Source organism: Dermacentor andersoni, chromosome 2, assembly GCF_023375885.2.
Source record: "Dermacentor andersoni chromosome 2, qqDerAnde1_hic_scaffold, whole genome shotgun sequence".
In the NCBI taxonomy this organism is placed as follows: Eukaryota; Metazoa; Arthropoda; class Arachnida; order Ixodida; family Ixodidae; genus Dermacentor; species Dermacentor andersoni.
In genome coordinates this window covers 73852931-73925019 of record NC_092815.1, presented here as the reverse complement: position 1 = coordinate 73925019, position 72089 = coordinate 73852931, and the positions used below count along the sequence as shown (strand labels likewise).

The following is a 72089-nucleotide window of genomic DNA, read 5'->3' as shown; positions in this document are numbered from 1 at the left end:
GAAACGCGAGAGTCATATCGTTAAATCAGAAAGCGCGCTCCGCCAAAATGTGCGGGGCTGGTATCAAAAACAGCCCAGCGCAGCGCACATAGCAGTTTGTGTTTTTTTTTTTTCCTTACTTGCTATGTTTTTGTATGATACGCTCCACGCGAGCAACAAAGGCATTCGCGAGACCACCCACTGCCTCATGCGAAAGTCGACCTATTCGAAGGTTGTCCACGCTTGCCCCGCCGTTTCTTTTTGCTTTGGAGCTGCTCCAGAGGAGCCCTCGTTTGCGCTAGCGTGTGTGTAGCGACCGCGCGCCCATAATCGTCGTCGCAACCCTCGAACGTCGCATGCGTTGGCGCCGCGCGTGCACGCGGAGCCGTCCGTGATTGCGATCCGCGCGCAGCGACCTCGGCGTTCGCGGTGATGTCACGGCCGCTCCCAGTGGGGACGTCCTGCAATAAATTGGGCCAGCCAGCCTGTCAGCTTTATAGAGGCCAGGCAGGGCCGTATAAACGTCGACCTCGTCAGCTCGCCATTTTATACTCTGTACATCGCGGTTGAAGCTTGGACGCACAATTATGCCTGTCGTATTCAAGGTCGAAAGCTCAACCGAAGACACACAAGCATCATATGCATATAATATAGCCGAATCACGCCGAAAATACGGTGAGATTCACTCAATTGCTTCGATATGTATGTCCTTGTTTGTTGTGGCGTCACTTTCCGGCTATACCACCAACTTAATTGGATATCGGCACCACCTGAACGAAATTGTATTATAACGATGTCAGAGTCAACATATTGCATATACTTGAGGTTAGAACGTCTCGAATGTACGCTGTAATTTATTTCTGTGTCCGAATTGAGGGCCAGGAATGAAACATAGGCCCCTTTTATAGAAAAGAATATAAACTTCAAATATTGAATCAAAACCGCACGAAAAGTAATAAAGACGAGGGATCGGAAGATGCAAAAGAAACGAAATATGATTTATTTACATCAATACACGCTCTGTTCGAAACTCTGTGATCCTGGGCAGCTTTGAACTGAGTCAGAAGCGAACGACCAACGCAGTTCGTTATATTGGCTCATCACAAATATTTCGGAGCTGCCGATGGACGGGATGCGTGTGCCTATTTTAACGATGAGTAGGCTACAACTATGGCAGTAATCCCTTACATTCGGACAGTATACAGCATCGAATACTAGAAGAAATAAATTATTCATTTCTAGATCCAAATACTTCGACGAGGAATAGAGGCATTCATTCTGCATTCAATATGTTACATATCGTATGCACCTGAGGAAGGTCCATCGCAATTCTCGATGCAATTTTAAAAGGTCGGACATAGTACTTTGAGTAAGCCTAGCATGCTTCGTGGTTAACAACATTAAGAAACTGGGCCTCAAGGGACGCCGTAGTGTTGAGGGCTCTATACAGTGGCGTAGCCAGAAATTTCGTTCGGGGGGGGCTCACGTTGCAGGTGGACCTCCTCCTTAAAAGGAAACATTAGGTCGGATGCTCCTATCTAAATACATGTATGAGGAGAATTCGTTTTTCTCGGCAACCACTGCTCCGAATTTGACGAGGTTTGTTGCATTTAAAAGAAAAACTTAAATTCTAGTGACTGCTTGTTTCGAATCTTCGATTTAGGTCGTCAATATTTTATTGAAAAGTGGCAAAAATCAAAAATTTTCAGAAAACGAAACAAGTATACAACTCTGTAAATCAGCAATGATAATTGATATCACAATTCTGTGAATTGCACATAATAGTACATCTACAGCGGACAAAATTGATATGTTACACATGAGTCTCAAAAAAGTAAGTATTATGGAAATATGGCTTTTGCAGAACCCTTGTACATAACATAACCAATTCACGTAAGATAAACATAAGATACACGTAAGATACACGTAAGACGCTTGGTCCACCAAGAACCAGGCGCATACTGCTCGGCATCCTACACCGGCGAGACAAGACTTTCTGGAGAGGTTGCGCTCAAGCGAACGTGGTGCAATCCGCCGAGTCCCCACAGTGATGGCGGCTAGCGACCATTGTTTCTTTTTCTCGTCTGCTAGCTATAAAGCGTCCAAAGCTCTGCCAGGCGAAAATACACTCGGCCAGAGAAAACCGAACGCGCACCGAAGTGCGCCGCGCGCTGGTCGGGGCAACACGAGAAAAACGCGTGCGCTCTGGCTGGCTCTGGCAACGCGCGGGTAGGGGAGCGAGAACAAAAAATAAAATGAAGAGGCTCAATGTGTCCTCGCGATTAAAAGTCAAAGTAGCAAAAACTAAATAAGAACGTAGTTGCCTTGGCTGGCTTTAGTGTCTTCACTGGATGCTTTGGCGCAGGTGAAAAAAAAAAAATGATATTTTTTTATGTGACATGACGGCACGAATGAACCACCACAACGCTTCGTCTCATCGGGCCTCGCTACGGGCTTTGTCAACTTGTCTGATAGCGTGTTGATTTGGCTTGTCTCGTTGTATGGCCCAATGTGCGACTTTGGAAAAGTCAATGCACCTTTGGCGTCAAATATTTAAGGGAGCATTAAACTTACAAAGTTCCGCAATTGAAAATCTAAAGCACACGTTTGGAAATGCCAATGTACCTTTCACAACAGATGTTTATGAGAACTTTATACCCATAAAGTTTCAGAACTGATATCCACGCGCTCCGTAAATTCCATGATAGAGTGTAGATTCCGCGGCCTCCGCGAAATGCCGCGGCGAGCCCGTTCGCCATGAAAACACGCCTGAAACTTTGTGCTCGGATGGGGCTGCTTGCGCTATGTGACTCCCAGTGCATGGGCGTTGCCGCAAAATTCAGCCTGAGTTCGCAATTTTCGCGGTGAAATGGCTCTTCGAGCGTGAAAACGACGCTCTAGACAAAACCCAGAATGATTTCCGGCGCCGGGGGTTGCTTTTGTCGGCGGTGCATGGACAGCACGAAAAAATTTCGGGGGGGGGCTGAAGCCCCATAAGCCCCCCCCCATGGCTACGCCCCTGGCTCTATATATATTTCTTCTGGCCACCCGGTGCTTTTTATCACGCACGCAGGTCTGCATGACTCCGAGTGCGTTTGCCGTTTACAGGGATGTGCTCAAATTGCAACTAGTTCTTTCTTCTTGAAAAATTTGCATATATGTATACGGGACGCTTGCCGCAGCACTCCGCCGAGTGCACATGCACGCCGCCTTTTGAAAAAATTAACGTGCTATATATGATGAAGCGAGGACAGTAAGGCACGTGCAGCTGTTCGAGGCTTATCACATTTGCAGATCTTGTTAGCAATCTACTAGCGAAACATCTGTGAGCTTAACAATTGAAACGAATATGACATGATCAGCCCGGCTCGGTTATCTTTCTGTGTGAGAAACCAAGATCTGTGCATGTCTGGCACAATGGCGATGGAGTACTTTGCGCGTTTTTCCAGAAGCATAAACATGCAGGCTGTGCGTCGAGCACATGTACATACAGTCGATCTTGCCCTGTCTCGTTTTCGTGCTCGGTTTTAGCTACGAACATGTACACCAACTATCCCAGCAGTCCATTTGACTAAAATCAGTGTAATGCTTTGCAGACACGATCGTAACGGGTTATGTGGTGGGGGCAAGTGCCTCCTGCTATATCTGTGACGTTGTAGAGTTCCAGTGTGCTTCAGTGGTTCTTTCGGTGCGTCGTCTGGGTTGGAAACTTCCACCCACCTCATAATTCCCTTAACCGAGAAGATGCCGTCGCGTGGCGACAGCTTCAGACTAATCCGTTTCCCTGCCTCTTTTATCGTCACCTCTTCCACCCCACACAATATCCCTCATACTGTCCCTACTGTGGAGCAAAGTCCACAGTATATCATTGCATCTGGGAGTGCCCGCACCCTCCGGCTACTCCCCTATTCCTTCACCTTCACCTTCCTTCTGTGAAACTGCGCTGACCAGCTTAGACCCGCAAGAGCAGCGACGGCTGTTCCGGCGGGCACGCGGAGGGACGCGAGCGAATGGGGCCCTGAACTAAGAGCTCCACCCTACAAGCAAGTCTCCCCACCTCATAAGAAATAAATGCTTTCTCTCTCCCTCTCTTTCAACGGGTTATCTATGCACCGTACTTAACTGCTTAGGAAAGACGATTTCGAAACGTCAATGTGTTTTGTGGCTTATTTCGGGGACCGATATTCCAAGACAAGTGCTGTATAAGCTCACTACACCTAACAAGCCTTATATATATATATATATATATATATATATATATATATATATATATATATATATATATATATATATATATATATATATATATATATATATATATATATATATATATATATGTGTGTGTGTGTGTGTGTGTTTGTGTGTGTGTGTGTATGCGTAATTCTATTCCGCAATTGAGGTATATGCGCCAGGATTATTAATAATGTAGGTAATTAGTAAAACAGATAAGTAAAGAGAATACTAATGATTATCGAAAATTGTTATATCCGACACTGCTTTATTAATTTCATACAAATTTCATACAGCACAAATTCTTTTGTCTAAAATTACTTTATTTTTTGCTTTTATTGGAGACAGCCTTCGCATAAACACCCCGCGTATGTATCACAGTGCGTCATTTCGTCGTACTCCACCCACCTGCTGCTCGAAGCTACGCAGAGCGTGCAGTTGTGTAAAGGAAGTAAAATGAAGCTAGTGAGCGATGAAGAACAACTTCCTCCGCTTAATCGATGCTTGCGGCAATATTTCTTTCATCTCGCTCCAGCACCTTTCTTAATGCGTCATCAACACCGAACAGATGCGGTTGGCATCTAACAGGCGGAACAAAAATAACCAGTCAAGGGCAAGCGGGAAAATAAGGAAGCGCATAATAACGTGAACCGTGCTGCGGGACGGAGAGACGCCGGCAGGGCTGCCGCAAGCGTGCCGCATTTGTCATTAGCGAGCTGATTGGTAGAGACAGCTATGGGCGCGCCCTCGGCCTCGCGGCCGCGGTGCGTCAAACGCGGTTCATCGACTCCCGATAGCCTCGAATCTCGGCGGCCTGTCAGCCTCCCCCTTCCGCGGCCAGACGTCAACGGCAGCGGCATCGCCGACGAGGATGTTGCTCGACAGCTCGGCGGTGCAGATAGCGCGTTTGTTGTTCCAGAGTTTTAATTCTAGTTTCATTGTTTACTAGGCTCATGTCGTTGCGCCCGACGAAAACACGCTGGTCAGCGACGAGCAACAACCTTGCGCTAGACAAAAGATCGGCCCGCGCCTGTCGTAATCAATGGAGAATAGCACCACTACAGCATAGAATGCTACTGTGTCGTCGTCGTCGTCGTTGTTGTTGTTGTTCATGATGATGATGATGATGATGATGATGACGACGACGACGACGACGACGACGACTGATGGCGAAGCGCCGGTATTTATGACTGTACTTACGTGTCCATGTAAAATGTACGACTCGCCATGGTTGCTTAGAGGCTCTCGTGTCTGCTAAGCACGAGGTCACGGGATCGAATCATGACCAGGGCGGCCGTATTTCGATGTGGGCGAAATGTGAAAACACCCGTGTACTTCGATTTGGTTGCACATTAAAAAACCCCAGGTGGTCGAAATTTCCAGAGTCCCCCACTACGGCGTGCCTCATAATCAGAAAGTGGTTTTGGCACGTAAAACCCCACAATTTAATTTTTTTTATTTAATATGTGCGTTCGTGTACGTACGTACGTGTACGGAGAGCAGACGTGCGTCTGCTCGTGCGAGCGTGTGCATTCGCTGTCTGGGACAGGCTGGAATGCGTTCTTACATTTCTTGCTCACAAACGGACGCTAATTTAGAGAGGCTGAAATAAAAAATCTTTTATGCTGGCGTCATCGCGCTGCCCAAACACTATACAGCCGATGAAACGATGGCCAATGTGCCAACCAGCCAATGAAAGATCTTGTACGTTCGGAACATGAACGAGCTGGCAAGGGCTTATCAGTACGAAGAGCCAAACATTAATCGCTCTCCACGATGTGCGCACCGCGATAGGCGTCTGGTGTAGGCCTACGATTCGCGAAGCGCAAAACGTACAACCGCACTGGCGTATCTCTACTATATAAGCAGAGAGCCAGTCACACTGATGCCGTTTTAAGAAAAAGCCGTTGTCTTAACAACCCTAACGCGCTGGTGCATTGGAACACAAACCACGCACCTCCGCCGCAACAGTGACTAATGCGGTGCAGTCACCCTTCTTCACATCGACCCCATAGCTGCCGTCCACGAAGGGGGATGCCCAGAAGTTATCGATTTCAGGCCGACGAGCTTATTATTTCCCGCTATTGTCTCCGCCACGTCCGCGCACGCTCTTCCTCTTTGTGTTGCTATCAGGGGAGCATGAAGATAAACGCTTGGTCACCGCCCAGCTCCCTGGCTCATCGTGCCCGTGGCGGGCCCCGCGTTATGACACAAACACACGCACGCACACGCACACGCACAAACACACACACACACACTCACACGCACAAACACACACACACACACACACACTTAATTTCATACATGCAGTAAATAGAAAGAACAAGCGTTCGTGAATGCCAGAGTCTCTTTGCAAGCTGGATTCATATTTATATGCCTGTCGGTACTCACGGTCAGCTCGTATACATACCGTGCAGAATCCAGCCGAATTCCACTTTCTGTACACGCACGGCCACACAGGTTCGCGGGGGACGTCGCGAAGGCAGAGATGCCATATCTCGTGCGTGGTCTCACCCCACATTCTATATCTGGTCGACCCTGCGCAAAAGGCATTGTTTATTCTCCCTCACCCCATCCGCCAAGAGTGCGGAGCATATCTGAGCACCACCACTTGTCCTCGAAGAGAATTTCTGGCTACGGTATACGGCCACTGCACAGCCGGGCACAAATGTATGCGCCCGCGTACAAAATAACATCATGAGCAGTGACTGCCTGGTTGGCCGGCTAGCCGTGCGCCGCTATACGTCGGCATCACTCTCAATCAAGCGTGACGGGAACCCAGTGGTCATATGGTCGTTTCTTCTCCCTCCGAGCCAGCCCCGAGCTTGCGCCATCGTGGCCTTTCATACCGATCCCTATATGACGCTTATTTTGGCGTCCGGCTAAAAACAGGGCCGGATACCCTCGTCGCAGGCGCACATAAATCTCGAGTATGTATACGGCAAGCACAACCAGAGAGTGCCATAGCGGCGTGCGCTGCGCTTGTGGGCCAATACAAAGGAACGAGCCGAAAACGGACGGCGCTGTTGTTGACTGCGGTGCACTGGGCACGGGTATCGTGTTGCAGCCACCCGGCGTGCGAGACCACCGCGCGCTGCAATGGTGGGCACCTCGCACTGGCCGAGAACGCCCTTCAAAAAGGAAATATGGGCTCCGTTTATTGAGCGTCCTCTTCCGAGTCTCAGTCGAGAAGTCAGGTTGCGGCCCCGAAATGAGTGCGCGCTGAGACGCGTACATGCGAGGGAAAAGGGACTATGTTCTATAGTTATTCGTTCACCGGCGCTTGCGTAACTCTGTAATTCGATTCGAAGCGCCAGCAGGCATGTATTGAAGCCCCACCTGGAGCGATTGCCCACACCCGTGAACGTCGGTGTTTCTTTCTCTCCAGCAAGCACTTTTCTTCTCTCCATCTTTTTTCTTGTTTTCGTTTTGCGTGCTCTTTTGTTAGACATATGTCAAATATATAAAGTGCTGTCGAACGAATGCCATGACGTACTGAGCTGAAAATGTCCGCTCCTGGTTGCAACCTTTCGGTCTGCCTCTCTTCAGAAATGTGGTTTTACCGTTTTTGGGTGGACTAAAGGCATCGATATTTGTTTGGTTGCAGCCGGCTGCCAAACTAAACAACGTGCTGCTTTGTCAATCTGAATACTGAAACGAAAGCTGTTTGACTGGGTACTCGTCACTCCTGCGCAATATATCTTCATTCGTTTCTTTTTCTAATTTATTCCTCACCTGCTGTATCGTACACGTCGACTAATATCATTTGAAGGATTTTGGCGCATGGAAGAAAGTGATGTCTACATATTTTATCAGATTTAGCACGATGTTATAGAGAGCCATATAGCAGACCTGCGTGTTGGACCGGTGTACTCTGTAACAATTCCTTTCACTCAATTCCCAGACTGCTTTCTTATCATACCCTGCTTATGACCGGTCGTGACGCTTTTGAGTTGTCATGAGTATTGTCTATCTCTGTACTGTTCATGCTATAAGTGTTTTCTAATTGATGTCTGTTTTCCTGTGTAATGTTGCTATATGTAATATATTGGCATAAAGGTTTTAAACAGAAACAAGGTGCCTCAGAAAAGCTGGCCAACGTTTCGATAGGAGGACCTATCTTCGTCAAAGGCGGCCTCGTCATCATCGGCATGTTAGCTTTAAAGGGTTAGTAAAGTGACGTCACGTGTGGTTGTCGGCGGCGGCTGGTCGTAAAGGGAGAGGCTTCCAAGAGAATGAGCGCTGTCGCCTGACGACTGTGAGCGTGATTTCTAAGACGAGGGGACAAGAGCGGGAGAGTGGGAAGGTAGGGAGAAAAGAAAAGAAAGAAAATGAGAAAAAAAAGAGACACCAGGAAGGAAAAAAGAACAAGAAAAAAAAAGGAGGGCATGGGAGGGTGTTGGGGAAGCGAGAGGTTAGGGAGCACTCAGGGGTGTCGTTGGCGGCATGTTTTTGTGGCTTTAGAAGAGCCGGTCAGGCGGTCAGCGCGCGAGTAACAAAAAAGGCCCAAAAAGACATCAGTTGGAAGAATGACCTCAGTAGCGCAGCAGCAATGCGTCGGGTAATTTTGAAGGAGTTAAGATGGCGACAAGGAGTCTGGGGTGCAATGCATGGGGTAACTGGAAGGCAGCGGCATCGTCTTTCAAGGTACGTTAACCCCAGTAGCTCAACGTAGGTGTCGTTACGACGGTATACAAAAATGGCCCTGTGTGGCTGAGGCGTCGAAAAAGATATCCTGGCGTCTGGAACTTTGGAATGTGTTGGTGAGGGTGTTTCAAAAAAATATATAATAAAAAACAGACAAAAAAAGGGGGAGGGGGGAACCGAAACCGGGATAACAAATAGGACGGTGACATGAGTAGAAGCGGGCGCAGGTAGGTGTACATGGGAAAAGGGGTCGTACAGTTGATATAAACGAAAAACATGACAGCGTATATTAAATTGAGTAGCAGGCAGGAAAAAATGGAAATGGAGGAATAGGTCAGGTTAAGAATTAAGGTTAGCTGGTGGCACAATGAGTTTTGTGCCTTGGTTGATGATATGATACTTTCAGATTTAAGTTACCGCTTTTAAATATTCTAAGTTGTCACATGCCAAATTAATTCCCGTCGGGTGTAGGCATTTAAACTTGCGTATGGGGTATGATTCCGTATATTTCCTCTCGCGAGTTGAATGAAAATTTGTTTGTAGTATATAGAGCCTTGCTTTATCGAATATATGATCATGTTCATTGAAGTGGCTCGCTACTGCTTTAAGTAAATTGTGTTTTGTATCTGCGCGGTGACCATTGAGTCTTGTTTGAATTTGTTGTACAGTCTCACCTATATATTGTTTGCTACAAGCGGCACATTGTAGACAGTAGACTACGTTGCTTGATGTGCAGATGAAACTCGAAGTTACCTTGCGTGAGTAATTCGATGCTGTACTTTTTACTGTAATAGTAGATTGAATAGGCTTGCATGTATAGCACCTAGGGCGGCCACAGGGATCGGTTCCCTACTTTGTCCTTGTCCTTAGTTTAACGTGCACAAGAATATCTTTAAAATTAGTGTTGCGTCTGTAGGCTGCTCTGTGTGGGTCGGGAAAAATATTATTACTGGTGAGAATTGGGTATTATTTACTGAGGATATTGTTCATGTTTGGGAGCGCGTTTGAGAATTTAGTAGTAAGAAGAGGCGTTGTTGTTCTTGAGGCTCTAGGACGGGGCTTGGTGACCGCGGCTCGATCAAGTTTTGTTGCATTGGTGTAGGATTTTCGAAGGGCACTGTTTGAGTGGTTCCTGTTTGATAAGGTTTTTTTTTTTTTTTTTTTTTTTAGGGTGATCGAGTCCATCTATGTAGTCTTGGTTTTCAACGCAAATGCGACATAGTCGTGTGGCTTGGCCTTTAAAAATGCCTTGTTTGCAATATCTGGGATGGTGGCTCGTATATTCTAGGTGCTGTTGTTTGTCGAAAGGTTTCCTATACAGCGTTGTCTTTACTGCCACATTGCCAATGTATATTGTTGTGTCCAGAAAGTGTATGCGCTCCGTTGAAGATTCTGATGTGAATTTTATTGTTGGGTGAAAAGAATTTAGAAATACTACATATTTATCTAGACTGTCTTGACCATGTCGTCATATTATGAAGATGTCGTCTATGTATCGTAAGTATGTGTGGGGCTTGTCAGTGCAACGCGATAGGAAATATGTTTCTAGAATCCCCATAAATATGTTCGCGTAGGTTGGTGCAAAAGGCGTACCTATGCTTGCCCCATGTATTTGTAGGTTGTAACTCTCCTCAAATTCGAAGTAATGTGTTAGAACTAATTCAAGGAGAGACAAGTAGACTTCAATAGAGTGTTGTGCATTGTGTTTATACAGCGTTTGTTTTATCGAAGATAAACCATCGGTGATTGGAATGTTGGTGCTTCATCAACCCACTCCCATGCCCTTCTTTTTTCCTTTCTTGTGCTTTCTTTCCCTTCTTGTGTCTTTTTCTTTTCTCCTTTCGTGTCTTTTCTTTTATCCCCGCCTTCCCACTCTCCCGCTCTTGTCCCCTCGTCTTAGGAATCCCGCTCACAGACGTCAGGCGACAGCGCTCATTCTCTTGGAAGTCTCTCCATTTACAACCAGCCGCCACCAACAACAACCGCACGTGACGTCACTCTACTAACTTTTTAAAACTAACATGCCGAGGATGACGAGGCCGCCTTTGACGAAGATAGGTCCTCCTATCGAAACGTTGGCCACCCTTTCTGACGCACCTTATCCCTGTTTATAACCTTTATACCACAGTGTGCTATTCCATCTGCCAGCCCCTTTCTTGATTTTGGATTTATATGTTATATTTGTACGCTCTGTTATATATCTGGTAATTCATAATGGTATTGTGCATATTGCGCCTAGTTTCCCTTGATTCTTCTTACATTGAAGCCTTACATCAGAAGTATGCACAACTTGCATTTGTATTTTGCTGCAAGCTGTCATTTAATGGCACGTTCGCCTGGGGGTAAAGGCCCAGGGAGGCGGGGGAAAGGCCGGCGAGGGAGATCTTCCGCATCATCTATGCTGCACACTTATATCCGAACTAAATTCAGCGTTTACATTGACACCAACTTTGGAAAGAATGTGGCAACGAAACCAGACGCATGGCCTCACACCGCCCTCCCCCGCCCCAACACAGACAGACATGTGCACAAATTCTGGTAAGTCTTGCAATCTGTCCTTAATTACCCCAAAACTCACTTAAGTAGACCCACTCGTTGGAACTACATCTGACTATTCCACTGCATATGCTAAGTTGCCCATACAGCGAAGCTGTTAGCCTCTCGTGGGTCGGGCTTTTTCGTATCCACGTCCATGGACAAGAATGTGGACCGATCCTGGAGGTAGTGCAATACCGGGCCGACCCGCGGCGAAGGTAACGCGGCTTCAAGCATTCACCAAAGTGAAGCGAAAAGTGCATATATTCGTTCGAATCGCGCATACGACATATAGAATTTGTTTCAATAAAGAACCAGAACAAGACAAGCATCCGAGACACATAATTGATAAGGCGTTCTTGATAACAATGCAAAGTACGTATCGCTCACCGCATACGTTTCCCGGTGAATATTGCTGTTGCGAAAGCTGAAGCGGCGACGGCAGCTTGCGACGTGAGGAGTGACGTCACGTACCGTTCGTATAAAGAACCAGCCTAGCAATTGATTTCATTGTTGCTGCAGCACGGCTATGGTTAGGCAACACATACTTAGGACTCCCGAGGAGCAGCGTGAACACGAGGAGCGGCAAAAAGGAAACGGCAATACGACCAGCGGCGGTGTGCTGTCAAAATTACCATTACTCCCATTGCTACCATTACTCTATAGTAATAAAGTATTGCATACCTCCCTCAGCAGTTGTAGCGGTGATTTTCAACAGCTTCACTGGACAACCACTTTGGCAGGGCCAGGATGGACAGTCAATTTTTATTGATTGATTGATTGATTGATTGATTGATTGATTGATTGATTGATTGATTGATTGATTGATTGATTGATTGATTGATTGATTGATTGATTGATTGATTGATTGATTGATTGATTGATTGATCTTTAACGCACCAAAGCAACACTGGGGACTATGAGAGACGTCGTAGTAAACTGCTCCGGATTGATTACGGCCACATGGGGTTTTTTAACGTGCACCTAAATCCAAGTGCACGAGAGTTCTTGCATTCCGCCTCCATCGAAATGGTATTTCCGCGGCCGGGTACCGAACCCGCGGCCTTGCCGTCAGCAGTAGAACGTCACAGCCACTGGGTCACCGCAGCAAGGGCCCACAAAGCCTACGTTAAAAAAAGAAAAGAATTACGCTGAGTTTATGTCTCTCTCTCTCTCTCTCTCTCTCTCTCTCTCTCTCTATCTATCTATCTATCTATCTATCTATCTATCTATCTATCTATCTATCTATCTATCTATCTCTCTCTCTCTCTCTCTCTTCCATTACTTTTTCTTCTTTTTTTAAGGGAGCTTCATGCATTGCCTAAAAACCGTCGGGGGCGACAACTTTGGCGCCAGACTAACGGCTATAGCAGCTCATCCAGAAAGTTAGACACGTGCGCCTTTGATTAAACTTGTGAACTTGGATCCGTCCGTTAAAGCTCGACGGTATATTGCCAACGCGGCCGAGTTAGAGACAAAGCCCTTCTCCGCCAGAGCAGACACTGAATGGCCTCTTTCAACTCGGCTGTACACCTCGCCTATACGCATTTCTCAAATCCGGCGCAGTTGGCGGGCCCACAGGTCTGGTGTGCTCACGGGCAGTCGGATACAGAGCTGAATGCTGTTTAGCCTGATTCTATAAATCCGTACAGTGCTGCAAAAACTGAGGGCGGTACACTCACGAGTATGGACACTCATCACTCGGTTTTTGAGGGAATATAGGGAATGCCACAGACTTCCCTGCGCATATATCTGTGGCACGGAAGCTTTTGTCTCCACGGAAACCGTACCTGAACGAGATCACGAACATTTAAAGTTCCTAAGTACTTAGGTGTTGCGCGAGTACTTAGGCGCGTCTCTTAAACCTAGGCTTCTGTGTTTCTAAGAGCTGTATAAGAAAACGTTAACAATGGAGAGACAGCGTGCGACAAGATTCGAAATACTGACTTTCATTCATAACTGCAGCGGTCTGTTTTATAAACGCGATACAACCACGCAATACTAAGAAAAGGAACCGGCATCAATTCCCACTATACCCACGCACTTCTCTGTTACCCAACAACACTACGGATTTACTGCCTGGCCAACAACCCATATACTAGATACCTAAATATGCTGCCGGCAGCAGACGCAGCCCCCATTTCTACTCCAAACAATATATAGCGTGCTTATTAAGGTTGCTGATATAGAAGTAAAAAATGGTGTGCTGACGAAGATCTCTGCACAGTGCATGACGTGCTCTCCCAATCTATTGTATTTTGCGGAACGCCCACTTGTTTGTTTAACAAGCGCCTTAGAGCTACGTAGCGTGCCCGTATAGAATGTTCTGCCATTTTGTTCAATGCTCACCTTGATAGAGGGGCGGGCTTGCTGCAATCGTTAAGTGCTGCCTCGCGTGTTACAATGGCAACTTCTTTTCTTTTTCTTTTTGTAACCATTGTTATTCTCTTTCATTCGATTGCTGCTCGTTCTTACAGAATAAACAACCTCAAGTTTGTCGGTAGTTCACCTTCCTGCCCCTTTCGTTTCTGTTTTTGTGCATTTATTTCTCTCTCACTCTCTCTCTGCCTACTTATGTCGCCAATTCTGGGTTCAATATTTTGTATAAAGCCCGAAAGAAGGAATTTTAACAGCCAATTTTCCTGTTTTCCTGACTGTTCCGCGCCTCTCGCATCCACGACCATTTCGAGTTGCTCGCATTTGTACCCAGCAGTCGTAATGCTGCACAGAATTTGCGGTCATTGGCGTAACCAACGCCAGGAAACCCCGGGCCCGAGCAAGGCCTTCAAAATGAGGCTTCCGTATACGCGGTCCTTTCATTGTGTTTCTGCGTGCCAGCTGCGCTTGTATAGGAGGATGAAAACGCTAATTACACCGATACACACTTGGGTTCCTAACTGCATAATTGCAGGCGCTGGCTTGCTCAAAATTAGAGAGCGCTTTGTTGAGCTGCACAAAAGCGCTTTTAGAACGGCGGGTGAAATTTATCGTGGAACCTGCCTTTAGAGACGCTTCAGAAAGGGTTTTTTGTTTCCTCTGCGTGTTGTTTATGGTTGCGTGAACACGGGGAGCGTATTAACATTGTCCTGAAGTATGCGTTCTATACTCGCGGACAACTTTCTGTGGCTATATATGAAGGGAAAGCTACGGGCGCCTGGCTGCTGCCCATGTGCTACCGCGCCAAGCAGTCCGGCAGCGTTTCACAGTGCTTTCGGTTGCTCGGAAGAGCGTTGAATCGACTCAGCTTCCACGTGCGACGGTATCGCGTTTCCACAGACGCGGAAAGCAAAAGCCGCAATATACGTACAATCAGTGGTGTGTTCTATCTAATTTAACTGTTGCTAATAAGATATTTATGTTTTGTCTTCCCAATCCTAAACACACATGGATTAGAACACGGGACTCCTTTCAGAAGCGCTCTCACTTGTGCGCGCTTTGCCTCCGCAGCTTTCCCTTCATAGCCACAGAAAGTCCGCGAGTATGGGGTATTTGCTAAGAACTCCCGGAGAACCATTTTATAAGTTTCCTCATTTCGTTTTTTATACGATTCCTCACACTCTTCTGGTACATATTTTTCTTATAGCGTTGTCTGTCTACATCGCATTTTTTTTTTCGCGTTCCACCCATGTACCAAGCTCAAGTTTCTTTTTATGTATTTTTCTTTTTTTTTTTTGCGCGCGCCTATAAGATAGTGGTCACTCCGAAGCTGCGTTTGCACCGGAGGCATTCAGCATCACTGCGCTCAATGCGCCCGGTGCCAATAGCGCACTGAAAAAGGACACTTAAAGGGCCCCTCACCAGGCCACATAGCAAATTTTGGTTATACGTTGGACGTCGTTACGTGTCCTCTAGGGAGCATTCTGCCGCAAGACTTTTTCAATTTGGTTGGTTAATAGACGAGATAGAAATATTTCACTGCCGCGAACACATGCATGATTTTAGCAGGCGAGCGTCTATGCCAACAGAGACACTCTCCCCACTTACCCATCTAGCCTCCGCAAGCGAAATTCCTTGCCTGCGTTCTCCCACGGTGGAGTTAAAGATCGCGTGACGCATACATCACGGGCCCCGACATTATATTTTACAGCGAAGCTGTCTACGGCTGGGATCTGGAAAAGAATGTGTCGAGATGATGACAAAAATAAATCATCGTGTTGGCCGATCCTGGTGATAGTGCAGAAAGAATCCAAGCTCAACGGCACATATCCCTGTGGGCTCGGGGACCTGTAACGCGCCCTTGAAGCATACCATTGTCATACGTGGGAACCAAAGAGGGCACAAGAGTAAGAACAGACATTTTTGAAAAAAATGTTGTGTACAACTTTTTCAAAAATGATGGATGGATGGATACAACTTTATTGAAAGTCCGGCAAGGTTCAACGCGACCCGGTCTTAGGTCTCCCACGGGGGAACGTCAATGCCCTGTCTCAACGCCGCCTCACGGGCTTGCTGGACTACCCGACGTCTGGATGCTGAAGTCTGAGCTGCGCAAAGCGGTGGCCCACCTCGACGACAGGGTCTCCGGAGTAACTGCCATCCTTCCTTTACTCCTAAGTCCATCCCTTACTCTTAAGTCTCCCCAGTTCAATAGGTTGAATACTTCTCCCAAGCACGCAGTGAATAGCATTGGAGAGATTGTGTCTCCTTGTCTGACCCCTTTCTTTATAGGTATCTTTCTACTTTTCTTGTGTAGAATTAAGGTAGCTGTGGAATCACTGTAGATATTTTCGAAGATATTTACGTAAGCGTCCTGTACTCATTGGTTACGTAATGCCTCTATGACTTCTGGTATCTCTATTGAAGCAAATGCCCTTTCGTAATCTACGAAAGCCATGTAGAGAGGCTGATTGTACTCTGCACATTTCTCAATTACCTGATTGATGACATGGATGTGATCCATTGTAGAGTATCCCTTCATGAAACCTGCCTGCTCCCGTGGTTGATTAAAGTCCAGTGTTCCCTTTATTCTATTGGAGATTATATTGGTGAATATTTTATATAATACTGGGAGTAAGCACATGGGCCTATAATTTTTCAAATTCTTTAACGTCTCCCTTTTTGTGGATTAGTATAATGTTGGCATTCTTGCAGTTCTCTGGGACCCCTGAAGTTAATAGATAGTTCGTATAAAGGGCCGCTAGTTTTTTAAGCATTATCTCTTCGTCTTTCATTAAATCACCTGGTAGTCCATCTTCTCCTGCCGCTTTTCCCCGTTTCATGTCTTGCAAGGCCCTTCTAACTTCATTGCTAGTTATAGAAGGAGCCTCTGTAACATCTTCCTTACTACTTCTACTTTAGTGTGCCTTCAACGTTTACGACCCGCATGCCGCTAATTTCTCCTGGAAGCGCAACACGCACCAAATCATCAGTAGTTCACGTCCCAGCCTCACTAACGCAGGCCGAACAAAAGTATCACTTACTTCGCGTTTTCTCGTGGTTCTGTTTGATTGACCCACAACAGCTACAGGTGTTATTGTGGAGACCGTATAAGCGAGAGGGTAAGAGGATAGAAAGGGACAAAATGGGGGACCCATCAACAAGAGAGAGCGTATCAGCTGTTTTGTAATCCGCAGTGAAGAAGTGTTGTGGAAGTTCCCGCATCAGCAGGTACAGGATACTCAAGAGCACAAAGAGTAATACACTGGCTCTCGTAAGAACAAAAGCTGCTCGGGAGAGTACAACATTGAATCGCCGGGTTCTCGACGAAAAGCCTATCCATGCTAAAAAACAGCCGTCGCACACAGACACAACCGCTGTTTGTCGCCCTATATATACGATCAATTACACGGCAGTTTCGAGGCGATGAGTGAGTCACGGGAACGGAAGAAAAGATGTCGGCGCAGCACCGCGAAAGGAAACGCTTCATCGATCCCGACGAGTTCGCCGACTCCTATAAGCGCCTCCTCCTTATTATCGTTACACTTTCTTTCTCTTTAATTTAAATATACTCGCAGATTCTCTCGGGAGTGTTTTATGCTGTATATAAGAAGCCCTCGATCATTTCCGCGCAAGCGGCAAGAAATTGCCGAAGACAGCCAAGAGGTAAAACGTGGAAGAGTGCGAGACAGCGCCGGCCGCGCCGCAACTTTGGCCCACGGACCACCAGCTGCGTGTGCTCCGAGAGTTTGAAAATCGTATTTAGACTAATCGATGCACTTCCGAGAGCTCGCCGCGCACTCAGCTCGTCTCTCTTCCTTGCTATACTTTGTGCTCTTTCACTCACTCTTGCAGGCCTGCGCCGTTTTTCAAACGCTGATGAAAAACGGGTATACGACTTCCTTCTCGTGTTTCTTTTTTTTTTAATGTTTATTTATTTAATATTTCTCTTTCTTCGCTCGTACTCCCCGAAAAAACACGCTCAGCTCTCTCGTCTCGGCATCGCCGCATTCCGGTAGCGAGTCGCTTTTCCCCGTTCTTTTGGGGAACAAGCCTCCTTATCCTCATTAATAATGTCGGATTAGGTTTCCGCTCGGCTTTTCGCTACACGCTGCGGAAAAGGGGGAGGGTTCGATAAATTATGGCCTTTGCGAGAGCGAGGACGTGGGGAAGCTCTAGGAGGAAATGCCTTTAAATGGCTTTCGTCCGTCAGACAGTAAAGAGGAAGAAAGAGGGACTGCAACTTTAATAATAGAAGGAGACGATAAGTAAAATAAAAAAGAAAGAAAAAGGAGTGGTCAACCACGTTAACGAAGTGCACGAAGGAACAGCGGCGTGTCAAAGAAACAAAATGACTACTAATAAAGTTTTGTCGGGGTGCAGTACACACAGTGCTGCGGTTGTGTGGTTCATCCTTTAGAAAGTTAACTTTTGGTCCGTCTTGCTACGTGCCACGGAGACACAATTCCCTTAATGTTGTCTGTTTCGCATCGAAGGAAAAGGCAGTAGCCCTCACCGATAAATACTTCCGTTAAATAAGATATTAGAGTGGAGTCGGAGGTACGTGTGTGGGCGGACGTAGGAGGAAGGTGAAGGACGGGGACAGGGGGGGGGGGGGGGGGGGGGGGGGCACATGTCACCCTGTATCGTCAACCAGGCAACTCTGTGGTGGCCAACTGACTGCTTCCGAGACTTGTACAGTTTACAGAAAAAAGAAACCGATTGCAATTACAACTACCTTTCACGAAAATGTAACTGATTGCAGTTACCTATTATTGACCTACGAAAACAATTCATCAGTTACTAAAAATTAATCGATTACTTTAACATTAATTTCAGCTATACATTTATTAACAGTGCACAAATAAACTAAATAGAACGAGCTGGCCTGGCTCTTTCTGTGCGACCTCTGCAACCCTTAATTCACATGTTATTCACCTTCTCAAAATTTTCTTCAGTTATCTTCCCTCTTTTTCTTGTGACGATATCTGTCAGCAAAACTTAAAGCTCACTCAACGTGCTCGCTGAAGAGGAGGGCTGTGGTATAACGTTGTATCACGCTCACAAGACTGTTACTCAATATGCCGCGATAATCGGGACTGGGTCCTCTATGCGCTTCATTGTTGCTGGGGCTAGGGGAAGGCGCTTCCGATAGGTAAGACCGATAGGTAAGTGGAAAGTTGAGAAAAAAGAAGGAACGACCAAATATGGGCAATTCACTCGCATAAACCTTTGATGTATCCATCCATATCGAGCCATGGAAGCGCCGTTTAAGTTTGCCGGCCAATATATGGCGGACTTTCAGTGGTTAGCCATTTGCACTCAAACGATTAATTGTAAAGGACGCCATCAAACTTTCATGCTCATCGAAAAGGTAGTCAAGTATGTAATGTAATTTAATATAAAGCTGCATATATTCAGCCTTAAAAGTACAGTACTCTTCGTCTATTACAATCACAGTAATAGGTGTACGTAAGTCACGTTAATATCGAACAGGTAGAAAGATGCGCTTAACGGTCAAAGACTTTTGTCCATGTCAGAGAAGTCATGCACTGCACTAAGCGAAAAAGCATTGAGCAGCAGCCCTTGCCGACTACGCACTTGCCACTCAAAAGCGCTTCCAGAAGAGAGAAATCAAATTATTGCAAGAAAAAAGCTCATATAGGTCGGACTTCCAAGAGAGATATGCAATTCTTAAAGCCGTGTTCAGGTGATCGAGGCATAGTTGCAGCATTGCTGATTGCCGGAAGGAAGTAACCTATGGACAAGTTTTTATCCAACTGAATGCTGTAGTCCTTGCTGAATTTAAGTGCGCAAAGCTGCGTCGTTGTTATAACTTGTTTCGTCAAATATGTAACTGGTTACATGTAAGTGGTTACTGAAAAAAGTAATTGAATTACAGTAAGCGTTGGCAAAATAATCGGTAAACTACAAAATTGCGAAAAACATAACTGATTACAAGTAACTAATTACAGGCAATTCGTTAAGCACAAGTCTGCTGCTTCCCCACCCTTTGTGGTAGTACTTGAATATTATCCCGTCAAGTCGCATTGTGTCGCAAGGAGCCCCAAGTAGTAGTAATATATATATATATATATATATATATATTGTGACGACGAAGATCGGCAGGCTAAAAAGCCCCGTTGCCATCGCGTGGCTCATAGTTCGTTCACTGGCTGCGCCCTAGCTGCTGCTATCGCGTTGGTCGCTGCTTCTCTAGGACCCGAATAAACCCCCTTTACAATTGGTGGAGCTGCTGGGTACAACAGGAATTCTGGAACTTCGCAACCGGACACTGCAGCCTGTCTTCATTATGCCGGAAGAAGGACCACCGCAACCACAACCCGCTGCCCCGGTGACTACCGTGGTCTGCCCCGGCCCGTTGCGTCAACGCGACCCACCCATCTTCCGCGGTACCGAAGTCCATGACGTAGAAGACTGGCTCGCTGACTACGACCGGGTGAGCATCCACAACCACTGGGACGACACCAAAAAACTGAATTACGTATCGTTTTATTTCAGAGGTGTCGCCAGCGTGTAGCACTGCAACCATGAACGTGATCTGACGACGTGGACAGCCTTCAAAACTAACGTGACGGAGGTATTCGGACGCCCCGCCGTTCGCAAGCTTCGCGCCGAGCAACGTTTGCGCAGTCGTGCGCAACAGTGAGGGGAGACATTTATTAGTTATATAGAAGATGTTGTCGACCTCTGCAACCGCGTCGACGTCACAATGGCTGATGCCGAGAAGATCCGCCATATCTTAAAAGGCATTGAAGACGACGCCTTCCAGATGCTGTTGGCGAAAAATCCGGCGACAGTCTCTGAACTCGTCAGTCTCTGCCAAAGCTTCGACGAACTCCGCAAACAACGCATAGCCACCCGCCAGTCTCCTCCTCAGGCGACTTCAATGTCGAGCTTGGCTGTTTCCCCGGATAACACGTCGCTGCTGCTGCAGATCAAGGAGTTCGTCCGTGAAGAGGTGGCTCGTCAGCTTTCTTTGATTCCCCTTACACACGGCAAGTCGAATTCTCCGTTGGCGCCCGCTCTCCAATCTGTCATCAAGGAGCAGTTAGCCGACCACATTCCACCTTCTCTCCAGCAGGCTCCGGTTGCCGCTCCCCTGACGTACGCCGAAGTCGCTTCGAGGCCTGCACCACAGACCTACGGTCCCCTTCGCCCGCCTTTGCGCCCGCCCGTATCCGCTCCAGTCCGGCCACTGGTGCAGTATGCACGGCCACAAGATCATTGGCGCACGGAAGACAATCGTCCGATTTGTTTTTATTGTGACCGTGCTGGACACGTAGCACGTCACTGTCGCCTGCTTACTCCAAACGTCCCAAACAATGTGCGTCCATATGCGTCACGTTTCCAACAACGCCGCAACTATTCTGACACCTTTGAATCTCCTGCCGTCGAGACCGCATTCTCCGCTCGCCGTTCACCTTCTCCTCGCCGCCGCTCCCTTTCCCCCATGCACCGTCGGCGGAGCCCTCTGCACCAAGAAAACTAAAAATCGCAGTTCTGGAGGCGAGAACTGCGGTGTCTGTGAAATGTATAAGGCCTCACACTTCCCCGAAAAACGTTATTGAAGTCGCAATAGAAGGAACATTGACGCTAGCATTTGTCGACACCGGCGCTGCACTTTCAGCGATAGATGCCCGTATTTGCCGCAAGATAGAAAAAGTGACGACGCCGCTTTCTGGAGTGTCCCTTCGGACTGCCAACGCGCAGCACGTCGAGCCATCCGGCGCCTGCACCGCTCGTGTCGTCATTCAGGACGTCCTCCATATCATAGAATTCATCGTGTTGCCATCTTGTTCACACGACGTCATATTAGGTTGGGACTTTCTCTCTACACATCATGCGATCATTGACTGTGCCCGCGCCGAAATCGAGCTGTTTCAGTTTTCGGGCGATATTATCACTGACCAGAGGGACCCTTGTCACAAAATCACCGTTTCTGAAGACACCGTTATACCTGCCTGGTCTTCCGCCCTTGTCAGTATCTCTTGTGACTCTGTAGGTGCCGGAACAGCACTCTTCGCTCCGTCTGAACTTTTCGTTCGCCGCCGTTCACTACCACTGCCGTTCGCCGTCCTCGAGTTCAAAACTGGCGCCTCTCTGATGTGCGTGTCAAACCCATCGGCCGAACCAATTACTTTACGCCGCCGTGAAAGCCTTGGCAGAGCAGAACCCCTGGCCTCATCTTCAATATTTGACACGACGGACGACTCCACTTATCTTGCCGCTCTCGAGGCATCGCCTCCTCAGTCACTGCCGCGTTCTTTTACGCCAGCTATTGCCAGTGACCTTACGTCGACGCAGCGCGATGAAGTTCTTCACTTGCTCGAAGGCTTCTCTTCTTCCTTTGACTGCCAAGCAACATCCCTCGGCCGCACAACGACTGTCTCGCACACCATCGACACTGGGAGCCATGCGCCTATTCGGCAGCGTCCCTATCGGCGACCAAAAGACGTGTTATCAATGACCAGGTGAACGATATGCTGAAACGCGGTGTCATCCAGCCTTCTAGTAGTACCTGGGCATCACCAGTCGTCCTAGTTAAAAAAAAAAGACGGCACCATACGATTTTGCGTGGATTATCGAAGGCTTAACAAGGTTACCCGAAAGGATGTATATACCCGTTGCCACGTATCGACGACGCCCCTGACTGTTTGCAAGGTGCGGAGTTTTTTTCCTCCTTAGATCTCCGCTCTGGCTACTGGCATGTGCCCATGGCTGACGCTGACTGTTCTAAAACTGCGTTTGTAACACCAGACGGCTTGTATGAATTCACTGTAATGCCGTTCGGTCTGTGCAACGCGCCCGCCACTTTTGAACGCATGATGGACGGCATCCTGCGCGGCCTGAAGTGACACACTTGTCTCTGCTACCTCGACGACGTTGTAGTCTTTCCCCCTGATTTTCCGACCCATCTTCGCCGTTTACATCAAGTTTTGACCTGTCTCCGGAATGCTGGGCTCCAACTTAACTTAAAGAAGTGCCTATTTGCAGCTCGAAAATTGACTATATTAGGCCATGTTGTCTCCAAAGAAGGCATCCTTTCTGATCCTGCTAAACTTCGCGCCGTATTCGAATTCCCGAAGCCCACTAACTTAAAAGCATTACGCAGCTTCATTGGCCTATACTCCTATTTTCGACGTTTCGTTCGCAATTTCGCTACTGTGATCGCACCACTAAACCAACTCCTACAAGGCGACAATGAACTTTCTGCTTGGTCGGAAGCCTCCCATGATGCCTTTACGACTCTTCACCGCCTACTCACGTCTCCGCCGATCATGCGCCATTTTGATCCAAGCGCACCTACAGAACTTCACACTGACGCCAGTGGTGTCGGCCTTGGTGCCGTGCTCGCACAGCGTCAGAACCATAATGCCGAGTACGTGGTCGCTTATGCCAGTCGTACACTCACAAAAACTGAGGCCAATTACTCAGTAACAGAAAAAGAGTGCCTGGCTATCGTATGGGCTCTTCAAAAATTTCGCCCATATTTCTATGGTCGACCCTTTGACGTGGTGACGGATCATCACGCTCTTTGCTGGTTGTCTAACCTCAAAGACCCGTCGGGCCGCCTCGCTCGGTGGGCCCTCCGAATTCAGGACTATTATATGCGTGTCATCTATCGCTCTGGACGCAGACACTCTGACGCCGATGCCCTCTCGCGCTTCCCAGTAACTTCCGACAGCAGTACTTCTACCTACAGACCTGATATGTCACCGCTTGACATCCTGGACATGGCCTCAGAGCAACGTAAATACCCATGGATCGTCATGATATCCGACTTTTTGTCAAATCCTCCGGCAGCTTCGGAACCTCGAGCGTTACGCCGACAGGCGCAGCATTTCACCATCCGCGACAGACTTTTGTATCGCCGCAACTACCACAATGACGGCCGCACATGGCTCTTAGTAGTGCCCCGCCACCTTCGACAAGATTTATGCTCCGCTTTTCACTCTCATCCGCAGTGTGGTCACGGCGGAGTGTCGAAAACCTACACACGGCTTCGCCTACGATATTATTGGCGAGGGATGTACAACTTCGTCCACAAATACGTACGCTCCTGCATTACCTGCCAACGCCGCAAATGTGTCCCGCATTTCTCCACCGCACCTCTCCAGCCGCTTCCCTGCCCAGTTCAGCCATTCGACCGTGTCGGCATTGATTTATACGGGCCTCTTCCATCTACTGGTTCCGGCAACCGATGGATTGTTGTCGCCGTAGATCATTTGACACGATATGCCGAAACCGCCGCCTTGCCTGCCGCATCAGCAAATGACGTCGCCTCATTCATTCTGAACAACTTTGTTCTCCGCCATGGCGCACCCCGTGAACTGCTTAGCGATCGGGGTCGCGTATTCCTCTCGGACGTCCTGCAGTCACTCCTATCTGAATGCCAAATTATTCACCGCACTACTGCTGCTTATCATCCACAAACCAATGGCTTAACAGAACGATTCAACAGAACTCTTGGCGACATGCTATCAATGTATGTTGCGTCTGACCACTCCAACTGGGATCTTGTACTTCCATTCGTCACATACGCCTATAACACTGCCTCTCAAGCCACAACCGGATTCTCACCATTCTTTCTGCTTTACGGCCGCCATCCCTCTAGCACCATTGATACGGTTCTCCCGTACCGGCCGGACCCAGCTGAGTGCTCACCTGTTTCTACGGTCGCTCAGTACGCCGAGAAATGCCGACAACTGGCCCGTTCTTTGACGTCTGCTCAACAGTGCCGCCAAAAAGAGCGTCATGGCCTCAGCCCACCCCCTCACCCCTTCCCTATAGACTCACTCGTATGGCTTTGGGTACCGCCTGTTGCTGCCCCTGGCCTATCGTCCAAGCTCCTGCCGAAGTACCACGGGCCCTACCGCGTGGTTGCGCAACCATCACCTGTTAATTACGTGATCGAGCCCGTGTCACCATCTCGCGATCTGCGTCGTCGGGGACGAGAGAGTGTGCACATTGACCGGCTGAAGTCATATTACGATCCTCTCACCTCTTCCTAGATCGCCAGGATGGCTACTCTTCAATTCCGGGGGTGATTGTGACGACGAAGATCGCCAGGCTAAAAAGCCCCGTTGCCATCGCGTGGCTCATACCCAGTTCGTTCACTGGCTGCGCCCTAGCTGCTGCTGCCGCGTTGGTCACTGCTTCTCTAGGACACGAACAAACCCCCTTTACAGTACATATATATATATATATATATATATATATATATATATATATATATATATATATATATATATATATATATATATATATATATATATATATATATATATATATATATTCTTTATATATATATTTATTTGCAAGCAACGGTTTGCGGGCAGTGCGCTTTCTTTACCCGCGATAGTCGTCGGATCTGTTCGATAAAACATCCTGAATTTTCAGTAGCCATGATAATACAACATGTGTGGTCGAAATTAAAGGTGTTATATATATATATATATATATACATATATAGTTTCCACGTGAAGCGCGGACACTCATATGTATCCTGAAACGCACTGCTCCATATGCGTCCTCGCAACCTGTCTTCATCATTTTGTTCCACCAACGAATACTCTCTTTACACGAAGACATGCTTCGAGCATCCGAGTGTTGCCAGAATGTTCAAATTTATCGCAGGTTTACTTCCGGAAGCTACACGCCCGGCCTACAATATCCAGTAGTGGCCTCTCTCGAGAGGGTTAACTGTGCACCTGCTTTGTTTCTTTAAAGAATGCCGAAATATTCCGGTGCATGGTTGCTATCGCAGTTCTCCGCTGCGACCTGGTTCGCAGCAATACAGAGTTGTAGACGTCGAGCGTTTGATTCTGTCGAAACCTCAGCAGTCATGGAGGCATTAAGGAATCAGGGTGTAGACGAGCCGTATGTAAAAATACTGAAAAATATCTATAGCGGCTCCACAGCCACCGTAGTCCTCCATAAAGAAAGCAACAAAATCCCAATAAAGAAAGGCGTCAGGCAGGGAGATACGATCTCTCCAATGCTATTCACAGCGTGTTTACAGGAGGTATTCGGAGACCTGGATTGGGAAGAATTGGGGATAAAAATTAATGGAGAATACCTTAGTAACTTGCGATTCGCTGATGATATTGCCTTGCTTAGTAACTCAGGGGACCAATTGCAATGCATGCTCACTGACCTGGAGAGGCAAAGCAGAAGAGTGGGTCTAAAAATTAATCTGCAGAAAACTAAAGTAATGTTTAACAGTCTCGGAAGGGAACAGCAGTTTACGATAGGTAGCGAGGCACTGGAAGTGGTAAGAGAATACATCTACTTAGGACAGGTAGTGACTGCTGATCCAGATCATGAGAGTGAAATAATCAGAAGAATAAGAATGGGCTGGGGTGCGTTTGGCAGGCATTCGCAGATCATGAACAGCAGGTTGCCATTATCCCTCAAGAGAAAAGTGTATAATAGCTGTGTCTTACCAGTACTCACGTACGGGGCAGAAACCTGGAGGCTTACGAAAAGGGTTCTACTCAAATTGAGGACGACGCAACGAGCTATGGAAAGAAGAATGATAGGTGTAACGTTAAGGGATAAGAAAAGAGCAGATTGGGTGAGGGAACAAACGCGAGTTAATGACATCTTAGTTGAAATCAAGAAAAAGAAATGGGCATGGGCAGGACATGTAATGAGGAGGGAAGATAACCGATGGTCATTAAGGGTTACGGACTGGATCCCAAGGGAAGGGAAGCGTAGCAGGGGGCGGCAGAAAGTTAGGTGGGCGGATGAGATTAAGAAGTTTGCAGGGACGGCATGGCCGCAATTAGTACATGACCGGGGTTGTTGGAGAAGTATGGGAGAGGCCTTTGCCCTGCAGTGGGCGTAACCAGGCTGATGATGATGATGATGATGATGAGACGTCGAGTCACCGAGGCGGGTCAGCGTGCAGTCACAGTCTCATCACGCCTGCCCCTCCTGCGGGCAGACCTCCATTCTAGCGCACATGCTGTGGGAGTGCGGGTCGACATACCCCAAGTTCATCAAGGAGGAGTGGGACTCGCTTCTGCGTAGCCCCGCTCTAGAGAAGCAAATCCTGGCTGTCCGGCGTGCCCGCGACCGGGCCGGTGGGCTAGACCTGCTGGTCCCGACGTGGGACTAGCCAGGTGCGCGACGAGTTCGCGTCCTCGCCGGACCTGCAATAAAAGTTTCTTCACTCACTCACTCACTCATCACGCATGACATCGAGACTGCCATGCCCTTATATATATATATATATATATATATATATATATATATATATATATATATATATATATATATATATATATAAATCATGAAACGATACTGCTCGAAAGATAGTAGACGTGACGACAGGAATTCACAAAGCGACTTAATGTAGCTCATGATGGTCAAGTGACGTGCGCAGCATCCGGCCGGCCGCTCGTTACGACGGATCTACGCGTGCCTTCCATTACAGGAATGAGGGAGACACTGCGGAAGAATTCCCGCCGGACCCTCGTAGTCCCTGGATTTCACGACGACGCCGCGAAAAGGGGACGGCGTTAGCGAATAACGCACTAGACACACGTAGTCCGGGCAGGCGTGTGCAGATGGCCGCGCGGCACCCGCTAAGTGCCCAGAAAGACATTGCGCGCATCTCTCGGACATACGAAGAAAGTGGGCGCGCGGGGACCCCGGACGTCGCTGCTGCTATTTCTCGAACGTCGGAGCAGCTCCGAAATCCCTCTCAGCACAGCCGGCGCGTCCGATCGCCTAAAACACGGAACCGGAACTAATGCACTCCCTGGAGAGAGCAGGAATTGCTTCGACAGGGGCACATTGGCCTGCGTTGCGTCTTCGCATATCTCCCCCCCCCCCCTCCCTCTACGTAACGAGCGAGGAAGAAAAGAAATAGAGTTATCGAAACTCCGCCGCGATAAGAAAAACGTGGAAGGGGGCAGCATAAAAAAGGGGTGGGGCGGTAGCGTAAGCGAAACAAAGCCGGGAAATACGAGCGTCAACATTAGCATTACTGACATTCAGAGAGAGGGGCCGTGCCGGCGGAAAGCACCGAAATGCCGACTGCCAAGAAGCGGCTATGGGAAAAGAACGGTCGCAGAAGCAGCGGCGCGGGGTCCCAGAGCGAGCGAGTGAACGCGGGCTGCCCCACGCACGCGAAGAAAGTGGATGAGATAGCAAAAGCGACCTGCGCGCTGCGCGGTTGAAGGGGGGGTTGCAGGAGAAAGGACGAAGTGGAAAGAGCAGCGCGGGGCACCAGGAGAAAGGGGGCGAAACAGCCGGAAAGGAGAGAGAGACAACGTTGAAGAAGGGGGGGGGGGGGGGAGGAGCGCATCGCAGCGCGCACTTCCCTTCGCTCGCTTTCTCTTTCCAGCTTGAAGAAAACAAGTCGTCGCCTTCTCGCTCCCCGGTGCCGGCCCCTCCGGACGGAGGCCGGAGGAGCGCGAAAAAACGAAGCGGACCTCAGTCAGTAGCGAAAGATCGAGCGGACCGCGTGGAGACTCGACCTGCCTCTGCTGCCGGCTTTCTCTGGAGAGCGCGCGGCGCGCTTGCTGGCTCGCTCGGCTTGGGCCAGGCCAAAACCGACATGCTGCGGCTTCCACTGCCGGTATGACTGCCTGTCACGCCGCTCTCTCGGCCCTGTTGCTGCTCGTGGCGGCGGTCGCCTGCGGCCGGTCGTCGTCCTCGGCCACGCCGGCAGACAACAACGAGGACGCGCCTCAGGTGCGTTCGTGCGAGGAAGTGCAGATGCGGTGTGCACAGCGCAAGGGCTGCGGCTCGGCGTTGCACGCCTACCTGTACCAGTGCAACGAGGTGATCCAGGCGGGCGCCTCGCAGTGTCCCGTGCCCTGTCAACGCGCACTGGCCGCGCTCACGTCGACGGACGAAGGCCGCGGCCTTTCCGACTGCGAGTGCGGCGAGAACGCCGTGTGCCGCAAGAGCAAGCTCCGTGTCGAGGTGTGCCGCGAGGCCGTGGAGAAACTGACCGCTCCGGGGGCGCGCATCCCGTGCAGCGTGGCCTTCTGGATGTGCGAGGCCGAGCCCCAGTGCGGTACGGCGCTCGCCTACTACTACCGCTACTGCCGCGGCGCGTTCCACGGCAAGCGGTGCACGCCGAGATGCAACAACAGTCTGGCCATCCTCAACCGCCAGCCGCGATCGGACACGCTGCGCTCGTGCTATTGTGACGGCTCCGAGGAGTTTCCCTGCCAGAAGATCCGCGACAGGACAGACCAGTTGTGTTACGGCAGGCAGGAACCATCCACGACACCCAAGCCCGCTTCTGCGGGAACCGCTGTGCTTCCGGCCGGGTGGCCACAGCTGACACTCGCAGTCACGCTGCTTCTCGTCGCTGTCGCTACGCGGTGAGTACTGACGGCTGTTTCCGACGTGTTGGACGGTGTTAAGGGAGTAAAGCGGCGAGGAAGCCGTGACCTAAAGGGTCCTTTATTAACAAGTCACGTACGCCAGTGTAAGTCGTTGCTACTGCACGATTGCAGTGATCTGGGATGGAGAGTTCGTTCTACTAACGGCACATGACAGCGCGCACGTAGTAACCGCTGAATGCATCAGTTCTGGCAATTATCTTTTATCAAAATCGGCAGAATAGGGACGTCACTTTCGGCTTTCTTTGCCTTAGATTGCGCTTAACCTTACGCTTGGAAGTCGCCACAGAAAACCTGCTTACGAGATACAATTACGGAAGATCATACCCCGCCTTTGCATATACGCGCGTATGCACTACCAACGCCGCAAACGTGTACCGACAAACTATCGTTTTCAGCTAGCGATCACAAGCTCGAATATGCACCGAACAAGAACACAACCAAAATCCTCGCGTGACGTGCTTACTGAACCCGCGTCTTGGCTGGTGTTCGGTCGGTGTGAAACTTCCTGACAGGTTTACTGTACTACATATCACCGCAGTTTCCCTTTCATAACCTAGACGAGAAAGGATCGCGCCTTGTGACGTTTTTATGTCCCGCGTGTTTCTTATTGCCTCGCAGTACACGTGTGCGCGCGACGATAAAAGTATCGAGACTGCGAAAGAATGTGGGAAGTTTTACTGCCCTGCCCTGCGTGGCCACGCGACCTGTTTCGTCGTATAAAGCCAACTCTCCTCGCATCTTTGCATGGCTTTCTGCTAGAAGCATTACGCGATGCCTTGACGCCGTCCTCCGTAATAATCTGAAAACATCACTAGTTTCTATATAGCGAAAACACCAGGAGAAAATGTTTATATAATACGCAGCTGTGAACGTTTCCAGGTCTTTATGAAGCGACATGTCTGCCACGCGCCTAACGACGTACTATATGTGCACGTACGATCGCAACCTTTAGCGGGAGGCCGGCTTGGCGGTAAATGTTTCTGGCGAGAGACTGAACTCATGAGCACTCTCCTGTTGCGCACGACCGCTGCATAGATAGTGAAGAGTGGTTCTTTTCTTTTATGTGTACTCGTGCGGAAGTATAGACACCGACAGCAGAGATCCATAGCAGCGTATCGCGCACTGTATGCAGGCGTCACGACTTGTATTGTCAGCGCTCCGTTGTTATTTGTATAGCCAAGATGGCCACTTTCGCTACCGCATATGTTCTTACTACCTGCAGTGGATAGACAAGAAGACGTTATCTGAAGAAGAACGGCAGATTGGGAAACTTGGTGGTTTTTCATAATGTTTGAAAACGGCGCTAAAGACGTACACCGGACAACAGAATACGTTGTAAGTCAGCGCCGTGTGTAACCCATCCTCTATTCTGTTGTCCGGTTTACGTCTTTAGCGCTGTTTTTAAACATTATGGAAGACTTTAGCGTCGGTTATCTCGTGTGGTACGAGATAACGCATGGTTGATGAACGCCGTGATACAAGCGTCTTTAACACGAGCGTGAACTCTCGAGGAAGAGAATGTCACTCGGAGCTCAATCCATGCCTGTTATATGGCCCTATATCGGTTGCAAAGGTCCTTCGGCTGACCTCTACCTTGCAGTTTTCTTACTTTAAAATGTGCTCCCTACGCCGGTTGTATTGTTTCGGATTCAGGAACTCGCTGCTCGCAAACAAAACACGTGGGTTCTGCACTTAATATTCGCACTGTGTTCACTTTTCCAACAATGTCTCCCAGGCTTAAATATGCCGCAGTAGGAAGGAGTTCAACACGGCATCACATGCTGCTTCGATCCACATAAGGAAAGCCTGGCTACGAATATGTATTCGCGTGAGTATAATCATTCGGTACTGAGGCAGTAAAGATGAGTTTTAAGCCAAGTTATTACGTAACCATGCTAACGATACATTTCCGCAGAAAACTTCATCGCCGTTTCCGTGCGCATGACTGGGGAGTTAGGAGCATGCACTAGCGCAGCCCCAAAATCGTCTTGGCTTCACTGCTGTGCATATGTTTTAACAAGGCTGATTGCCGTCGAAGTTTCGACAGTTTACCTTGCGTGCACAATTGTATTAATCCATGTATGTTGAATCGTCGCTTCTTAGTCTTCTTGTAAATGCGCAGTTATTAATCAATACTGGTGCACTTGTGGGGAAAAAAATATGCAGAAGCACGCGTTTATAGCTAAGCAATGCTATGGGCCTGGATATCATACAGTACTGCTGGTATTGCAGGATTATAACTTGTTAATATCTCTGCCAATATCGCCCGTTCTAAGCATTAACAGGTGCATTGGCTGTTCAGAGTACCGTCGTTTCCTCTCTCTATCTCCCATAGAAAGCATGTCAGTCCAATCTGATCCGGCGTTTGCGTTTAGTGTAAATGGGATTTGGCAGTAGTGTGCCTGGTCACACAATGCACCTGAGTTTGCAAACGATGCCGCTCTCTTCCAAGAACATTTACGGTGCGATTACAATGTGCAGACACATGCACATGAACACATCAACGCGCGCATGCTTAGTGGTTTCCTCAAGACAATCCTTGAGTTGTGAGGCGTCCACGAATACAAACTAAGTGGACTGAATTCTCGTCATCAGTGCCACAGGATGGGATTCACTTACGTGCTGGACAAGTAAAATTTAAATAGTGTCTCGTGTAAGGGACATTCAGGCGAACTCGATGAAGCCCCGTTCGATCACGCCTATCAAGACCACGCGCCTGGGCTGGTCTATGATAGGTTTAGACCACCGGCATGTGGCTACGCTGAAACTCACGCGTTTTTATTCTTTTATCACCGCTGGCAGTAACCGCTACCGCGACATCCCGGCTGAGTTGCCAAACTCTACTGCTGAACACCTTCACTAAACGAACGTCGCTATCCCAACATTTTGAGCAGCAGCACTGGGAGCAACTGCAATCTTGGGAAATCCTTTCAGAGGCTGCCTGCAGGCTGTTCGCGATGGCGTCGTTCGACTTATCTTTCACTTCCTCTACACCGGCGACCTTTTCTCCGTCTCATCAAGGATGACTTTCTTAAGTAAACGCATTACCTTTGCCGTTACGTAAGCCAAGCACCGGGCCTTCGAATAAATTCCCTCCGTAATGGCAACCCCATTACGTCGGGACTTCTACTGCGCGAGCCCCCCCCCCCGGCCCTGTAAGAGGTCTTTACCTGCTGGCACGCGGTGAGACCGCGCCGACGGAAAATAAGTTCTTCCCGGGTCGGGTCGTCTTCCCTTCTGGGGCGGAAATCATTTTCGGAACTTAGTTCTCGCAGTTTTTTCGCCGATAATCGTTCCGCCTTTCCGCTTATGTTGTCCCAGCTCGACCCGAGAAAAAAAAATAATGAAAGGGATAGGGGGGAGGTAGTGCCGCTGCAACGTAAGATTCCAATTTCATTGGATCGATCCAGGAAATGGGAGAGCTCAAGTAAACGCGTCGGATTCCTTCGCATCGCCCCGCGAACACAAAGAGGGACCCGGAGTCATTTTTCCGCCGCAATTATCTCGGAAGAGAAACCGGATATTACCTTGATGCGCGGTGCGCTGCTCGCTTCTCACGTTGTCATTAAAGCTATTAAACTAACGCAGATACCGTGAAGGAACCCGCAGGAAGTACGAAAATAAAAAAGGCAGTTTCCCCGCGTGCGACCGTGTGGGACCGCGCCGAGCAATGCCTACCATGTATTTGCATGCGTATATTATACAGTTCCGCTAAAACCATAAGGTAATATCCGGGTTCTTTTCTGCGATGGTTTCTTCGTTTATGCAATGAAATTAGATCTTCCGAAGGTGCACTCGATTTTCTCGGGTAGGGCGAAGCGTAAACGAAATGGCGGAATGGCTCTTGAGGGGGAGGAAATAACATAATTGAAAACACTATAGCATACTCGTCAAGTTATCAAATTTCACAATTTGCTCCTGAGCTCGAAGGCTGAACTTGAGATTAGAATATTTCCTCACAGCCTCGGGCGTTGATTAGGTATGAACCTCGGAAATAACTTATAATGCCTTAAGGGTCCTTAAGTTATATAGGGCTTCAGTAATAGAACAGAGAGCGTTGTGAAGCGGGACAAAGAAAAAGAAAGAAAGGCTCATTTCGATGGGGGCGAAATGCAAAAACGTTCGTGTACCGTGCATAGGGCGCACGACTGCACGTTAAATAATCACAGATGGTCGAAATTAAACCGTACTAGGAAGTGCTTCAAAATCAGATCGCGGTTTCGGCAGGCAACACCCCATAATTTATTTATTTTTTAACGGAAAGGAAAGATCCACAGCACTCGGGCACCGCAGGCTTTCTGCAACCCACACAACGCCGTATCTCGCACGAACCTAGATCATCATGGGACATGACCAAGACAGTACTGTTCATTTTCTAGATAACATCTGTTACACCTGGCATGTCGCTAGGTTAATCTTTCCGGTTATCATTAAACTTCCTCTCTGGTTTGCGTTATAGAGTACACAAGATTGTTTGAGTAACAGAACATCATGATAAAAAAAATGACGATGACATGAGAAAAGGAACAGCGATAGGTTAAGCGCAGGCTCGAACCAATGGCCCAGCTGCTTCGAGCGCGATCTTACACAAACGAGTTGTATTTTGAAATTCGACGAGCCAGAATGGCCGTACACCGACCGCCAGTGTCATATCCAGTATTATAAGTTTTGTCAAGCGAGCAGACCCCTGGTTGTTACTGCGCACTTTCGCACCACTGTTACGGTGAGGTAAAAAAGTGCATGCGCCATCTAGCTCTACGTTTGTCATCTGTTAGCCTCGTAGCTTTGACGACGAAGATGTGAGATACAGAGGGCATATTTGAGTCGCACGTAGCCAACAGGTCCACAGTGCGCACGTATATCTCGATAATCGTAAAAGTGCAGTAAACACGCGGTCGCTCGTCCCTAACTATGGCCGCCAAAAACAATTTGCTGCCATCTCTCGCCATCTTCCATGTTCAAGCAATGTCCAGTGAAACCCTTCTCCAACCTCCTCCCACAGAGGGCAGCGTATATAAGAAAGCCAACAGTATAACGCCCAGGTATGGCATCTGTCAAGCATATACGCCTTATGAGCCTCTTCTGTATCTCTCTTTCTCATTTCTTTTTTATTAAAACTTGCTGCTCCTACACAATCGTAGCCCCCTAAAGTCTTAACAACCAGCCGTTTCCTGGGGTGTAAAACTGAGCGGAGTCGTGTTCCTCAAACATGGCGCGGCGTAAACCGCGAACTGTAGTCGCTCTTTGCGCGACGACACTGTTTTACGGGAATGCCGACGTGGACCGGTCCACGTTGTGCATGCGTGTGGTACAGAACGTGCGCTAAGGTGTTATCGTATGTCACGTACGAAGTGTGCGACACGCTATGCTTCAACTCCGAACTCGATCTCAAACAACCAGCGGATTTATGATGCTGAGCGGCATACAAGAGCGCCGCTAGGGTACTAACTGAACTTGTTATAGCCAAGTGATTATCTTGGCCCGGCGGGTACAATTCCTACAGCACGCGCTATCATCGCGAAGTACAGCCACAATCAATCTTGCCTCATCGTTTGCCACCGTTTGCGCAGTTGCTATTATAGGTTTTCTTGACCCGACAGGGTACATAAACACAAAAACCTAGTGAGAATTCTTGGCTATACTTCCGGTTTTGTGATTATTTTCGCAAGAACACACGTGTTCTGTGCTCGGAACTTATAGACGCCTTCACCACCGCTTAAGGCTCTTGAAACAGCGCCCCCAAAAAGAGCAAAGGGTTTGAACACATTGATTTGCGCAAACTTTCGTCCCACACTCGTTTGCGACTTGCTGTCACAGCCAGAATTTCGTACAGTGAAATTCGGCCACGATAGCTCACTGGCTCGTTCGGCTGGCGAGTACGAGGTCGCGTGTTCGATCCCAAGACGCGGCGGCAGCATCTTAGTGGCAGCGGAACGCAAAGGCGCTCGTGTATCCTGCTATGGGTAAATGTTAACAAACCACAGGTGGCCGAGGTTAACCCAGAGCCGCATATATACGATAGCGTATTTCGCGGCCCGGCGCCGCGTTGCTCTACGGGAGCATTCAAACCGATCGATCGATCGAGGTATACAGGAAAATCACATAGCGACAGTGATGCAGCTACGCAGTATACGTTTGATCTGCAGAGCGGCACCCTTCACGTTGTCGTTCAGAAACCAAACGGGAACCCAGAACTAACACTGGCATACGTATAGCCTGATAGCAACGCTTTCGGACCGTTGCCTGTTGCTAGGTTGGAAATTTGCAGTGTTGCTTGGGAATTGCAGCTGTGACCTTTTCTTCTTGCATGATATTGCCAGCAGATAACATGGTGGCAATATCCCCTTCTCTTGATGTTTCATCTGGGGTTACCCCAATTGCGTTGCTATGAATTCTAAATGTAAGGTGGTGAGTAGACATTGTTTTTGCAGGCGTAAAAATCAACATCTGCATATGCCTTTGCAATCGACGAATGTCTTTATCGGCAACAATTTTCAATACTGTGGTTCAATATGTAAATCGAATGTTCGATTGCTTGGGAGTGCACGACTGTCGTTCAGATGTTGCTGCGATAATGATGTGAAAGCGTGCGACCTGACACGATAATTCTGCTAGTTAGGGCACAAAATAAAGGTTGACGAAGTAGCATATGCGTACGCTAGAATAGTGTTTGCCTGAAGCTGCGCAGTCATACATGTGATAGCGAACGCAGTATAAACCAAAGTCCTTGCGAAATATTTTTCCGGGGAAGTGCGCGGCCTGACACGTACTACTACTGTGAATTCTGCGCACAATTTGAACTTCTGCTTCATATCTTAGCTGGTCAAACTCGCTGCTCGTATTACATGCGAGTAACAAAGTTCGCTCGTTTTGTGACCAAGAACCATGTGCTCTTTAATCATCACGCCTCTAAACTGTCATTCGTATTATAGTCAGGTTCGCATACAGTACGCATAATTTAGTGGTTTGTCTGAACAACTCATCGCTAAATTCTCTCCGGGATTCCAGGCCCAAACTGCACTTAATATTGATGATCCTTCGTTAACGTTAGACGCATAACGTGCTATTATGTGCTAACATGACTTCAATACGATTTTAATATATGCGCGTGTACGTCGTCACAAGATAAAAAGAAAACGAAAGCAATTAACACAGCTTGGCCTGACTGCCGTTAGTTAAGTGGCTCTCTTCGAAACTTTAGAGAGAGAGAGAGAGATATGAAATACGGAAGACTACACCGCCAGTTGCATGCAGTTTCTTTAATTTTCTATTTAATTGCTATATTTATGGAGAGAAAACCCGCAGTAAAGATAGCCGTTGTCGCGCCTGGTTGAATACCGTACACTTTGGGATAGGGGGACAGAAAGATAAGAATAAATGCAAATTTTTGGTCAAACGCTAAGACTCAGATTTGTGCAGCCATTACTATTTTGGTTTGGTTTGGTTGCAAGCAGTCGTTAAACCGTGGCGCCTTTCTTCAACCAGTCAGCGACTCCGTAGAGACGATTTCATTTAACCGGCGTCGAATTACGGACGGTGTGTTAGTGCTGCATATCCCCGCTACACCTACTTGGAGACGCTGTGCGCCTGGCCCGCACCACCAGGTACCACGATAAAATACGCAAACTACTCCATGATAACAATTAAAATGAAAAGGAACAGTTTGCCACTTGAAACCAAACGCAATCTTCTTTCTTTCTTCCTCTGCAGAAGCGTAAGAACAAACTTTATAGCACGGACATTAACCACTTCTTTAAACCACACCACGTTGAACGCCTATCAGTGGTGCCCGTCGCTCCCAGAAAATCGCAGAAAAACGGCAACAACTACGAAAAAATCGTTTGGCGACAGTAAGCTAGACACACCTTTTTGCTCTATATTCTCCCAATTCAACTCCTGAGCGGTCATTAAAATGGATGGTCTTGCGTCGGGCACGCGCGCAGTTACTAATAAAGTACTTCCACGTTAAAGACTAAAATGGGCGCTCTCGCGACGCGGGACTAATCACACGGACGCAGCCGCTATGAGAAGTGCAATTTGGCCGGGGCCGCACTTTTCTTATAATTACTTCCTAGTCTCAGGGAACGCCTCGTCTCCGCTGTGTGCACGACCCAGTACTCGGCCTTATGAGCTCGGACATGTCTCCCGGTGCACCGACGTCATTCCGAAACTAATGAACCTTCCATCGTCCTAACAAGAAAAGCCGAGAAAATCTCTCAAAAATGGTGGAGAAAAAAAAAATGTTTGGCTACATGTGCTGCTGGCTGCTATATTTACCACGGTCATAGGTGCGCTGTATGACCTTCTCCAGGACGGCTTCGCGAAGTGCTCGAGCTGACGCAATTTCTGTCTTAGCCTGGGCGTCGCATCACATTTCCGCAGAATTAATGCAACGTCCTCTGGGTCGGCAACAACAGTTTAAGTACCGCTATTGTAGTGCTCGAGCTAAGCCTTTCTTCTATTTTTTTTCTCGTTGTGAAAGTGAGAATCGTTATGTATAACTGTTATCTGAGCAAAGAGTAAACACATCGGCAGATCGCTTCCAACGTTATTAAACGCACTGTTAGTCGGCGCATACACGGCGAGCTGAGAGCTGCAGCTACGCGTATAATGTGTGCTGTCGTCGTTGCAGGATTAGAACTGAATAAGTTTAATATCTGGTATATCTACGTTATACGACTGCCAAATCTTTTAGCGGATGTCTGCAAAGTTAAACCATCCCTCGGTTTCTGCAAGTCTGTTTGCCAATGTCATTGCATGACACTAAAGAGATTATAATATTACGTTAAGCTGTATTACGAAATTGCCTTTCTAGAATACCGAAAAAGGTCACTTGCCGCGAGCGGAGGCTCGGTAATCCAGAAAATAAGCAACTACAACAGACGGGTAGCGACGCGGCGACGCCCCTTCGATGTTCCCGCATTTGCATCCTGTGATGTCATGGTTTTCTAGAGTCTCTTTCTGTCTAGTCAATTGTTTATCGATAAAGAAGGAACACATTGCATTCTGAATGAGCCAAAAACTCAGCTTAGAAGGTTTTGATAACTTTTTCTGCGCTAAAATGGGCCCAGATGCGACAGAATGCTTTGAAGTGTGTGAGGTCACACTGAAGAACGGAAATACTGTTTTGACGCCAAATTAAAAAAGAAGAGAGGGAGAGATTGGATTAGATTATGGGGTTTTACGTGCCAAAACCACTTTCTGATTATGAGGCACGCCGTAATGGAGGACTCCGGAAATTTCGACCACCTGGGGTTCTTTAACGTGCACCTAAACCTAAGTACACGGGTGTTTTCGCATTTCGCCCCCATCGAAATGCGGCCGCCGTGGCCGGGATTCGATCCCGCGACCTCGTGCTCAGCAGCCTAACACCATAGCCACTGAGCAACCACGGCGGGTAAGAAGAGAGGGAGGTGGAGGGAGTTTTGGGGGAGGAAGGGAGGGGGAGCGAACCACTTCCGCGGCTAGTGACTAAGATTTATCCGCCGAAGCAATAAAAATGCGGTTTCGAAATAGTACTCCGGCGGTCTAAGCTGATTCGGTGCTTCCATATATTGTCCATTGATACTTGCATTAGTTGTGTGTAGTAAGGTGATTCTAGCCCTGCACGGAGAGAAAGAGAATGAAATAGGCGGAGCCGCCTTAGTTCGCGTGTCCCATTTCTAGTGCCAGAGAACAGAATGGCGGGATAGTTAAGGAGACACGAAGCGCGCAGACGACGAGAGAGGATGAAACAAAAGGCGCGACTACTGCGCGTCCACTCGTTCGGAGATAGCTTCCATCCGGCACGGCGAAAGCGAAGCGCCAGGCAAACTCACTCTCAACGACCTTGCGTGTACACAGTACAAACATACGCAGAAAGTCAGCCCAGTCGTAAGTGCGGCGCTTTTCAAGCTCTCCGTGAGAGGGACAACAATAGGCGGCGCGGACGTTTAATCTTTCTGGTTGCGCGCGACCGGCGGCATGTCGCGGACGGCTGTCGGCCGGGCGGGCTAGCGAGCAAGCGACCTAGTGGTCTCCGCTGAGCAGCGACTCTGTCCCTCGCTCGCGCGCTCGAAAGGCACTGTACGTACTCAGAAAGGCCAGCACACCGCTGCTTCTGCCGCGCGGAGGAGAGGAAAGGATAGCGAGATTCCCGCCCAGCGGACAACGACGACACTGGGAAGACAAAAGCGTGCCGCTGCCCAAGAACAAAGCGGCGCTCGCGCGCGCGCTCTCCCGACTCTTGCCGGGAAGGGACAGATAAGAGCCGGCCGATTGGCCCGCGGCGGACGACACTGCCAGCCGACGTCGGCCGGCGGCGAGCCTGATTCTGGCGCCTGCAGGCGAAGCAAGCGACGGAGAAAAGAAAAAGACACGAAAGATATAAAAAAAAACAAGGAAAACGACCGATGCCGGCCCAATAGAGACATCAACTGGTCGGACGAGGTAACCCACGCGCCGCTGCCGGCAGGCCGGCCGCCAGTAGAAGCCAAACGAGTCTGGCTGAGGCACCTCGAGACTGTGGAGCGCACGCGGCGGCAGCAACGTCACGAATGGAGAGGCCTCCCAGCTGATGCTGCTGATACTGCTGCAGTGTTGCTGGTGCTTTGGCAGCGGCCTTGCACTGTTCGATGAACGCTATAAAAGCAGCAACTGCTCGCTTGTCTTGGTGTGCGCTAAGCAGCTCCGCGAGGGAGGGGTTAAGAGCGAAAAGCTCGTTGTATATAGCGGGGAAGAAATGGCCGTCGCTAGTGGGGCGTGGTCGAAATTGCGTGTCTGGTATTGACGCTGCCGCGTGGCTTGTGGGCGGCGACCTGAGGCCTGGAAAGAACGTCCGCGGGAGAACACTGAAGTGTGCGTGCGCGCGTGCGTGTGTCAGCGTTAACTGGGAGCGGGGTGTGATCAACGGTGAAGGATTAGGGACTCATGCCGGGCACTCTTTATTTTTCTTATCTCTGTCATCATGCAGCGGTCGGTTGCGTGCTGTGGTCACGTTATATTGAAAAGACTCGTCGGGGAGACGCGCGGCAGCGTATAGGCCCCATTACCGCTAGTCGGTTGACGGACACGTTGCGCGCGCACGTGACAGGTAGACGCTTGCGTGGTAAATAATACCATTTCACATGTCGTTCAGTTAGAGGAGCCGCGTTTCGTAGCGATCCGTTTCTCTTTGATTTCGCCCTTCGTCATTCGCTCGAAAGCCCGGATCTGTAACTTTGCGCGATAGAAGAAAATATGAATGGAAGATGAACTGGATCGTTAGAATATACGAGCTGGGCAGATAAAAAGCTTTACGACGGGTCTCCAGCGCTTGCTGTCAATTTTAGTGTCGGCCGTAGCTTAAGTTTCCTTACGGTCCATCATGTCTCCTCAACTACGTGGAAGCACCAATAGGGGCCGCTAAGACGTCTGCCTTTCGTTATTACACTAATTATCATTATTGGTCGATGTTCCATAGTTCTTTCAAAGCCGGCCGTAAATTTGTTTCTACTAACTGCCGCTCTGTTTATGACTCGCAATAAACGTTATAAGATCAGAAACGATAGCATCCCATTGACTTTTCGCAGCGCAGAGCTCTGTGGGCAATTTCGCGGCCAGACAAGGAAGGGGTGTGCGCATAGTTACGTCGCATTCGTACCGTGCGTGGTGCTGGTGGCGGTGGTGACAGCGGCGGCCGCCAACCTTCAGAGACAGCGCCCCGCGCAGGCGCGCTCCCGTGGTGATGGATCGGCACCCGTAAACTGCACGCTTCCGCTTGGCCTGTCTCGCGGAGTTTATGTGACGTCTTCGTAAGCCCTCGCCATCTTTCTTCGCTTTCTCGCCGCTGCTACGCCGAGACAGCAAAAGACAACGCCATACTAAAGAAAGTCAACCCCACCGCGAGCTCAATGTGTGTGAGGCCCGTAATGGAGGAGAGAGACAAGCACGCGCGCTCGAAGCCTATAGCGTTTGTTTTTGCTTTCCCTCTCTCTCTCTTCGCGCGCTAGATCTGTCGTTTGAACGGGGTTACAACGAGCGTTTCTTTTCCTGGTGCTCTTGTCTCTCCCCGGCCATCGCGACAGCAGCAGAAGGAAAAATGTGCCTGTTGTGCGTAGCTGTTGGGGGGCCCAGCCAGGACCCGCGCTTGCTTGGAAGAGCGCTCGTAATCGGCTTTGAAGGCGCTCACCATCTCTCACCCCTCCTCTGGCTGCTGCAAGGTTCCGCGAGAGCCCGTGGTCCTAGCCTCGCCACGAATGAACGCCGCACGGTGTCCGCCCCGGGCTCGTCTTCTGCTGGCCGTCCGCACACCCCGTATATACAAGCGGCAGAGCCGCGGAGGGAGATTAGCGCTGGCCGGTGTAACCGGTGCGGCGGAGGCCGGGGTCGCCGCGCACCGATGGTCCGTCGCCATCATTGCCAGATTCCCGACACCCCGATGTGGTGGGGCCACCTTTTCGCCGCGTCTGTTGTTCCTTCCTTCTTTCGACTCGACGGTTTCGGCGCAGTGCTTGGGGGATCACGGCCGAGCCGAGATTGCGGATTTCGGGCCGCTGGGCCGGGAGGAGGATGGCTCCTGTTCTTCCATACCGCTGCGCCGCGTTGTCGCTTCGTGGCGGCCGGCCGAGCGAAACGTGGACGGCACAAAAACTCTGGAGCTCCGTTGTTAATACCATGTGCGTCGCAATGTCGAGGATGTGGCTGCAGTAATCACGGAAGAGAGAAGGGGCGGTGTTGAACTACCTGTGCATTGGGATTTCGAGGATCTCCTAAATGATTAACAGACAAAAAAGAGTAGCTTGGCTGACCGCCAATGAGAAAGCAGAGTGGGGTCGAGACACAGGAGCTCTCTTCTTAATACATGTACTTTGGAACGTGCTGGTGTAGCCATGGAATCGTCAAGAGAACGGAAGTATAGAGCGTGATTGGTATAACGACTGGGGGATTTGTGAAAGGATGTTGGGAATGTGTCTGAAATCGTAATAAGTCAAGGTATAGGAAAGTGTACAGGGGAAGAACTTAGTAATTTGGGCCATAGGTAACTTCCCTGTGGTGTTATCTGTCTCTCTTAAGCGAGTTCGTAAGCAAAACTCTACGCTGCGCTTATAAAATTTGTACTTACTTTTTAAAGTGAGCACGTTTTCTTTTTTGTAAATATTAAACCTATGGAACTACTAAAAGCAAACCAACATTACTCGTACAACCAGCTTCATTTTGATCAGACAAAGCGGAAATCAAATTCACTCATTCGCCGTTCCACCATCGAGGCGACAATGCGTAAGTATTTTATGGCTGCAAGTATATTTACCTGCTGTCAAAATCTCTGACGAAACTTACGCCAGAGCTGGCGTGCAGTTGAACTAGAGGCGTGCTTCGTGGAAAAAGTATAGTCATGCTATAGAAGCTGTTTCTGAGCTGTGCATAATTTTTTGTTGTACTCTTGTGTGGTTGAAGACGAGCAAAATCTTAAATAGCATTCCCCTCCTCTGTATATCTACCTTTTCCGATCCTTTTCCCTTTCCCGTTTCTCACGTATGCACATTTCGCGCCTTTTCCCTTTGTCGTTATGACTCACTTCACGTTGGGTCTTTTGAACTGAACAGCATTTATGGCTAGGCTTCCTGCTATCTTCGATCACTTTAAGCTCTGCGAGGGCACATGCATATCACAGCAGGCGCACGTTTGAATCGTCGATCGCCCAGCTCTTTAAATTTGGGAAGTTGAATTACCTCAAGGGTGCCACGAGAATGCTTAAAAACAGCACTTAGCTTTCAGGTTAACTTACTCCGATTCTGAGCTCAAGCGGCCCTGTACTCTCTCTCTCGCTCTCTCTCTCTCTCGCTCGCATTCACTAGTTCCAGCCGTTGCATGCAGTCGCTGACTGCCAGGGCCAACACGCGCCCAACATGGACATACTTGTCTCGAGTGAAAGACGTCTGTTCGTGCAAAAGGGAATCTCAAAGGAATCGACCTGTCAATGTTTTTCACCAAAAATGCGAGGGTCTTTTCTGATGATCGCACAGGGCGCCAAACGATTTAATGCCATTGCGAATTAGTGCATCCGTATATTTTATGTACGTCCTAGCGCTAGACACGCGTTCCAGAAGACGTGCCGTGGCGTATATATTCTGTAAATTGCAAACCACGTCGTTTTACGTAATGTTGGGGCCCCGGAAGCACAAGACGCTGATGAGTCCGCATTACGGACTCACATAAATTATGCCGCCGCCACCGTCATGAATCAATCGCGCGTCTTCATACTCAGCAGCAGAGCGCCATCCATGGCCGTTGTGCGCCATGATCGAGTTCAGGTGCCAGCACACAGCTTCGCGTCTAAACCTGCGCAACGTCCAAACCCCCACGACGCGTCCACGCGGGATGGCCACTTGCTTGTCTCCGCGATACGTCGACGAGAAAGATGAGCGGTCATTACGGTAATAACGGGCCCGGCACAGCGTCCCCCACCCCACCCCGCGGTGGAGGACTTTTATCAGCTCAAACGCTCACGGCAGCGTGCTCCTGTGCTGCGGGCCTGACAGAGTCCCTCGAAGCCACACACATGGGTCTTATCGTGAGCCACGCAGGTCTCGGGCCCCCGGTTCCCAGCAGCCAGCTTGGAGCGCATGCGCACCGCTTCCTCGTGGCGGCCGTCATTTGCGGCCCAGCGCCAAACTAGTAACGTGCAGCTGCAGCGAGAGCGTTAGGGCGGGAACAGGCATCGCCCCTGTTCTCATCAAGTTTGCCTAGTCCGTTCAGATAGCATCGAGAGCTTCGCCGCCAGGATGTCTATAGGACATGTATACAGTAGTGGATAACTCGAGCCCATTGGTTCGGCCGTAACCCGGCAGGCGCATCTGGAAGGTCGGCGAAGAAATGCGTGTGGCGGCATTGTGAGGACCTTCCTCTCGCAAGGCGCCACGACAGCGCTCAGCTGTGGTGCATGTAAGTGCACCACGGGCCACGGAAGTACGTGGGAAAGGGACCAGATGTCTGAGGAACCTGCGCGCGTGGCCACCCAGCGTGAAACGAGACCGCGGCAGCGGAGCGGGGACACCCGCTATCTCCCCCTCGCCGCTGCACTGTGCTTGCCGCGTGCCCAGGCAAGGCGGTGAACGGGAATACGCGCGCTAGCGCGCAAGCGTCTACGCGCACACCGATGGAGTGCGGCGAGGGAGGAAACGCAGGCGTGAGAGGCGCCCAGCGAGTGCGTTATGACGTAGCCCCCCGTCCACACCCCTCCATCTTCCTTCCCCCAGCACGTACGTACTCACGCACGCACGGGCGCACGGCCGGGTGCACGTGGTCCAGGGGACCTACCGCGGTGGTGGTGGTGTGTTTTGCCCGATGAAGAGAGAGAGAGAGAGAGAGGAACTCACGCGCGAGGACAACCTGCTCAGCCTCTGTGATCCATTTCGCGCTCTGCTATTTGTGACGCAGCTGGCGGCTTCTTGGGAACACTCCTGAGATCGCGGTGGTTGGTGGGCGACTAAACCGGGGAAGACCCCGAAAAAGATAATAATTTCGGGGAAAGGCGGAAGCGTTCCCAGGTATTATGAGACCTACGCTGGACTGCGTTTTTTAGCAGTTCGTTGACCCTATTTAGGCGTAAAACTTAAGATGCGTTAGTTGTAAATGTCGGCACTGACGAGACACACAATTCTGCGTGCATTACAGCGTGACACCGCTTTCCTGACAATGATTGCAGACCCTGTCGGTCTGCAAGCCTTTCGTGGTGTCTGCATCAAACAATCTACATTGCTCTCTTAGAGATAACCTTTAAAGTCTTAGTATTAGTTGAAAAATCAGCAGCTGTGGCATGCGCGTCTAATGCTGAAAGAAAGTCAGAAAGAAGTGCACACAGAAAGGAAATGGCGTCGTAACCGTACGTATGCGTTCCGTTACTTAACACGGAAAATGTCTAGGTTTATAATTTATCCCTGTGCACGCTTCTTTGCCAAGCCACGTTTATCGCATTGTTATTATTATAACATAGAAAGTCATATGAGTCAAATCTAGCCATTTCCCTTCCGCCTTGTTTATGGGTCGCCATCTGCGGTGCTTCAACTCTGGAGCCATCGAGTGGCTGCTACAAATCTAGTCGGTGCATCGCAAACACGAATGTATGTGCACTTGGAAAACACCCGACCTGACGTTCCACATACACCGACGTCTCAAGTAGCGTTCGAGTAAAAAAAAGGGGGGAGGGGGGGGCGGAAATATATCAAAGACGAACTCGCGGTCTTTCGTGTGTGGGTGTTATAGTCACAGGGACGACGGCAAATATATGGCCTACGCTGCAGCGTAGACCTATAGAGATATAACTTTTGAAGCATCTCTGTTGAACAAGTGTGGCAGGGGACACGGTTCTTCCATTTCCGGCACAATGATGCAAGACAGAAAAGCAAAAAAGGGAGACGAGGTAGTTGCAAACTGTACGAGAAATCCCGGCGCGCATATTTCTTGCTTCCGTCTCTCGTCTTGAGAAGGGAGAAATCTCGACAAGTTGCGTTGTGCAGGGTCGGGAGAGGAAAGGCGTAGAAGCAGAAAGGCAGAAGTAAGGGGGCTTGCAGTGAAAGGCCTTCAGTAAAAAGCAGCCTTCCACTCGGTCGATTCTTACACGGCTTCGAATGCAGCTGCGCCTGTACTATAGCTCTTGTGTCTTGATATTTCTTCTTTCTTCCGTGGCGAAAAAGAAAGGAAGAACGAAAGAAAGAAATAAAGAAAGGTACCAAATAAAGTGGGTTTCGCGTACTCCACAGACACATAAAAAGAAAAAAAGAGGCTGTGCATAGGCGAGATAAGTATTCCGACTGCATTCAAAAGCATACAAGAGTCAAATGGCTAAAGGCAATAGAACAAAGAAAAGGTGACATTTGGCCACTCGGTTTCCGAATCGCGGCGCCTTGACGGTAGCTGGGATAGGGAGAGAGCGGGCCTCGGTTACGGTTTTCCCGACATCTGACTCTCGCATCAGATTCACTTTATTGACAAAAGAGACGGCGGTCCTCCACGCAGGCACGCAGAGTTCACGACCCTGCGGCCAACGAGTTAGGTGTCCTTCCAATTCACAGCACGAAGAGCACGCCGGCTGCAAGAAAAGAGCCTGGGCCTACTCACCAGCTGAAGAAGGCTCGGCATCGCGATGCTTTCTCCGGATCGTAAGGATATTCGTTCAATCGGATTGACTCGACCCTCTCTCCCCCCCAAACACACCTCCCCCTCTTGAGCCGAGAAGGCTTCTCCGCTAAACACAAACATATAGACACACGCGCGCCCCACACGTACGCACCGAGAGGAGGAGAGATCGAGGGAGCCCTGACAAACTGGCGGCTCCTTTCCCGAGAGTGTCACGGCCCTTCCCAAATCCTTTTCTCCTGCCAGTGTTTCCCATTACGCACGCGTGCGCGGTGCTTTCTTTAGACGTTTGTGAAACTTTAATTTCGTTGTCACTTTTGCTGCTCGTTTTCTTGAGATCGCGGTGCCTGGCGGCCGTGCGGCAAGAAACTTCTTTTGACTTTTCGTTCGGTATATAAAGCGCGCTGTTGCCGCCGCCGAGCGGGGAACTTGAAGACTATTTCGCTTCCGATCCCCGCCGCAGCTGTTGCGTAAAACGGCACGGTGCGCGCTGCCTCCAAAGTAAGCAGCGAACCAAGGGCCCGGTGATTCGCTTTTCTCCCCTTTTCTCCGCTGTAGGGAGCGTAGCTGGTTCCGCGTAGCGTAGACCGCCCTGCGCTCGAGCTTGAGCACGGGAGGGCCCCCGAGGGCGACGTCGAGACGGGCCCGGGAGCAGAAAAACAGAGAGAGGTGTATTCGAAGAGAGGGCCTGAGATCGTCGCCGGGGCCGCGAGACTTCAACGAACGAACGCGAAGTGATGCAGCGACGAACGTGGCGGAGCGCGGTGGCCGAAGCCGCGGCGTGAAGAGACCTCGTCTTCTCCTTCCGCCCGCTGCTGCTTTTCCTCCGAAACGTTCCAAAACCGGCTTCGGGCCATTTTCTGCCAACATCTCTCTCCCGCCAACGCTAGTGCCCTCTTCTGGAGTTGCCTTTCTTTTCTTCTCCGAAGCAGACGGCGAAGTTCGTGTGCGTGTGTGAAGGGAGGGTGAAACGGTGTACGAGATTCTCACTCCCTCGAGTTTTGAAGCCGCTGACGCGGAATGGAAAGAAGAGGATCCGCAAGCAGAGCCCTGATTACGTCTTTACTTTCCTTTGACCTGACCGTTCTTTGCTTTCTTTTCTCGTATCCTCTCCGAATCCTGAGGGACAGCGAGAGAATGAAAAGAAAAACACGCGCCTGTGTATGTTGTGAGTAAGAAAAGCAGAGGGGAGTAGAAACAAGAAAAAGAACAAAACTCGACTGGAGTGGCAAGCCCGAGGTACGTGCCGCGATACAAATTAAAGAAGAAAAAGAAGTTGAGAATGAACCGTACGCCTCCTGGCACCGTATATACGTGGATAATGAAAGCCGGCAGAATACGAGTCGGGCGGGGAAGGGGGAGGGTGGAGACGTTAAAAGAGCACGGAGAGATGTGCGCTCTCGCTTTGCTTACGAAGCCTGCTGCGGCGAAGAGACGGGGCGAGGCAATTTGCCTTGGCGCCTCCGGGTGACGCGGCGTGCGCGCCGAGGCAGCTTTTGACTTCCACACACTAAACATTTTTACGCCCTTATGGGTGTTAAGAGGGGTGCTTTCTGCATTTACACCCCTGTCCACACCCTTTTAGCACCCTTTTCGGTCAAAACACCCTATCACAAGGGTGTACACTACACATAGGTGCGACTTTGCTAGAAGAAGGGTGTTAAATCGACGACTGAAGGGTGTTGAACGCATTGATGCATAAATCTAAGTAACGTGTACACGTCCACGCATTGAGCAATGTGTGTAGGTATTGCAATTTTAATGATAAAGCATTTTATGGCCTTTCAGGTAGGAAAGATGGCGTTCTCCGCAACAACAATCCATACGGGACCCTGCTCATGTCAATCTTGTCATTTCACCCGCCGTGGTTGCTCAGTGGCTATGGTGTTGGGCTGCTGAGCACGAGGTCGCGGGATCGAATCCCGGCCATGGCGGCCGCATTTCGATGGGGGCGAAATGCGAAAACACCCGTGTACTTAGATTTAGGTGCACGTTAAAGAACCCCAGGTGGTCGAAATTTCCGGAGTCCTCCACTACGGCGTGCCTCATAATCAGAAAGTGGTTTTGGCACGTAAAACCCCATAATTTTTTTAATCTTGTCATTTCCCTTGAAAGCATTCAGAAAGCATTCAGAACCGCGCCGCCCTTTTATTCTCTCAAATTATTCACGTCATTTTAGCGTCACGTCCATGAAAAGAACACTAGGTCAACCTGACCTTTAGTTACGTCGTAGGTACCTTCGTCTGTGTATTTTTCATAGAATATGGTACTTTAACCCTTCTCTTAAAGAAAATATTTCACCACACCAAGTTGTATCTCGTCTCGCATCGACCATCAACACAAAATTGATGTGCCATTCTTCCTTTTTGCCAAGAACAGCCACTGAATGGAACCGCCTTCCCGCCTCAACAGTCTCAATTTGTGACACCACTAATTCAACATCGCTGTTCAAAGTGTCTTACAGTTTAATTTTCTATTCTTGTCCTGCACTGCAAATATTGTATACTTTCACCCCTTCTTTCTGTTGTGTCTACTAGGCCTTGAAAGTATATTATACATACTTTCAAGGCCTAGTAGACACAACAGAAAGAAGGGGTGAAATTGCGGCATTATTGCATTATTTACCCATAATTGCTCATAATTAACGTTGTTCTATTTACTGCCTTCTGTATCACTACTGACGTCATACAAGACGCTGATGACGTCACATTTTATTGCTTTATTATACAAAGCAATAAAATGTGACGTCATCAGCGTCTTGTATGACGTCAGTAGTGATACAGAAGGTAGTAAATAGAACAACGTTAATTATGAGCAATTATGGGTAAATAATGTGAATTAGGGTGGAATAAATTCGGTTAAGGTTCGTACAAACTGTAGCAAGGTGGATTACGGCAGATGAAGGTAGAATTGTGAAGACACGTGACAATGTATGACGTATCACGGTCACGTGATAATTGCAAGTGTACATCCATGAAGTGATTAAGTTTTCGCATTCCTAAGTGACTGTCGATCTTTTTCTAGGATTCTGATGTTACTGGCATGACGGCCACTCCAAAATTTATCATCAAGAAAATGTACGCACTTTCACTTACAATTTAATTATCACTATATTTTGTGCTCACAATTATATTATCATGCAATTAAACACTTCTAAGACTAACTGCAGTAGCAGAATGAAAACGCGCGAGCAACTTGCACAATTCTGCACGAATATTTCGGTGCCCTTAAAAGCCCAACAAGAAGTGGCGAAATTAAAGAAGCTGTCTGGATACATTGCTGAAGAAACAGGGACGCGCTATTAGACGAGCCTCTGATGTACAATGGCATCAACGTACAATTTGCTTGGTGAAGCCATAACGAAGACATTTATAGCGGCGAGATCACGCTGGAAGTTCTCAAATCCGAATCTCCACGTACCTTGCCTAAGTTATTCAGAGTTTTACTAAGCTACTGGTCTGCCTTCTAAGCGCATCCTCGGACACAGTTTGTAAGGCTCAGCCTATATATTAGGGGCTGGTGTCGTCAAAGCTGTAATTGCTTATCCACAGCATACGCTCTTACAAACGCATTCTTCAGTCGCCTCATGAATGCTTACGCGTCGCTGTCGCACGACCAAGATGTGAGGGTCTTTATCGAGCCAGGATATCGCTGTAACTACGCTGTGACCTCGCAAGGTTGCTTCGTTTTGACGCAGCGAATAATATAATCGCACCAGCAGAAGAGCGCCGATCGTCTCGCTCGCGGTCCCGATTTGTGTACTGTACCCTCAGTCATGCAGCGCAGACTGCGCCCCCCCCCCAAAAAAAAAAATGCTCCGCACGAACCGTAGTAGCAACTACCCGCCTCACCGCTCTTGTTGGAGACCACAACGAAGCAGCAGCTAACAGGCGGCCATACGAGCAAGCAAACCTGCCAGAATAAACGTTCAATTTGCGCGCCCGCCCCCTGCCCAATGAAAAGCGACCGGAAGTGACGGGACGACGCTGTACAGTCACTTCGGCGCGCGGCATGATGGGAAGGCGGAAGCTACGCCATTATTGCATTCTTAAGCTACGTGAAATGCGTTCGCGTCTCGCGCTGTGCGACAAAATTTTAAACGTGTGATTAGTTTTGTGCGCGGTGTAGAAAAAGGTGTGGCCCGTGCTTTGTGTATTACTCGTGCTCCACTTCAAAGCAAAGCGTTCGTACGCACCGGAAGATGGATCCACGGACGCTGAGACGAGCAGTTGCAACGTGCCCTGTGTCGGCGGTCGGTAGTACTGCCATAATGGAAATCTTCAGGCAAGTGCCCATTTATTTGGTATTTCTTTGGTTTGTTACGTGTTTTTGTTCGCTCTAGAAGTATCTTACTGTGATCTCGTAGCATAATTCACTAATGTAAGAGCAAGAGCAGCTGCACTCCTAGTAGGGCAAGTTAACTACCTCGATCGCGCCCCGTCTTACATCGGGCGTGATGCGCCTGCATAGTTACGCTTTTCTCAGCGCTTCAACGTTCATAGATGTGCTTCTTTTGTGCGTTCAGCGCGGCTTCTTGTAATACGGTCGCTCGCACTTAAGTTAAATGTGGTCGACCACTTATGCGTCGCGTAGAAAAAGGACGACTGACTTTGCCACCTTTCGAAAGAACTGGTGCGGTATTGGTTCTCCCTGATGCGGTCGCGTGCTGCTGTTGCTGCTTGCCGGGCGCCTTTAACATGTTTTCGGCTCGCTTTGTCTGTGCGTGTGTGCGCGCTCGCGCTCGGCTCGATTTGTGTGTGTGCGTGCGCTCAGCTCAGCTCGCTTTGTGTGTGTGTGTGTGTGTGTGTGTGTGTGTCTGTGCATGCATGCGTGCGTCTTGCGCGCGCATACATGCCGGTTTGTATGGGCCGGCGTGCTTGCGTGTGTCTAGTGCGTACGTGTTTTGTGAGCGTGTTTCTGTGTGGGTCACTGTGTGTGCGTGCACGTGTTAGCGTGTCTGCCTGCATGTATGTGTGATTGTGTTTATCAATGTGCGCGTGCGTGCCTTTGTGTCTGCGCTTTGAGAGTGTGTATATTTGTGTGCGCGCGAGTGCGTTTTGTGTGCGTGCGTATGTATTGCATAAGGCCGGTAGAGTTTTACTCGCAATAAAACTCTTCCAATTTGGTGCAGCGAGTGTTGCCGCCTGAAAGCCGAGTTCGGTTTCAAGCCAACCTGGACAACTGCTGTATGAGGCGCTGTTTCTCAGGAGGATCAGTGGGAAGGCGTCAGGTATACGCTTCCTCCTTTTTCCCGCCTCTGCCCTGATGAATCGATATCCTTGATTGTTATTCTAAAAGAAACGTTACATCCAGAGCACAAATAAATGATTAAAAAATATGGTAGTGTGTTTCGCCATTACACTAATTCTGATCTTAAAGACGTGAGTTTCCCATTAGCCCACATTTCCGTTGATGCACACAAGCGCTGAAATTGTGAATAGCAGGTTATTCAAGACCCCCCCGTCCTACGTATATAGCAATGGTCTTCAGAAGCTTTAATGAATTTTGAAAATTTGAAGTGTTGTTCTTGCGCTTTAGAGGTATCATATGCAAGCTTTAGGTCTCTCCGGGTAGTTTGCATGCTCTTCGAGAGCTGTCGCCTATAGCCCTATTGAAATTCGTAACTACAGTTTGGAGCACTAGGGAAGCTAGAAGGCTTGTCCTGGATCTCGAGAAAGTGTTTAAGCTGGAAGTGTAGGTTGAGGAGTTTAGGGTTGGTCACACGAAGGCTTTTTATGCCTTAGCAGTAGGAGTGTCAAAGGATAAAAAATGCAGTGTGTCAAGCGTGGGAAGCTGCTTATGTGGTAGAGGCTTGTGCGTGTGTGTGTGTGTGCGCGCGTGCATGCATGCGTGCGTGTGTGAATTCGCTCCTCACAAGGGAGTGTGTGTGTGTGTACGTGAGCTACTTCTTTGCTGGTGCTATTTGCCAAAAATTGGCAAGAAAACACAATAATCAATATAACTTGAAATAGTAAGCTATGCAAAGCATGCTGGCACAGTAGCGACAGCAGCATATGAGCATACAAACATGCAGCTGTGTGACAATCTTAATGCATGACTGCAACATCTGGAAGGAAGCTTGCTTCTTCTTTAGTAAGCAGCGCAAAGTCCATATTTTTTGCTTTTCTCGTGCAAACCAAAACGAGGCTCATTACCAGTGATCTTGTCTTTCATTCTAATAGCATTTGTTTATCTTAGAGTGTTGTTTCTCGCAGGTCATGCAGATGATAGCATCAATTTCACAATGCCCAGCCTTGGTGCCCTCCGTTAAGAGCAAGCCACTTGCGTTCGCCTTCAGGCAGATGGTTGATGTCTTCTAGGAAGCAGTTGGGAAGACTACATTGTAAGTAGATATAGGTGTGTAGTTTAATATAGTAAGTCAAGTTATAATTTAAAACTCTGAGGCTCTTTGGCGGCCTAAGCTTGATATCATATGCAGTTGTGTGTGTTTTTAAATATTGCCGATTGTAGTGCATACTGCAGGTATGACTGTTGATCCAAAGCATACACTTGCATTTTCTTGACGGCCTTTCATAATGAGGATTTTCTTTGTGCAAGCATATTCACAGATGGGGGCATTCCAGCATGATATTCTTTATTGTGCATTCAGTGCTAATTTCGTATGACCTTCCTGCTACCAATGTTTTTGCAGGAAAGGAATATTTCCTTACTCTATGCAATGAGCTTGTTATTTGCTCGTTGCATTACTTGTCTACCTTTAATTTAATGCCGTATAATTCTCAAAACCTTAATATTTGAGCTGTTTTTATTTCAAATACAATATTAACATGCGCCGGATTGCAATCTAGACTGCAAGGGATTTGAAGAAATTACAAGAAACTAGGACCTCTCATGGGTGTTAAAAAACATTTCCGCAGGCATTGCACCTATTTCTTGTACTGAGCTAGCTGCTCATGAAAATTGCAAGCATATGTCATTTCATACAGTTTTGCAGGATATAGCAGGCCTATCATTGTCACTAAGCACAACCTTTCCTCATTTGTATCATGAAAATCTGCCTCATGCTTAATTTGGGACAAGTCTTGAAAAATGAATGCTTCATAATTTTGAAACTACACAAAGTATTGGTTGGGGCTGTATTGGTTGGGGCTTGGCAGTTTTCAGACTTGACCATGTTGAACCTAGCCATTACAAGACGAGAAAAGAAACATGCACAGGAGGACTCATTCAATCAAATGCAATGCTGTGGTCATTTTCCATGTGGCAAAATGTACTTTTAGGCGGGGGAGGGCGGGTAGCCAATTTACAACCATTGCGACTCATGCGGGTAGTGGCAACACAGGATGAGAAATGGTTGTGGCTCAGAGGTTCATTGAATATGTGAACACTTATATACAATCCCTCCCCACCCCCCAAGTGAAGGGTAACCGTGCAATATATTTTGGGCGGTAAAGATTATTTTTTTAGGAGACAAGAAATTTCAGGCTCTAGTTGAGATGCTACACAAAGGAGGACCATGTACGTATTCACAGAATAACAAACTGCCTAGGAGGGGTATCACAGTTTAGAGCATGGAGTAGAAAGTGGGAGCATGACGAAGGATCATAAGTTTATTTAAACTTATGATCTTTGAGAATACTACTTGTCACCGTTTGCCAAGCTAACCTATCGAAAGAAAGGGGCTTGCTCTAAAAAAGTAGTTAACACATGCTAAATTTTCAAGGAAAGTATGCCGAACTGTCAATTCTTACAAATTAGTAAATAAGAAATACACAATAAATTTTAGGATACAGAAAGGGTCTAATAAACTGCATTGGGGAGTTGGAGATTGTTGGGCTGGATGCATGTATTGCAGGGCAAATGATAATGCCAGTGGAGGTTCCCTCATTTTCATTTTGTGTGCACTCTCTGTAAAATTACTCTTTGTCTCCTAGTGTAATAATGTTGTGTAAAAACAGCCATTTTTTAATGTCTTGTGCATGTCAGTCTTAATATGCCATATCCCGTAAGGTTCTCAGCTGCAGTACTTATAAAGTGTAATGCAGAGATATATTCCACATTTCATGTCAATTTTATATAAGGTCACATACACACTCTTGGACAAATTTCTGTTGTTGAGAGATGTCATTGGTAGTGTCCTTAAATTTTATTCACTCTTATTTTCTATGGTGAAAAGGCTACTGTAAATTTATTTGCTTTTGCTGCTGTATGTGCCTTGTATTCACAGTGACATAGTGGTTTAGTGTTCACAGTAAATGCAATTCCTAAATTTGCAAAATAGAAATTTCTCCTACCTTTCACCTGTCTTGCCCAATTGCCTGAGCTGTTCATTGTTCCCAGTCACATTAATTAAGTTTGTTACTTTCAGGAGCTTGTTGCCTTATCAAGTTTTCCACAGTGCACATGTGTAATTGCACAGACTGAACTCTCATGATTCTCTTCTTATTTTGCTAATGCAGGATGCAAGATTCCAGCAATGCCATGCGCTGCATTTATTGGTCAGGATGCTCAGAGAATGGAGTCCCTGCACCTCGTGGTGAAACGTGAACATTTTCTTTCTTTTGGAAAGCTAAACGTCATTTGCTGTATCAATTGCATTCTTGCAGCTCAGATGTGTACTATATTTTTTCTAATTTTGAATCAATTAATATTCACTGTTCAGTGTAAAAATGACGTACAGTGTGAAGGACAAGGACTGCGAGAGATGACATACACTGCGCTGACTTCCAACAATATTTTATTGCGTTGCCACATCGTGTGTTTATACACAAGAAGGGCCATGCGCAGGAAATGAAAGGCAGTCACAAGGGGTGTTCTAACAGCAAGTCATTGTACTAAGAACATGGTCACTAAAAAAAAAAATCACAATTTCTATCTGTGGAGATACAAGACTTCACTAGGGGTCAGCATGATAGAGGGGGCACTAACGCACACACTACCCATTTTTCTGGTGAAATAAGCATCAATAATGTACCGGGTGAGCTGTGTTTCGCTAGAACTTGCGTATCTTCAAAGAGGGGCATGCAGCGGCAGTCCCGGCAATGAATGCCCAAGTGGCCTTGAACAGTGTTATGGACGTTATAGTGCACTTTTAAACGATCATTTAGGCACCTGCCTGTCCGTCCAACATATTTACTGCCTCAAAACGGGAATATGGTAAACCACATTCGTTACACATATCGCAAAACGTTTTCTGTGCCCCACAGAGCAAGAACTCTGACACGATTTAGGCGCGTTTACACGCTTACAGAGCTTTGCCAGCTTTTCCGGGGCTGAGAAAAGGACTGGGATTCCTGGAGGTTGCCAAATCTTTTTTTAGCCTATCGGAGACATCATGCACATATGGTAGCACTGCGAACCAGTCTTTCAACCGGCTGGTTCCTTGACTGAGTGCGCTCATCACGTTTTGTGCCCTTCAGAAGCTGTTCCGCTATGGCTGAAATTAAGGCCAAAGGGTAGCCAACCCAAGAAAGGCGATCAACCTGTGCAGCAAGACTATCTTGCATTTCATGTGAGCAAGATTTATTGAGGCTGTTAACGAGGCAAATCTTTACAATACCTCGTTTAACAAGCTTTGAATGTGCAGAGTTAAAGGGAAAGAGTGACTTCTTACTTCTCGGTTCAAAGCACTAGCCCACCTGTTTATTTGTAAGGCACTGCCTGAGATCAAGAAAGCGCAAAGAATCATCAGTGGGGACCTCATTTGTTAGTTCTAGAGGCTGCAGCTCTTAAAGATCTCCAAGTCTCCCAAGCAGCAGGCTCAAAAGCATGATCAGTGCAATCAATAAATACCAGGTAGTCGTCCACAAACTTGCACACTTTGACAACGAGAGACGCATCTAGGGGACCTTGAATATTTCAATCATGATTAGCTAGATAAATATCACTCAGTGGCGGCGCCAGGCATGATCCTGCACAATATACAAATAAATGGTATTTGTATAGGATCATGCCTGGCACCGCCACTATGTTATATTTATCTCGCTCATCATGATTGCAATATTGAAGGTCACCTAGATGCGTCTCCTGTCAAAGTGTGCAGGTTTGTGAATGACCACGTGGTATTCATTGATTGCGCTGATCACGCTTTCGAGCCTGTTGCTTCGGGAGTCTTGGAGATGTTTAAGAAAGCCTCTAAAACTAACGCATGAGGTCCCCATTGATGATTCCTCGCGCTTTGTAGATCTCAGGCTGGTGCTTCGATCTGAGAAGTAAGAAGTCACTCTTGCCCTTTAACTCTGCACACTCAAAGCTCGTTAAATGAGGTATTAAAAGTTTTCCCTCGTTAACAGCCTCAATAAATCTTGTTCACACAAGATGCAACATAGTCTTGCTGCACAGGTTGATCACCTTTCTAGGGTTGACTACCTTTTGGCCTTAATTTCAGCCATAGTGGAACAGCTTCTGAGGGGCACAAACCGTGATGAGCCCGCTCAGTCAAGGAACCAACCGGTTGAAAGACAGGTTCGCAGTGCCACCGGTGGGTATGTGCATGATGTCTCCGATAGGCTAAAAAAGATTCGGCAACCTCCAGGAATCACAGGCCTTTTCTCAACCCCAGAAAAGCTGGCAAAGCTCTGTAAGTGTGTAAATGCGCCCAAATCACGTCAGAGTTCTTGCTCTGTCGGGCACAGAAAACGTTTTGCGATATGTGCAACGAATTTGGTTTACCATATTCCCCTATTTTGAGGCAGTAAATACGTTGGATGGACAGGCAGGTGCCTAAATGATCGTTCAAGAGAGCACTATAACGTCCATAACACTGTTCAAGGCCACTTGGGCATCCATTGCCCCGGGACTGTGACTGCGAGCCCCTCTTAGAATATACGGAAGTTCTAGTGAGACACAGCTAACAGGTCATCCGGGAAACTATAGAAGCAAATTTCACCAGAAAACTGGGTAGTGTGTGCGTTAGTGCCCCCTCTATCACGCTGACCCTAGTGAAGTCTTGTATCTCAAAAGATAGAAATTGTAATGTTTTTTTTTTTCAGGTGGCCACGTCCTTAGTACAATGACTTGCTGTTAGACGCCCCTTGTGATTCATTTTCTGCGCATGCCCACTCTTGTATACATACACACAATGTGGCAACACAATAAAATATTATTGGAAGTCAGCGCAGTCTATGTCGTCTCTCGCAGTCCTTGTAATTCACGCTGTACGTAATTTTTTCGCATTAATTGCCAACTATCCCAAGAAAGCACCTTTTTCAGTATATTTATAATGTTTGATACGACCATTTGCTGGCAAATGTTAACAGTGTGATATTTAACTTGAACTTTTACATGACTGCCTGTGACTGTGTTCTTTTAGTAACCAGAGTATGGCTAATTTATTAAACCATATTTGCTAATTTGTATACTCACATGCTACAGCAAGCCCTAATCTTGTATTACTGCATCTAAGTGCAAATAATTTAGAAATTTACTATGTATTTTAAAACACTGTCCACCTTTCGTGTTCAGCAAAATTGTTTAATCAACAGTGGTTTGCTTTTATCAGGCCTTTTACTGCACCTTGCACCCACACAATAGTAAATGTGGAATACTCACTCTTGATTTATGGTAAGAAAAGAACCTATTTTCAAACTGCATATTGTATATGTACCAGTGCCTTCGGGTTACAAGACAGAAATTTATAGAAACTGCAATTGTAGTTAGAAAATCTCCTACACAGCACTTTTAGCACAGAGAACTCTCGTTTCACAAAAGAGGACAAACTATGTAGGCACTAAAATATTCTACATATTTTTCGTGCTCAAGTAATCTTGTTGGAAAGAGAAAATTAGCAATAATACTGCTGGCTTAAACCTCACTTAAAGCACGTCTATGCTTGGAAAGTATTGTTTCAGTCCGAAAAATGTTGGCCATTATGCTTACATCGACTTTCCAAACTTTTCATAATGCTTTGCGATTACATTAGTGTACAAAGTAACAGGTGTCTTGTGCATTTGCTCTGCATTTCAATTACTCCCCTAATTCACCTTTGCAATGTCCCTTTTTTTTTCAAGGCCTCAAAACTTGAATTTTCGTTCATTGAGCCTTATACTGAAAATTTATTCCTTTATGTGGCCCAAAACACTGCGAGGTCAACTCAGGCTCTTTCAGTGCTCCTATACATAGTTTCTTCTCTAATAACAGATTTGATCAATACTTATATTTTAGATACCTTTGTGGGAAATGTACATGTTCTTGTACTTACCGATGTGTTTGGTGATTGTGCATGTTTATATTTCATGTGATTTATGTATATATTGTACTCTGTATTGCAGCATGCAATAAATATATTTACATTTTTCTTGAAAATGCCATATATCGTACCAGTCTGTGTTGCATTTTATGTGGATCTGGAAATCGTGATAACCGTTGGTGTTGATGTACATGCTCAAAAGTGACATTTGCTAGGTTGTATATGTGCAGCGAAGACAGGTTTTGCAATATACACCGTGAATTACTAATATGTAATGTGATCCACACGTACACGTGCGTGTGTGCCCATCGAAGCTTCAAGGCCGGCTGTTCGACGGTGTGTTTGGTAGCCGAACTTGAACCTTCTGGCACGCGAGAGTTACGCGTGGATCGCTGTACATAGTAGTAATTGAAGGCGTCTACTGCCGAACCTGCCTTCCACACACACTAGCAATAACAGGGTGTACACCCTTCCAACACCCACATAGATGGGTGTTAATATGGACTTGCACCCCTACACCCTAAATTTATTTTGCTGGACACCCTTCCTCTAGGGTGATATAACTGCACCCCAACTGTAGGGTGTAGACAACAGCACCCTTAGGGTGTTCGTCTGGCGACAAACTGATTTACACCCTTAAGGGTGTTAAAATGTTTAGTGTGCATCTACGGGGCTAGGCGACCGTGGCCGCATGCAGGGGGAGATTTCAAGGAGGGAAGCGGCAAGGGGTGTTCCAGGAATCGAGAGATGGTCTTGCATGGCAGCCCCGGTACACTGCGGTCACGTGACGACCGAGTCACGCTGCTGGCGCGTTGAAATTTCCAAGGCGTCCGGAGTAACTGATGGGATCCTGGACTGACCGACTAATTGCCGCACAAAAGGGTCGGCAGGCGATTAGGCGACGCGAGAGCCCCCCGGTGGGTGCGCACCACGGCCAACGTTGTGGAGCTGGTGGCCGGTGTGGGCGTTTCGTGCAGGCGCGTCTACACAGCGTTGAAGCAAATGACTAACCGCTGACCATTCAGTGTTCATTTTAGCTGCCCTTCGCATACACCAGAAAGCCCCGTGTTTTTTTTTTCTTTTTTTCTGTGTGTGTGTCCTTCTTTCTTTCTTTCCTTTAAAAGGCCCCTCACGAGGTCTGGCCATATTGAGCTGACAAGCGCAGAGCATGCAATGCGCGTAAATGATCCTGTCTGCAAAGTATTGCATCGCTACGCGCCGCGGAAAGATCTGAAATTTCAAACCGAACGCCGTTTTCCCTTCTCCTTGCTGCCGCCACGCTCCGAGCCGGATGATGACGTACACGTGCTAGCGCGTCTACGTAAACGTGTTTGTGCTGTGACATCGCTCGTGGTGACACGTGACTTCGAGAATTATTCAAGGAAAATCTGTTATTTGTGTAATATGATGCTTCAGTAGACGAATTAAAGCTTAGAATAATAATAAAACACACAGACCGAATGTCTGCGTGCTTTTGTTTTACTTCGCACTGCAAGGAAGAGAGGTGTACTTCCGTTTCGTTTGCTCGCTCCCTATCTGTGCAGTCACGCGCGCAGACACCGAAACTATGTCATTTTCTGTTCTGCCGAATTCCAGCGCGTGATCATGCTCAGTGATCCGCTTGTGTCTGCCTCAGTATTCGTGTAGCCCTGACTTATACCGCTAGTCAGATGTCCTCGTGCACAGCGCGGAAAATCGTGCGCTGAGCGAAATGAGACAATAGAGAGTTTTAGGTTAGGGGACGCAAGCGGCTTGTGTACGCATGCGCAGTACCGTCGCCCCTAGTTGTGCGTACGCAAGCCGCTTGCGTCCGCTAATCTAAAGCTCTCTAATCACAACAGCTCGCGCGCGACGCCGTCAGCGGAAGTGCGCCGCGCCGTAAGAAAGCGAGGAGAAAAAAATGAAGGTGGGGCCCGTGACGTATACATGATCCTCGAGGTCCGGTATGGGTGAACGCAGGGAAGGAATTTCGCTAGCGCAGGCTAGACGCTAGGGGCAAGTGGAAAGAGGGTCTCGCTGGGCAGTGGAGCTCGCCTCCTGAAATTATGGTTTCGCGGCACTGAAATATTTCTTCGGCTATTAATGAGCCGATTTGAAATTTTTTTGCGACAGAACGCTCCCTAGAGGACGCGTAACAACTTCCAGAGTATAAGCAAAATTTGCTATGGGGCCTGGTGAGGGGCCCTTTAACGAATGGAGATATCACTTAGCGTAAATTGGCGTCTAGCAAAAAGCAGAAAAGAAACTGCACCGTTAGCAAGCGGCAACTCTGTCTACCTGCAGCAACCGCTTTACGTGCATTCTCTCTATGTATCTCCATACCTTAATTAAAGGAACAGGGAAACTGCTACGCGTCGCAAGTATATCGGTCACTGTGTGCACACATTTGCGTGTTTTCTTTTTCTCTTGGTTCAACACCTCTGTCAGTGGCATATGCGAATTTTGCCGCTGCTCATGCGAAGCCAACATACGACATCTCATTCTGCACAGATTTCGAATCTAGCCGACATCTTGATATTGAAGCTGTACTAACGGACATTCTCGAACGCACCGATTGCCTAGTCGCGTTAGCCCACTTCGGTGTTGCTAGTGGCCTGGCGCGCGGGATTTAGTGAGTGCATACCTGCTCTCCCTATTCCCCCACTCGCTACCTTCGGTCCTTCTTTTTCTCAATAAACGAAGTTATTCATTCATTTATCTTTCGACGCTGCAATAGTTATTCGCTCGTATCCCTTTTCTCCATGACAGACTGAAGCATAGTGTGCTCAGCCGCACTGCCTTTCTCTTGCTTTATTTACTCTGGCTTCACATAGCGCGAAACAAAATTTCATGCATTGAGAAGTGGCCGCGCTGATGCCTTGTCGCGCGATTCGTTTCTAGAAAAAATGCGCTCTGAGGGATCAGTAGACATATATCCGACAGACATTCCACCATAATTAAAGCGTGGACAATTCCTCATTCTAACCGCTCTTTTCTCTCTATCCCCACATCCAAAACTTTCTCTAAAAGACAGCACGCTTTGGTGGGATGCACAGACCAAATCACTCTTGTCTCCTCATTTCGTTTGTTATATTTAGGGAACCGCGGGGCATCCGCAATGCAGATACTGCGGCGGTTATACCGATAACTCCCACCATCTGACGGACTTCCCACACTCCCAAACGTACCTCGGAGCCTCCCTCTCAAAAACACCCCGCCGCCTTCGCCCCACTTCCCGTTGGAGCTCGCTCAATTGTTGCACTGCCCTCCCTGTAATCTTTCAGGAAACCATAGCTACGCATATCAAGGCCGTCTCGGAGCCATAGGGCACTGGACTAAGTGATAAATAAAGGTGTTTGCTCTATCTCTCATTCTCACAATCCGGGGAGTGCTCTGTTCGACCTGTGACACCGAACTATTTCCGCCACAAAATTGGCAAGGCATGTTTAAGCCCACATCCTTGCTTCCACGTCACATTGCTGCTTTTCAGTACAAGTCCTACAGTCCGCGGTTGTAGCCATTTCAGTCTTCTTGTGAGATAGATACAGACGTCCGTGGGATTTCTCCGAGTTTGTTTCCGCTTCTCCCTTTCTACTTCTTTTGTTACTCTTCGCAACTCGCGCCTCAGAGTGACCGCTTGTAACCGAAGTCATCGAAGGCGAGAGAAAGCAGCTCCGAACTTCGGTGAACGCTATATAGTTTCGGCAAGTCTTGTCTTCTTCAGCACACGTATTTATAGACGTGGGTCCCTCTTTGCCCCCCACCCAAGTTCGTTTGGGCACACTTCCGAGGAGAAATAGGAAAATTGACTTTCTCCGGAAAACAACGCTAGGGACGGGCGAGAGACAACAAAGAAATTGGGGTAGGTGGGGCGATGGAAGCGAGCGGCGGAGCACGGTCGGAGGAGTTGAGGGGAGTGGCCGCGGCACGAAATTGGACGCCGCGCATCGCTCGATAACGCTCGCTCAACCGCGTCTGGCGCCAAGCGCGGACGTGGAAACAAGGTCCTCGAAGAGCAGCGACAGCACCACAGCGTCTGTTGAGAGACGAAGTGGCCTACACGGCGGAAACAGAAGAGTGAGAGATGAAACAAAAGAAAGAAAAATAGAAGGAGCGGCGCCCTCTGCCCGCGAGGCCCTGCCCCCCGTCTAACTGGCTGTTCTCTCGAACGGTAACAAGCGACGGTCAATCAAGGCAAACAGACCTAGGGTGTGTGTGTATATATATATATATATATATATAATATACGCACTGTGTCACCGCGGTAAGGAGACAGTTGTCGATGACCCGAACGGAGGCGCACGCCGAAGAAGAACGTCCATCGGCATGCCACTTTTTTTCTTTTTTTTTTCGCCTTTCAGGAGGACGCAAAAATAGCTCATCAGCAGCGTAAGCTCGCCACTGACTAAGGCTCTGCAGGCGGCCGGAGGCAATCCGGTGCGATGACTTTGTTTAGCGCTTGGAAAAGCGGGATGAAGCCTCGAGCTATAGGAGGCTCACTATATACCCCCGGCGCGCCGCATCGGCGCATCGCCACTACAGTTTTCCTTCTTTGCCCGTGGCAGCCGGAGCTTTCGGAGCCGAGCCATAAGCTCGACGAGTTCTGGCCCCGCGGCACATATATGGCAGAGGTGAGCACCTAAGGCTCCTCTTGCCGTCGGAGCGTGGCCTCAGTCAACGCATTCTCTCGTCACCGAAGCGCTGCGGGACGGAGCCTGTGCGGCCGCGTTCTATATTGGGCGCACGTAGGAAACCGGCGAGCTGCAGTGAGGGACCGACGCATGTACGTAACACGGCCTCCGAGCGGCCTGCAAATTTGCGCGGCAAGCGCGGGTGCTGCAGAGCGCGAAAAAGGGTTGCCGCATCGCTGACTCTCCCGAGATGCGCGCCTTTGCTACTGCGGTCCCAGGACATCCGGTAACGCCGCGGGGAGGCGGCGGCCGACTTTTAACGCGTAGCAAGCTGCACGACATCACCCGGGAGCTCTCGCTGTTATCTTCCTTGCTTTTGTTATTTGCATACCGGGCAAGTGAGACTCGAAATATTTTGCCCTTACCATGGCTGTGCTAACTCGGCGCTCGCGAGTAAAGCGCTGCTGAGCACACACTTGAAAGGGAGCGCTGCTCTGACTTGGCAAATGTGCGCTCGGTGACATACTATATGACGACAACTACACAGACGTGTGGCACGCAAAATTCAGTGGTTATTTAGCGGTGAATGCGAGAGAAATTTGTTAGCACTATACGTCGCAACTCTTCGAGGTCCCGCGGATCCATGATTTAAAATGCGTAAACGTGTTTAGGAGTTCACTCGCCTTTTCGAGGAGACAAGTGCAACTGTCCTCTTCTAAGATTACACATCCCCTCTCTAACTCTGCCATGTGACCGGCTTCCCGCAATTCTCACACGTAAATTTTTTTTTTCCTTTTGTCACTTCTAACGAACGCATCAAAACAGGCTCTATCGCAGCGTTTTACATTTATGATGTAGCCAAATGCTTTACGCGCTCATTAAAGTACACCTGAATGCGTAGCAGCTGCGTAGTTGTTTTTCACCGTCCATTCATGTGGTAACGTTACGAAGCCATCACTTGAGGAGATCCAGGGAATCAACTCGGGGAAGGCGGGATATGGAAATTTAAGACGATGAGCGAAACGAGAACAAGGTAAAAGCGGGAGCCAGCGTTTCTACAAGTGAACTTGTCTTTTTCAAGGCGACATAGGCTTTCCTCTGCACAGTATATAATTTATGCTACGTGTGACAAGGAAAGCAGAGGGCGCTCACATTGTTCCTTCTATATTGGGCGCACGTAGAAACCGTAGAAATACTGTGCCGAGGAAAGCACATATCGCCTTGAAAAAGACTAAGTCCACTTGTCGAAACGCTGGCTCCCGCTTTTACCTTGTTCTTGTTTTGATCATCACTTTTAGATGTGACTTTCAACCCATTTTGCATGTCCTAAAGCAGCGGGCAGATTTTCTAGCGATCTAATTAAATGTCACGTCAAGTGCAACGAACGATGGGAAAGTAATCGGAAGTCTTCGAGAATTTTGCACCTGCTCTCGTTCCTTCAAGCTCCGAAGGGAGCCGTTCAGTGTCCTATGCTGTCATAGGGACTTGATTATACTATGCGAATGTGGGCCTTGACGGGTGAACACGCCGTATATTCATTTTACAACAGTTAATAATAATGACGAACTAATGACGAAGTCCTAGCGCACGTCATACGTTTCCCGTCACTCAGTAAAGATAACTACCGGTATTTTGCTGTAAAGTTCGTAATAAATACGGTGACTTTTGTTCAAACATCGCATAAACTAAAACAAACGTTCCGAAAACGTTCCGTTAAGTCGTATCGTCCTCGTGCGAGCAGCCGCATAAAGAGATGCAATTGTGACGTCTATCCGGCATTGCAAGGTCGACAATATATCGCAAGTGAAACGTGTGACGCGTGTGAATTCATTTCTCTCAGATTGTATGCAGAGCAAATAAATATGTACAAAACAACGCCACTGCTTATGCGCAAGTATAAACCAACATTCAGATTGAGGCCTCCAACTAGCCTTTGGCTACAGGTACGACAAGTATTCGATTACTTGCTTTGCAATATGAAAATAAATAATTTAAATTCCCAAATTCTAAGAAAAGGAAACATCCTACACTGGGATTGGCTGCAGAATCGCAAGTTTAGCCGAGAAATCAATGAAGGTACACGTAGGACCACAGGGATTCCTCGGCGAGAAAGATATAGAAGGGTATTAGGTTTTTTTAATGAACACTTGAAACATTCGGTTGTCTATCCGCGTCGCATGCTACTTACGTTGGTATGGATGACATATGAAACGGCGCCAACATGCACGAACTCACGCCTTGCTTAAGTTGGCTGAACTGCTGTACGAGGCCGCGAGTCCGAAAGGAGGCTAAGAAAAGACATTAATGTTTTGCGCGCGGTGTGCAGGATTTCTTTTGTCTTTCGTCGACCTGAAACAAGGAAATCTGTGTGTATTTCACGCAAGACAGGATGCTCAAAGGAACGCGGACAAACACAGCCTTAATGCTACGGTTGCTCAGTGGTCTCAAAAGTTTTTCATTCCTTGTCGTTACAGGTGCAGCCCGTGCAGTGTCTCTGACGTGACGTGACCGGCCGTGGAGAGAACCGCGTGGAAAGTAGCCGGAAGAAGTGGTGACGCTCGGACACAGACGTCGCGTGGTTCCCTCACGCGCGAACACGGTCTGCACGCAACAGCGGATCCCTTCAGCAGGGAGCTGAAACTTTGCCAAGACAAACTGCACCGCGCAGCTGGAGGAAGGAAGCAGCGCCTTCTGGACATTCTCCATGCGTTTCTACCGCCGGAGTGCGCCATGCTTGGACCTGTGTTTGGGGGGTGGGAAAACGCGAGTGCGTGTGTGGTCCACCGCGTGTGGGTGGGACGACGGCGTTAACAGCGCCGCGCGAGCTGTCGTCCGAAGGTGGAATGCCGCGACGGGGCGGCCGTGTGCACACCGCTTACAGAATTCCCCGGTGAGATCGAAAAAATGGAATTCCTAAGGCAAACTATCCAGAAACACTGCTCGAAAGAAATCGCGCGTCGACCGCGCCATCTGTAAGACAATATAAGTATACATGTAGGAAAATTTTGTGGCGGATCATGCGCTGCATAGACGGCTGACTCAGGGGCCAGTGCTCCCTTAGTTAGTGGATCAGTGCTCGAAGTTGCGAGACAGTCAATACCCTGGCTTATTTCGAAAACGTGCTTCTTGAGGAATCGGTCTCTCTGGCGCCGTATATGTGGTGTATACATCCGTGGACAAAGCCATACACGGTGCGTGCTTCGCAGTCGCGGCTGTGATTGAGCTCGCTCAAATTGGGACGTGGCGGCACGCGCTCATGTGCATGTACGCGCAACAGAAGCGCGTGGAGACAGACGAAAACGTCCAGTTTTCGTTATGTTACCGTATCTGCGCAGTTTTAACGCAGCCGTACGTTCCGTTTGGTTTTGTGCGGGGTTGTATATACAACCTTCTCCCATTTGTCATTTCAATCTAGCTTAATTTATCACGTTTATTATTTTTTTAACCTAACACATCCAACGCTCCTGCTGCGTTCCTTCTCAACATATAAAGGACGAAACAGGGAGTCAGTTTAGATAACGGTAGGCTATGTAGACGTAAACTGAGTGTACATCGAAAGTAGCTTAGGCCTCGTTTGTAAGCGAGCCAACAAGAATTAAATTTATCTGAGTCAAAGTGAGGCACACATTATATCGACGTTGTGAATTTATTGTCTTAGAATATATATTAGAACTTCGCTCAGGGAAGCAACCTTCAGCTTGCGCAACAATGGCGGCATTGCCGTATATTTGTGTAAATAATAAAGGTATCTTCATAGTATAGCTGGTATAGTCATCAAGATAGACACCATATCTCTGTGGCAAAGCAACAGAAGCAGACATACGGGCAGACTCTTTCATACGGGCAGACTCTTTACGAGCGCGCGAGAAATGTACTGCACAAATCGGGACGCGTATATGGATGTATATAAACTGACACCATGTATGTCAGTAAAGTTAGAGGTATCTTCGCTGCGAAGCGAAATTGTTGGGATGTCAAGTGTTCAAATAAATAAAGATAGCGGACTCTTGCGAGTCCTGACCTTGTCTTTTTTTTTTAACCTCTTGTGCCTGTCTGAACTCTCAACTTGCGTATCTGCAATTTTTACTGTGCAAGACATTTCTACATACTGTTTCTTTTTACTGCTATACAAATTTTTTTTTGGAACTGCCTGTGACAGACAACAAACATTTCGTCGTTGAGCTGGATTACTTGAACAGGTGGACAATATTTGCACGATACTACGAAGTGCATAATCGACTAATTAACAAACTTTCAGTTAATAAGTTTTGAACTCGTTTCCTTGCGGTAAATACTGCAGTTTAGGATTTGTAGCTGGTGAGTTCGCAAAATGTATCCACTTGGAACGAATTCTCGCGATGACAGTAGTTTCCAGAAATCTATTTGCTAAGTGCGACGGCATGCATTACCTGTCCACTTATTCTTGTGCTTGAATGCTTAAAATTGCACTTAAAGAATGTAATTGGAACAGCAGTGCATTTTTCCCTTCAAGTATGGCCGTGCATATCTTGAAACCGGTGCATCCTCAGAGTTCGTGTGAAGTGGATATGTCTTGCATTACTAAGATTTTGTTTATTAGGCGATTGCGCCTTGTGATAGCTCGTTCAAGTAATGTCCGCCTCCTCGCGTAATCCATCTCAGTTAAAAACTAAAATTCTATCTGCCAAAGGCGATTTTTTAAAAAAAATCTTTATGGTCTAAAAAAAATCACATGGCCGAGTGATATCTGTGCTATTGCCAACATACCCGACCTGCTCATAGATCGCCCCCCTCCGTTTGCTCAGACTGGCGGATTGGACTCTACTTGCGTCACGTGACACTCCCATGAAGTGATCACCGGTAAGTCAAACAGTGGTGCGACAGAAAACCGGCAACAATGATTGCACGGCAGACAAGCAGCGTGGAAGCGTAACGCGGTAGAATTTCCTATCATGTCTCTTCTCTTGTAAACAGACACAGGCAACAAGCAGCTCTTCTTTTGCAAACTCGATAGCTTGTGCAGTGGCACGCCATACCAGAACGCCGGAATAAATCGGGCTGACGAACAACAGGGAACTGATATGGCTCGTGTCAGAATGGGATTTCAACGTCCTCATTCTACATATACCCTCTACGAAGGAACAAGGAATGTTCGAATTGTCAAACGTCTCTAGTTCTACGACATCAGATCTGGTATATCAAATACAAAAGACACACAAAGGCGATAAACTTTCATCGTAAGATTTCATTTCAGTGGATTCATAGCCCCTGTGGCATTCCAGGCAACACGGACGCTAACAATTCAGCGCGCGCGGCGCACAGTGAAAATGAAATAGCAAATGAAACTACCACAAAGCGGTATACGCAACAGTTTATGTCAAAAGTCAATCTGAATGTCTAGATATACTGGTTGGTTTGAAGGTGCGTTCTATTTTGGGCATATCCAAAAACACAATTCGATATTCCAGTAAAGGTCCGCCGTTCTGTCGAAACAGTAATACACAATACGCCTATAGGAAGCGCGTACACAGTGTTTTTTACATAAGATAAGCCGAGCCGAAAGTGCGGTGTGCTCCTGCTCGTTCTCAGAAGATATTGAGCACCGCTTGTTGGACTGCAGTATTCATGCTCCGCATCGAAATAAATTAAATAAAGCAATTATTTGCGTACCTAAGCAAGGAGTATAGCGGGTATCACTGATGATGCTAGCCTCTCGTATACCTATACATGCATTTATTAAACCAATTTCTTTTTAAAAACGCGACAGAAGCACCGTGCCCTAACGAGTAAATATTGTAAATGCTATACAGCATAAGCAGCAGTGAGTGTGCATGTTAAAGTATATCGCACGGAGCTTATACGAAAAGCTTAATTGGCTTTTACGTGTCAGTATACTCGCGTGCACGTTATGGTACTGGCATATGCGTGCATAACTGGTTTTGTTGCGTGAAATATGCCCCTTCCCCTATATGTATTTTTTTGGATGTTAGCGGCACTTTTCGTTTTTTTTTTTTGGTGTGTGTATGTGTCTCTTTTTTATTCGTGGGTCTTGTCACGCGACATATGTCGCAAATGATGAATTAAGGGGTCATCAAATAAACGCAGGAAACCCTGTGATGCAGGCAAAACAGCACGCGATGCGTTTTCGCCGCCATTCCTTTCTACGCTCGCACAACGAGCGCTGTGTGCTCGGTACAGAAACGGCTGGTTGCTAATACGTGAAACTACGCGCAGGGCGTATAGTGAGACGGCAGAATGCAACACATTTCTTCAATGGGAAGCTGTGCAGGTTTAGCGCACTGACATGCCAGTGCAACGTAACACTCATTGCGCATGAAGACCGCGTGGAATACATACCGAAATCCACTCCAAACAAATATCGGCCTATCGCAAGTTAAGTTTTAGATTTTTTTTTTTTCCTCAGCTCCAGGATCGAGAAGAGCTCGCGCACCACCCGCACATTCAATTTCGGGAAGTTGTAACTTAAAATGAACTAAAATTATAATAGTAAATAAAATAAAAACATACGCGCCGCTTTATTAAACTGAGGAGGAAACTCTCGGTTCTACGTATATTGCGCTGCTTTCGGGTATGCTTCTGACACACTCGCCCGTCCCCTCCGGCGATTTATTACGGGAGGCTCGCGCGGCAGCTCGCTTGTCTGAATTGAGACTTGGGAGAGCTGCCGCAATAGCCACTGAGCGACCGTTCGCGCGCTTCGCCTATTACATACATATACGTCGCTGTGCACGCGCGCGCAGATTGCAATCTACGGCTTTTGACCGCGCGCATTTTTCATGCTTTGCTCGAAAAGCAGAAGCGCGCCTGCCCTCTCCTTTCTTCGCGCAATCTTTGCCGCCAGTCTTGAATGCTCGCACGTGCGGGAATCCCCGAAACTTGTTTTGGTCGCTATCTGGTTCATCTGCCTGGTGGCTGCAGAGATTCTCCTCTAATATACTATACGGTATCTCCGTTCTACAGCCATTTTAAAGGGTTGAAGAGAGAGAGAGATGAAGAGGAAAGGCAAGGAGGTTAACCAGATATCAGTCTCCGGTTTGCTACCCTAGACTGGGGAGGGATATAGGGGTTAGAAAGATGACAGAGAGGAAAACGCTAAAAAAACAGAAAAAAAAAAAAAAAAACACGCACACATGGAGACACACACACACAAAAAGCGTTCCAGTTAAAGACGTTCGCAAAGGCCGGAAGATCGCAGAAAGCGCAATAGCGCTTACACGGCCTTCTTCTCTGACGTTAGGTCCCTGCGGTGGTGTAGAATTCTTCTTTCCGATAGCGGTTGGTCGTCCAGTTGGTCAAGTTCGTGGCGAAGGCATTCCCTCTGTGAACTGTACTGCGGGAAAGCGCACAAAATATGGTCAATTGATTCGTCACGGCCGCAGTGGTCTCAGGTTGCGGTGTCGGTCATCCCTATGCGGAATGCATAGGTTTTGGTGAAGGCAACGCCCAACCGTAGTCGATACAAGAGCGTGGCGTCTCCACGACGAAGCTGTGGTGGCGCTCGGAGACGTTATCTGGGATCAAGGGAGTGCCGTCAAGTATTTCTTAAATGTGGCTCATTCCATTGCGACGTGGTGCACTGCCGAGCAAGCAGGCGGAGCTTCCATGCTGCGTCAGTTCTAGAAAGTGGAATTAAAAAAATTAAATTATGGGGTTTTACGTGCCAAAACCACTTTCTGATTATGAGGCACGCCGTAGTGGGGGACTCCGGAAATTTCGACCACCTGGGGTTCTTTAACGTGCACCTAAATCTAAGTACACGGGTGTTTTCGCACTTCGCCCCCATCGAAATGCGGCCGCCGTGGCCGGGATTCGATCCCGCGACCTCGTGCTCAGCAGCCTAACACCATAGCCACTGAGCAACCACGGCGGGTAAAGTGGAATTGGTGCGTGGTGCTCCTCAATATGGGCTGAGCGGGCAGCTTGATCGGCCCGTTCATTGCCGATAATCCCGCAGTGACTTGGAAGCCATTGGAAGGTTATTTCATGGCCTGCATCACTTATATGGTGTAACGTCTCTGTAATGTGAAATATTAGCTGCTCGTGCGGTCCGCGTCGTTAAGGTGACAGTAGAGACTGCAGTGCCGCCTTCGAATCGCAGAATACCGTCCACTTGTGTGGCTGTTCATTACCAATGTAATGAAGGGCAGTAAAGAGCGCTGCGAGCTCTGCTGCCGTCGACGTTGTCACGTGAGTCGTCTTAAATTTGATTGTTGTGGCTGTCGCTGGTATCACGATTGCCGCCGCGGAGCTGTTTGGCAAGATAGATCCATCAGTGTAGATATGTATAGAGTCACGGTAGCTCTCGTACAAAAATAGCATATAGTGTGAGCTGTTTAAAGGCTGGTGATAATAGATCAGCTTTTTTCGTGATGCCAGGTAATGTGAGGTTGATTTTTGGCTGAGTGAGGCGCCATGGAGGAATCGAAGGTCTCGCAGCCGGAATGAAACGAGATGGCAGTGATTCATCATGTGCGGTAATCGTTTGGCTGAAAGATGTGCGAGGTCTGTCTGCTGGTAGAGAGGCTAAGCGGCGACGAGGAGTCCTGGTTAGATGCCTCATATGGGTCCTGAGCACTTCAATGTCAATGTGGGTCTTGACAAGGTGGTCTCCAGCGATTGCTATCGTAGCCACTGTTGATGCACTCCAAGGCAGGCCTAGACAGATCCGGAGCGTTTGAGTTTGAACACCTTGTATTGTGCGTAGATTCGTTTTACCTGTGTTGGTTATTGCTGGCAAGCTGTGTCACAGAACGCCTAGAAAAAGCACCCTGTACAGTTGTAACGTGGCACTTGTTGACATTCCCCAAGTCTCGCCAGTGAAGAACTTGAACAGGTGGCAGATGCCTATCAACCGCTTTTTCAGGTATGATACGTGAGGGCTCCATGACAAGTCCCTGTCGATTATGACGCCTAAAAACTTGTGCGAGCGAACACGTAGTATTATTTGGCTATTTATCATTACGCTGTAGTTTGTCATGGGTTTGCGCGTAAATGGCACTAGTGCGCATTTCTCGGAGGAAATTTCCAGGCCTCGATTACGGAGGCAGATAGCAGTTTGGGTGGCGGCTCTGTGAA

General features: G+C 48.2%; 1 protein-coding gene and 1 long non-coding RNA gene across 2 annotated transcripts; both read left to right on the top strand.

Annotated features, from left to right (window-relative positions):
* The first annotated feature begins 28159 nt into the window (after positions 1-28159).
* On the top strand, positions 28160-67053 carry LOC126541847 (growth arrest-specific protein 1-like). Its single transcript, XM_050188792.3, has 2 exons — positions 28160-29138; positions 65489-67053. The coding sequence occupies exons 1-2, from the start codon at positions 28384-28386 to the stop codon at positions 65520-65522; spliced, it is 789 nt and encodes a 262-aa protein (XP_050044749.1). The 5' UTR covers positions 28160-28383; the 3' UTR covers positions 65523-67053.
* Positions 50897-55412, top strand: LOC126541850 (uncharacterized). The gene is made up of 3 exons (XR_007601736.2): positions 50897-51486; positions 52472-52599; positions 54677-55412. It is a non-coding gene; the product is annotated as an uncharacterized lncRNA (long non-coding RNA).
* Positions 67054-72089: the final 5036 nt, after the last annotated feature.

Excerpts from the sequence above, each read along its gene's own strand:
- LOC126541847 (XM_050188792.3), top strand. The coding sequence starts at position 28,384 with ATGACTGCCTGTCACGCCGCTCTCTCGGCCCTGTTGCTGCTCGTGGCG. Across the intron at positions 29,139-65,488 it reads CTCGTCGCTGTCGCTACGCG|GTGCAGCCCGTGCAGTGTCT; the intron begins GTGAGTACTGAC and ends TTGTCGTTACAG.